General features: G+C 49.3%; 2 protein-coding genes across 2 annotated transcripts; both read right to left on the reverse strand.

The window, feature by feature from the left end:
* Positions 1-3,085: 3,085 nt before the first annotated feature.
* WIPI2 (WD repeat domain, phosphoinositide interacting 2) lies at positions 3,086-33,568 on the reverse strand. Its single transcript, XM_061207751.1, has 12 exons — positions 33,305-33,568; positions 27,024-27,106; positions 14,731-14,900; positions 13,257-13,353; positions 12,763-12,860; positions 12,268-12,360; positions 9,549-9,619; positions 7,400-7,507; positions 6,409-6,573; positions 5,468-5,575; positions 4,525-4,655; positions 3,086-3,710 (listed from the first exon to the last, which is right to left on the reverse strand). Exons 1-12 carry the CDS (start codon positions 33,376-33,378, stop codon positions 3,601-3,603), a joined length of 1,308 nt encoding a protein of 435 aa, XP_061063734.1. The 5' UTR covers positions 33,379-33,568; the 3' UTR covers positions 3,086-3,600.
* LOC133104261 (collagen alpha-1(III) chain-like) lies at positions 33,443-54,788 on the reverse strand. The gene is made up of 9 exons (XM_061209892.1): positions 54,761-54,788; positions 54,025-54,455; positions 53,771-53,950; positions 53,520-53,647; positions 51,994-52,090; positions 51,742-51,841; positions 50,508-50,626; positions 46,015-46,118; positions 33,443-33,695 (listed from the first exon to the last, which is right to left on the reverse strand). The coding sequence occupies exons 1-9, from the start codon at positions 54,786-54,788 to the stop codon at positions 33,443-33,445; spliced, it is 1,440 nt and encodes a 479-aa protein (XP_061065875.1).
* Positions 54,789-63,484: the final 8,696 nt, after the last annotated feature.

Here is a 63,484-nt window from a genome sequence, read left to right on the forward strand (position 1 = left end):
AAGGCTAAGGGCTGGTCACGTCTCAAAATCCAATTTCTTTTTGTGCTTCACAAAATCCACAGAATAAAAAGGTACAACACGGGCCAAGGATTTTGACCTGGGTAAGAACTAAAATATACAGCAGTGAAATCTGTCTGCTTGGCTATGAGCGATCATTACATATTTTCAGTAAGAAATAAGTCACTCACGAAGAGAATCCTGTGTAAAGCGTCCCCCCAAACCCAATGCCAATGGCTTGCGTGCACTTTGTTTTCACATTTCTGACACCCAAACCCAAGCCCAAGTTTTCAGCCCACCCACCTTGAGTTTAAGAATGATTAAGTACACTTGTAAAATAACGTATTTGGATTTTCAGCTGTGTCACCTACGGTTTCACATGTACATTTAAAACCAGAGATCCCGTCATTCCCTGCATGCAAAAGAGGATCTACAGAGATTTTTTTTGGGGGGGGGGGACAAACACCACCCCTGAGCATGGCTCGCGGGCAGCCCTGCACCAGTGCATCACTGGAACAGCAGCTGCCGGCAGGCGACAGGCCGGGAAGATGACCCCACTGCTGGCCGTCCTGTGCTCCTTTGCTAAGCAGGGACCTGGGCACTTCGTCTCTTCAGCACGTGGTCACGTTGGCCGTGGGGGAGACGAGATTCTCTCTTCTCTCCTCCCCAGACGAACCCGTGAGCAGGCAGGGCTCGGTCGCCCACTCCTGGGCTGGGAGCTCTGACAGAGGGCAGGGCTGGAGGCTCCAGGCGACACCAGGAAGGCAGGAGTTCATGTCCCGTCTGGGCCGGAAGGGGGTTCGTGCTGGGACGAGAGTGCAGGCCCCAGGGTCTGGTGGCGAACTGTAGCCACATGGGTGGTGCCAGCGTCTGAGACTCAGCAAGTCTCCAGACCGATGCCCACGTCCACCCACTGCTCTGGGTGTCCAGGGGACGAAAGGGAACCACACAGAACCTGGTGTGTGAAAGTGGTTTATACCGATTCCCACCAGCTTTGTGCTCAGGAACCAGAGCTGAAGGAAAACGATGCGTTCAGTTCCGTAACATGGGTTTCTGTTTCAATGCTGGCTGGGTGCCCACGTTGAGTTACACTTCACGAGAGCTGTGAGGCAGCGACGGCTCCCGCTGTCCAGCCCAGAGCCCGAGGCTCCAGGCGCCACCGCCAGCAGTGGTAGAATCGGGGGCTGAATTCAGTCCTTAACTCCAGGTTCAAGCTGACGCTCGGCCCCATCACTTAGAAAGTACAAAAGATCTGGTCCCAATCTACGCAAGTCCACTAAGTTTCCCGGCAGTGACAAGTAATCTTAAGTTTGGAGAACTATGACATAAAAAAAATTAACACTGGTGTGTAGTTTGGGGGTTCAGCCAACCAGGACACGTGCTCTGCTGGGTCTGGCTGAGTCCCCTCTCGCCCTGGCAGAGTCCTGCCGTCGAGCACTCAGCGGCCTCTGCCCCTTCTGTCCGGCCTCCTGCAGGGGCCTCAGGCCGGCGACGCTGGGACTCAGGCCCACGTGGAGCAGGGGGAGGGATGCTCGGGCAACGGAACAGGCGAAGGGAAGTGCAGGGGCGCTCACCCCTCCAAAGGCTGGTCAGCAAACACCCACCCGTCCTTTCAGTTCTTCTCAACCAAGAATCCTCGGACCCCCTCTCGGCGGCGCGCAGGTTACAGTGACCCGGGCGAGCAAAGGGCTCTCAGGTCCGAGAAGACAGCGCCTGGGCCAGCCGGGCCCCACGGTGGGGGGAACTGACGCTGACCCCGTCTGCTGGGATGACTGACCCCAAAGAACGACGAAACCACGTGCCTTTCACAAGAGAAACCTGGCGAAGCAGATCTGATTCCCCCAATCACCCCAAGCGTGGAGTCGACCAGCGGGGCCGGGACCAGTCGACAGGGAGGCTGCTCTCTTCCTGGGCATCACAGCGGCCACGGACGCTCCTGACACTAAGGAGACGGACCCCGAGCCCGCTTCCAGAGACACAGAGGGAGGGAGCTCCAGGCATGGCCGGGTGGACGGGGCTGCCGGGTCCCTCTGTCCTTGCTCAGGGCTCAGCAGGGGCCCGGGTACCAGACCCATCGCCGGGGCTCCTGTTTAGTCAGGGATCCAGGACAGATGCACGGAGGCTTTGGGGGAAAGCTATGTTCCCACCTTCTCCTCTAACATAGCACTTCACATCGCTGCCACAACGAGCGTTTCTGCAGATTTCTGCTGCGGTCACATGCGCCCCGGGCACCCCTTGCACCGGGCAACCACTGGGCGAGCAGACTGAAGCTCGGGGACTGACCTTGGAGCTGGGCACTGGAAGGGGGCAGTTTGACAACTGCTTCCCCGTCACGAGCCACTCGACCGCCACAACCCAGGTACACACACAACCCGGAAGAGACACCGCAGACCCTTCCTCTGTTCAAAGAAGAGGGAAGGCAGATACTGTCGCTTTTCCGCTTCCATCCTTAACCGTCACCGTCCCCAAGAAGCCAGAACCAACTTTCATGCCGCCAACTCCTCTTAAAATCCCTCAAAACTTTAACTGCTACGTGTCTTGGTTTGGAATGCAGAGTTCGAGGTATTTGAGGTTGTTTAAATTCTATGAGAATGAGAAGGGAAGCCAGGCAAACACTGAGCTTGTGACCACAATCTCTCATCACTTTTGCTGAACAATTTTGAAGACGAAAACTGGCCCAGGTCACCCTGTAAGCGAGGTGTCCCCAGCCAGCTTCCTCTCTCCTCCTCCTGACACAGGTAAGAAGGACCCCCCCCCGCCCCAGACAGTGGAGCTCGAGCTAAGAGCACAATTCAGGTGCCTATCACATTTGAATTCTGTGCTTTATGGACAAAGAAGCAGCTACAAACGTTCCTTAAAAAAACAAACACAAAAACACACACACAGTTGTTCAACAGGAAGATCAGCAAAGACCAGACGATTTACCTACATGGCCTTCCCTCACTCGGCTGTTCCTCGGCGGTCTTTCAAGCTCACGTGCTATCAGAGAAAAAGGTTTTCAATGTCGGGAAGAACCTCTCTCTTCTAACACCCACATGGAAAACAAGACCAGAAACAAAAATCCACCGCAGAAGAAACCCCAGAAAAATCCAATTTGGAAAGAATTTAATTAACAAAATGAAACAGGGAAAATGGTCCCGGAGGGGCTCCAGGGAGAGGGGACCCCCTCCAGGTCGCCACCCGGCCCCGCCTGACCCGCTCCGCTCGCCGCTGCCTCCTCGGGCCACTCCTTGTTCTGTACAGGCTGAAAACCCAAACGCCTGCAGGCCGTCAGGAAGCGGCTCTCGCTCTCCCAGGCTGGACCGGCACATTAATACATGCAAAGCAAGGCGGTTTCAAGGGCTTCACCAAACAGTTAATTTTGGCAAAATGAGAAAACCAACAAAAAGCTAAAATTCATAAGCAGGATTAAAAGCCGCTGAAGTGAAACCAATGTATTTCTCGACAGTATGGAATGAGACCACAGCTACAGTCTTTTTTTCGCCTCTTGAAGTCTCTGCCACTCTCTCCCCCAGCTCGGGTCAAAGCTCCCAGCAGCACGGCGCGGAGCCCTCTGTCAGCCAGCGCGCGCAGCCCGGGGCCCGAAGAGCTCCCAGGCCGCGGTCAGTCCGTCCGGAGAATCATGGGGGGGTGCTCGCTGTCCTCCAGCCGCAGGGCGCTGGCCTCGTCCTCCAGGCCCGCGCCGCCCGCCGCGCCCAGCTCGTCCGTGTAGGCTGCGGAGAGAGCGGGCGCTTCAGGCCGGGCCGCGGGCGGGAAGACCCCGAGGCCGCGCCCGAGGCGGGACCCGGGCCGGCGGGGAGCTCAGAGCCCACAAGGCTGGGGATTCTCGCCTCTCCCCCGACCAGCAAGCTCTCTGCAGCCTCAGGCACCTCAAGAGGAAGTCGCTGACCTTCCAAGACCCACGAAGGTCAGAAGGGAGCCGGCACGGTAACAGGGCCCTGGTGGGCAGGCCGCAGACCGCCCCTGGTGAGCGGGGGCGCGCTGAGGACAGGGCCACTCAGCCTCCTGGAGCTGTAAGGGGCCTTCCTCTCCAAGAGCAGAGCAGCGAGCCAGGGCACCGCCACCGGGGGAGGTCCCGGCGAGCCTGGGCGGGGACGGCTCACAGGGCGCCCCGGCCTCCGCTGCGCGTGTCTGCCCGAGGGCCTCCCCACCCCCTCCTGCCCCCCCACCCCCTCCTGCCCCCTCCCGGCAGGGCCGGCTTGCTGAATGATTCCACAGCCGGGAGGGTGAAGACTGAGGGTTGAGGGCAGCTTTTCAGCCGAGGGGCGGCAAGCGGGGAACAATCCACATGCACCCAAAACCACGAGGACTGCTGCTTCTTCAAAGATGAAGAAAACGAACTCAGCCTCGAGAGGCCTTGAAAACCGCACTTTACAACAGCTGGCCTGTCTCAGCGCCCCTGCCCCCGCCCCTGCCCTGTCCCCGCGGCAAGAGGCAGGCGGGCAGCCCCGGTGAGAGTGAGAGCAGGAAGCACGAGACCCACGGGCCTGGCGTGATCTGCCTTCCAGGCCCGTCCGCAGCCCTTACCCAGTGCCGTTGGGGACGAAGGCACGTGAGGACCCTTGGCCACAGCCGTGCTGTACGTCTGCGTCACCAAGGGGCAGTCGTGGGACGTGGAGTCTAGGATCTCGTTGGTCGTCTCCATGCTGCCGTCCAACCTGGAAGGGGAGAGAAAAAATGACAGCAGGGACAGTCGGGCACAAGGACAACACAGCCCGTGGGCCAGCTGGGATGGACCTGCAGCCACAGGGCAAAGGCCCCTCACGGGAGGGACACGTGTGCGCTCGTCACGCTGCGCTGACCGCGGAGTGATCCCCGCGAGTCTGTTCACGGGGATTTCTACACACTGAGTCTGATGAAAAAGGTTGTACCCAGGAAGGCAATCTCATCACATTTTTAAAGACTGAACATAAACAGAATACACTATGCAAAAAACAAAATCACCCCCACGTTCACCCTGACTGTAAGAGTATTACGGTATCGCTGTTTAAGAAAAAAAGCAAAAACAGAAAATCTAACTGCACTACCTTCCAATTGACTAATATTAATTCCTTCTTTTCAAAGAGAAAAGCTGCATCTCAGTGAGACAGCAGGCTCTCAGAGAACATGCCCTACGTTGTGGACAGCACCCTGGGGCCATCCCTTTCATGCGCAACACTGAGCTGCGTCCTCAGCGGATCCGGTTCCAAGGAAGAGGGCCCGCAGGCCCCTCCGCAGGGAGAACAGTGCGCACCGGCCGCTCCTGTCTCTGCCCGGCTACTGAGCCGGAAACGGGCAGAGGTGTGGAGCGGGGTCCGTACCCACAAGGAATTCTGCCTGGCAGAGCGAAGCTCCCGCACAGCGCAGGCGGCTGCACTGGGACACGTCCCTTTGCGTCCCCGGCTTCTGGGGAAATGAGCAAACCCCCAAGAAGCGCCCAGCAGCAGCCTGACCACTTGGAGGAGGTGTGGCCGGGGTGCAGCCGACTCACTTGTGCTGTTTCATCAAGGTGCACTCGCCTCCCTCCTGGGGGTCCAGATTGTACATGTATAAGTACCCGTCCGAGGCTCCCACCAGCAATCGGGGAATCTTCTGGATTCTGGTGAGAATAAAAAGCAACCGAATTCTAAGACTAAAACTTTCACAAAGTTCTTATTCAACTAGCAGCTTTTAGCCTGGCCAGGGAAGAACCCCTCTGCCCAAAACGAGCAGATTTAGTTTCATGAACTCGACATACTGTCCATGCGTAAGAGAATAAGGATCGCTTCTGCTGTGCTACCTGAGGCCGTAACACCAAGGCCAAGGGGAACTTGGTGTGAATAAACACTGAGGCCCACAGGAAAACAGGTGGAAACAAAATCAGTTTCGTGGTTTCTGTGATTACTAACGGTAGACATTTTCATAAACTTTTCAACGATGCTAAGTGGATAAAAAGGATGTAGAAGAACGTTTCTAAGATCCGTGGAATCGTGCAGATGTGCTCTCACTGAATTTTCAGGACCATCTTTCCTTGCATGGCTGTACTTGGACTATCGCACTGAGGCTCAGGGAGGCCCTGTGCGGCCTGCGGCTGACTCGGCTGCACGGGGCCTTGAGCCTCGTGAGGCTGCTGGCGTTGGAGGACCCAAGGCTTAAACACTGGCACTCTCACGTGGTCTTGACCTAATGATGTTTTTCTAAACATTCTCAACAAGAACAGAAAGAGGAAAGATGTGAGGATCAGACACCGCAGAGACAGCACCGGGGTCCACGAACGGCACAGGCCCACCTACGGTTCCCTCCGCTCCTGTGACTCTTGCCTAAACCCAAGGTCTAAGTTGGCAGGTAATCCCGGCGCCGCACCGCCACAGTCCCCGGTGCCCCGCGGCCTGGCTCCCAGCTGGATGCGCGGGGGATGGCAGTGGGCCCAGAGGCGGCGCCCACTCTACTCACGTGGCCAGCGCGCAGATGTTCTTGTGGCCACAGAAAGGCAGGCGGACTGTGGCAAAGGCTCTGCCCTGGTTGAACATTTCTGTCACTTGGGAGGGCAGGTAGCTGGTGGACGCCATGAGCACCTTCCCGAAGTAGCCGGTCCAGGTGGTGGGCTCCTCCTGAGGCCTGGAAGGAGGAAACGCTGTCACACACAAGGCTGGGCCCTTCACCGGGAACGACCACGTCCCACTCTCGCCGAGGCAAGGATCAGCCCCCAAACTCAAGAGAAATTTCCCAGACTTCAGGGAAGAGGGGGCACAGGAAGCGACGACCTCTCGGGACCCTGGGGACACTACAGAGCGTGCACTCCAAGGGGCCCTGAGGCCCCTCCCCAGCGGCCCCCTTCGATGACGGCAAGCGATAACTCCCTGCTCTGCAGCCTGTGTGAGGACGCGAGGGACCAGTCCAGCCCCCGCCCCGACCTTTCTGACGGGAGGTCCCCAAAAGCCTCAGCAGCACAAACCCCAACTGCTACTTCCCCGTAGCCCATCTTTGCTGTTACTCATCTTGTACGTATGCGTGCAAGTCACCCTAGACGTCCCTGAGGGTGAGACACACTATAAACAAGCAATACTGACCCTAGTGGACGCTCATCCAGTGTAAGAGAGAAGGTAAGGACCACGCCCTGTGCCGTGCACGCCCACTGCAGCGATACATAATTTAAACCAACCGCTTCACCAATGGAAGCGGCCTCTGTGCAGCAGCGGGGCCAGCACCCCTCCCAGGGCAGCCCTCTCAGAAGGGCTGCGGGAAGAGGCGCTGAGGGGACCGCCCTCGGGGCCTCACGGTCGCCGGCCCGCCCACCGCGCACCCCACACTCCACCTGCCCCGCTGCCGAGCCCGGACGTGCGCTGCTCACTCCAGAGCCAGCAGGACGGCGCTCACGCCGTCCACCCAGTCGGCGTACAGACTGCTCTGCGCTGCCCTGAACAGATGCACCCCTGCGACTCACTTTTCTTTCACAGTCTCGAGCTTGAAGATGTGCACAGTCTCCGTGTTGCTGGAGGTGGATAGGAACACGCCGTCCGTGCTGAAGGCCAGCGAGCAGATGCTCACACACCTGGGGCGAGGGGGAGGCCCGAGTCACACTGCTTTCTGGGCACAGAGGGCAACCAGCAGTGCCCCGGGGAATTCACGAAAGTCACAGCGAAGGAAGGGCCCCGTGACAGGCGCATGTGGGGCTACTGGTATCTTCCTTATTCCTTCCTAGTCAACTCCTCAAAACATGTGCTCAAGGAAGGAGAATGTCTCAAAGGTGACACCAAGTACGAGTCACCCTTTAATAGATCCTTACGTGGTTAACTCTTTGAGATTTCACGTACCTAAGGGAATCAGGACTTCACTAAACCATTTTTAGCTGAATGAGGCTGGCTTTATAGCACTAAGCTTAGTAAAAGAACCCAATAATTGAGACTATAGCAATTCTTAACACGGAAGAGGATAAACTGGCAACGTTGATAATGTTTAAAAGCAAACTTTCGATAAACTAAGACTCTACAGTTTACCTTAAAAATCACTGTTAAAATCCCAAAGCCACCAAACAAACCTACATTTCCTCGTAACCCTAGAAATACAAGATGTATTCAGCCCTGTCAATAGTTAAGGGGCTTTATTCAATTCAATACATATTTACGGGAGCTCACGATGCACCCAGCATTGTGCTGACGCTCAGGATATGATTTTTGCCTCAGTGGAGCCTGGAGGGAGGTGTGAGCAGGAACTAAACTCACGGCACGCAGGGGACTAAGAAGTTAAGTGGAAGCTGCTACAGGAGCTCGGAGGGAAATGCTATTCCCGCGGGAGGTCGGGAAAGGCCTCCCCAGGGACACTCAACAGACTCAGAGGTTAAGGAGTCGGCAGCTCACAGCCATGACCTCCATGGAGACAGAGGTTCCTCCCCTGAGGAGCTGGGAGCGACGGGGAAGGGAAACAAACCACAGCTGGAAAGGAAGGATGCTGGGAGGCCTCGAAATCCAAGGCCTTTCGGGGTCTAGAGCCAATCCCAGGGGCAAGAAGACGACCCTGAGAGGCTCCAAACAGGGCTGTGCTCCCATGATACTCCCATCTTCAAAGAACGACAGACGGGGCTCAAGTCTGAAGGATGGAGCCCAGGGAACAAGAGCAGAGCCCAAGGTGAGTGCGAGGCTGGATGGTGACGCCGGTGGGGCTGCACGGGGGAGAGGCCGGCCCTGCTGCTTGACCGGTGCGCCGGCCCCTGAGCCCCTCTGGCCGGGGCACCGGGTCAGAGGCCGGGATGTTCACTAGGACAAGGTGTGTTCGGGATCGTGAGCAGTCGGGGCCACATCCTGGCCGGTGGCTGGAGCACCCGGCACCCCGCGGGCAGGAGAAACGCGGGGAACCTCGGCAGACGGCCTGGGCAACACGGGAGGGTCACCGGTGGCACACAGACAGGCGTCTAGGCTAAGGAGAGCGCGGGCTGCACAGAGCGGGGTGGGAGAGGATCCCGGGCAGAGACGCGGAGACAGGAGGGAGAAATGAGCAGTGAACGGCGAGGGCTGCCGTGTGTGGCACTGAAGCCCAAGCATCAGCGGTGGGAGGGACCCGGAGGAGAGGGCGCGAGGCCCCTGGAGAAGGGTGGTCCCTGGTCCGAGGAGACAGGTACTACAGATGGGGAAGGGGACGGAGTGCCGCACAGTGACTGTGGCTTGGTGTTTCTTTAGAAAAAAGGAAACTACTGTAAGGGCCAAAGCTATTTGCCGGAGTGCTGGGGAGCCGGGGGTGCTGGTTACAGGTCTCAGAGCAGAGCCTGAGGGGAGGAGCTGCTGACCAGGTCAGGAGCCCCCGGCTGCGCTCGCCCCGCCTGCCTGGGCGAGCTCATCCTTCCACAACCCCGGGCCATCCGGCCACCGCTCTGTGTTTGGGGGAATCACGGACAAACAAAACCCAGTTTGCTCCGATGAAAATGTCCCTCTAACCTCCCACGACAAGACTTCCAAACGCCACCTGACCACTCGGCTGAAGATGCTGGTCACTGAACTGGGACCCCCAGTGTCTGAGTTTCCATTGTTGGTCACAGAGAGTATAAAACTGAAATCTGAACTGAAGCTCCAGAATCAATTTCGGAGATTTATGTACATTACCTCTTCACTCCTCTCCGGAACTCGAAGAGTTTTTGTCCTTCTGGAATGGAAAATACCCTAATCACGGTCCCCTGTGATAGGGAAAGAAGGAAAGAAAAAGGAATTTTAGCTGGGTAGAATCAGGTTTGTATTTCCTGCACATCAGACCTTAGTGGACGGAGTGATGACAGCTGCCCTGGGCCGGGTGGCCTCGGGGGCCCCTGCACCCCCTTCATACTTGACAGGCACTCACCAGAACACGCCCTGTTCCACTGTTCACATGATAATATGACGTCAACCCACTTTAACTCACTACTTCTTCTAAACACTAAGGGCCTTGAAGTCAAAGCTGGAATACAATAGTTCTATTTTCCCTAAGCCATCTGAGGTTTAAACTATTAAAAATCCACCCTGGGAATTCCCTGGCAGTCCAGCAGTTAAGACTCTGCGCTTTCACTGCCGTGGACCTGAGTTCGATCCCTGGTCAGGGAACTAAGATCCCACAAGCTGCGTGGTGTGGCCAAAAAAACCCAAAAAAAACCCCCCAAAACAAAAAGACCAAAAATACCCTTAAGCATTACTTGGAGGCCCCTCTGACGCCCCTTCCTGCCCCTTCCTCCCACTTTAAGCGGAGCCACTGATCAAGGGTTGATTAGCAACTGAATACCTGGAAATGTTACTTAATTGCCTAAAAAGGAATGAAGCCAAACTTACAAAATGGAAGACCTACACCAAGAAAAGGTCTACAACCAGGACAAAAGAAAATCTGACTAAACGGGGAGCTGCAGCACATCACATGGGGCAGGGGAATGAAATGCTGTTAACATGCAGATCTCCCCACCCCTCCCCCCAAATTCCCAGGGCATGTGTGGATGCGGGGCAGGACCTGGGCATCTGGGAGAGTTGATGAGACAGAACAGCTAAGTACGTGAAAATGAGTGATACTTTCAACATCTAAATATTAAAAGAAAACTACAAGCTACAGTAATAGACTAACACAAAGAGACACAGTCTGACAGAGCAGAATGGAAACACCTTAAAACAGGCAGCATCTTGAATCTATGGGGTAGGAGAGTTATTAGACATTTAACTTCATACTGTACAAATTTTAGAAGGTTCAAGCTGTTAAATATAAGAACCATTAAGATTATCTGACATGTTTATAAATAGGAAAACAAAAACCCCAACCTATAAACAACCCAAATGTACAGCACCAGGAATTGTTAAATAAATTGTGATAAATTCATATAACAGGATACTACACAGCCAGTAGAAATCAAGCTGGAGATAAAATGGTTCCCTTTTGGAAAATATTAATAAAGACAATGATTCTCTGGACAGAAGAACGCCAAGTTTGTAATTTTGGTTATCCAAAAATAACCACGGCAAAGGTTTTGTCCTTTGCAGCCTAAACTTTTAGATTTAGATATATTCTTAACGGCATACCTACTGTGTAAAACTAATTAATTAAGAGCTGTGGGTCACAGCTTGACTGCAGTTCCTCGAAAACAGGATTAAGCCACACACCTTGGCAAAGCTCCAGCACCTAGTACACAGCAGTGCTGAGAAGGCCACTGGTAGTCTAAGGTCACAAACTGAATTTTGTGAAATTAAGCGTTCGCTCTTTAAAGTCTAGAAAAAAAATGTTCTATTTTTCACTAGCCTTGAAATCCCATGAAGTGCTTTAGGGCCTCTTAATACCTAATAAAAGGTCATAAAGATTAAGACTGATTAATCGAGGGATAACAGAGTTTCGTGGCTGTCGTGATCCTCCCAGGGGAGAAGAAAAGGACAAGGTGACGCTGTGATCACCCAGCACAGTGTTCAAAACAGTCAGGCTTGGAGTCCAGTTCCTCTGTCGCTGCCCAGCTGGGTGACCCTGGACCGACGACTTAACCTCTCTGAGCCCTCAATATGAAGTAGGGAAAGGTTTACCTTACCGAGGGGGTCAATGCGGTAAATGAACATCAAGGGTCTAGTGAGTGACCCATAAACAGTAGCATCGTTATCACAGAAAGTGGGTGTGAGGGTCCAGACCCACACGGGAAAGGTAGAGAAGTGAGCCGACGTTTATGTACCTCATTTGGGTGGCTGGTTCCAGGGGAGAGGTGACTTAGGAGGGGGCTCCTTTACGTTTTCAGTGAGAAAGCATCAAAGTAAATTAGGCAGTGGGCACTGAGAAGAGAGGAATGAGCCAGGAGAACATAGAGCAAGCAGAGAAGGGAGGAGACACAGCAGCTGAGCTGGGAGAGGACGAAGGCCCACCAGGGTCACAGGGCCAAGAGAAGGGGGCAAACGGAAGGGATGCCCAAGCCATTTTGTCCTCCATGCAGGGAGCTTAAAAAGGGCCACGTCCCCTTACCCCGAAATCCTTCTCACTGGAAAGTCACGTTAATGTTTAGAGATGACCGTGAAAAGTTTATACGTAAGACTTACATACACTATCTCTATTCCAATTACTGCTATAAATATATACTAATACAGCTGAAATACTAGAAACACTAAACCACCCCAGAAGGATGGCTAAATAAATGACAGCTGAACACGCACAGCCACGACACGGGCTCCACTGAGGCGAGCACGGCCGTGGAGCCCTGCCCTGTCTCTCCCCGCACCCGCCCTCCAGGCCGTGGACCGTGCCTGGCTGTGAGCTGGCTGGTACAAAACTGCTTTGCTGGTTAGCAAACTAACTGTGTGAACAGAGGTGACCTGGTTTTCCACAGGGCTGCAGCAGCCTTACCTTCTCGGAAGCAGTGGCGAGCTTGGTTCCGCTGGCGTCGAAGGCCAGTGCGGCTAAAGGGCTGTCATGAGCCGGGATCATGTTTGCAGCTCTCTGGAAGGAAGGGTAAAGTGACACCATGACCGCCGTGCCCTGCGCTGCCCACCGGCTGTTACTAGAACACCAGCACGGTTAACACAGACGCCAAATCCCCCTGATTAACCAGGGGTGAGGGGTCCGAGGAAATGCTGCTCAAAACCTTTTAAAAATAAGCAAAGCAATGTCTCCACGGAGTTTTACAGTTTTCTCCACTGCTTCTAGCACTTGTGCCGCTAGGCGCGCAGCACTGCGGGGACAGGAACACGTCCGGAGGCAGGATGACTCGGACCTGCTCGGCCACGGAGAGGGTGGCAGCGGAAACCATGCCCGGGAAACGAGGAGGGCAGAGGCTCCTCGGCCCTCCTTTTAGGAAGAAGGGGTGTTGTAAAGAGCTCTCCAAGGACCAAAGAACCTCACCAGATTGATGGTGTCGAAGACCTGCACCTCCCCGATGGTCGCGCTGCCCGGATACGCCAGGTAACAGTTGTCGTTGCTGATCGACAGCGCGCACAGGCCTGCGAGCAACACACGGGGAAGAAACGCGGGTCAGGTCCCCCAGGTGTCACCAGAACTCAGCACTTACGCAAGAACACGGAAAGCAAGGGGAGCGCTGCTGCGGCCTTGGTGGTCGTATCACTGGGTTTTAAGTTCCACACGCCCCAAACCGCCACCGTAGGGGACAGCGGGACTGTAAAAACAGGCTAAAGCCCTTTGGTTGGAACTGGTTAGAAACCTCAAAACTGAAGGCTGACCCAACCAACAATTTATGTGGTCACAAGACCAGCATCAGAAGGACGGTAGCTTGCTTTAAGATCAATACTTTAAAAATCTGTGGAACCTAAAAAGAGAAGAAAATCTCTCTCACCGACAGCTCTTAGAAAGGCAGACCTGTCCGGTCCCCACGCGCTCACCTGCGGGGTTTGGGGGCGTCTCCCGGATGGTGTGCAGCACCTTCATGTCCCGGATGTTGTGTATATACAGAGACTCCTCCAGGCACACGATCAGCCTCTGGAAAAGACACAACACGGAAAACCAAATGTAAGGCAGAGCCAGTACGACGCTCGCTCCCGACCTCCAGTTAGCGGACTCCTGCACTAAGACGCTGTGTCCCTTCCGGAACCCTTGCGCTGGGTGCTCATGGCACAGTCCCCGCTCGCCCAGGGTGGCGTCTGTACCCAAGACCGCTTCCGCCAGCTCTACCAGGACTTCTAACTGTACGATTTAATTCAACCTCATAGAAAGCGGTCTCCAGCTAAGAAAGCCATGGTTTGCTTTTGTTGCGCTCTCGGCCCTCCCCCCACGAACACCAGGTCTAGAGCCTGGGACAGGTTTGATGAAGGTTTCAAAAACTGATGCTGAATGAGGCACGGCAGGATGAAAGTGAAAACGAGGGCTTTTTAAAAAGTGTAAAATTCTGCACCCAGACTCTTTTGCAGGTGTCGAAGTTCTCGCTCCATTTTAAGGAGGATGGGTGTGTAGCTGATGCACCAAGGGGATGGTTTATGTAACAGAGACACGCGGCCGCCCTCGGCTCTGCAGGAGCTGGTACGTGAATGGTCACTTGCATGTTACAAGTATGAAAAAAGTTCAACGTGTTACACTTTGTAATTTACCATCTTAACCAATCTTTCTGTCAACAGACCCAGTTTCAACCACGTCAGTGGTGTCCACTTTACCAGTCAGGACATTTCAGAACCCACTAGCTGCAGTCATGCACGGGCCACCCGAGGCCACGTAACAACTGGTTGTTGACAGAACGTGGTGACAGCCCTTAAGGACAAGGCTGTATTTTGTGAGTAAGCCAAAGCCATGTGACCATCTCATGGAATAAACTCAAGTGCCAGCCACCAGGTCTACACTCCGGGCCAGACATTCTTATGGGTTTTGGGAGAGACACAAAAAAGTAATAAATCCTTCATCTTAAAAGTTAAATTGACAGTTAAAGGGATAGAGAATTCCCTGGCCGTCCAGAGGTTAGGATACGGTGCTTTCAACTGCCAGAGCCCGGGTTCAGTCCCTGGTCAGGGTAGCTAAGACCCTGCAAGCCACAAGGGGTGGCAAAAAAAAAAAAAAAAAAGATAAAGATGCTCACAGATTTTTTTAAAAAGTAACATTTATAAAAAGCAAAAGAAGGTTCATGTCTTGAGGGATGAGTAAAGCAACCGGGAGAGGCCAGGGAATCGTCAGGAATGGGGCTATTTGGGCAAAACTGTTGAGACGAGAAAACAGAGTTGAGTCCAGGTGGCGGCTCAGGTGAGCAGGCGCGTGGCCGGAGGGACCAGAAGCACCGCCTGGGGACGGTCGCTGTGTCCGAGGGGCGCCACTGAGAACTCGGAGACACGGCCGAAGCCCCCGGCAGCTAAGCGGGGTGAGAGCGCGGCCCACCTGCCTGTTCAGCTTCACAGCCAGGATGGTGTTGGAGTAGCTGTAGTTGCAGATCTCGGTCCCCTTCTTAAAGTGGCAAACCTTCAGCTTCCTGGGGGCTTTGAGGCTAACGATGGCCACTAAGCTGCTTGAGAACAATCTTTCCACGATGCACACATCTTCAGTGTCAGCTGAAAGGAGGAAAAAACCCCACATCTGTGTGTATCCCTGTCAATAGGCACAACGCGCTCGTGCGTGCAAACACGCGTCTACGGGCGGGCTCCCCACTGCGAGCTCTGGGGCCAACAGAGCGGGTCAAGTTCGCTGCTTACGAGGCCTGGACAAGCCGCCGGCAGGTCGCCCTGCACTCCACAAGGAGGACCCGCTCCTCAGAGGCCCCCCCCATTTCACACGTGGCACCCTGTCACTGCCCCCCCGGGGGGTCACCCGTAACTGCCTTCATCTGCTCCCTGGCTGCTCCCTAAACTCACTGGAATGTGAGCCCCGCCCAGACACAGGCCTCATTTTCGGGCTCACAGCTGTAACCCCGGCACTTACAACTGTACCTGACATATGACGGCCCCCAAGCGTTCCCTGAATGACTGCATCTCTGGAGGGCTTGCTTTCCTGCCTGTAAAGGGGGCTCACGGCTACCCTGGTGTGAGGAGGGACTTACAGACTCCAGCACGCAGTCAGCCCTCGATCCCCTTCGCTCCCTGCTCCCCACCCCCGCTCAGAAGACGGGGGGTTGTGAACTGAGTGCACAGCAGCCCCCACAGACGAGAACAGACACGGTGGACCCTGCGCGGCTGTTACTTCACCCCCGTCTCCCAGGGAGGCCCCCACACCCGCACTCTCTCCTTACTCCCCACCTTGGTTTCATTGGTAATTGCCTGGGGTAAGTTCAGATGGAGGAGCAAAGAGAATTCTGGAATGCAGGAAGAGCCCAGAGCCAAGAATCTAGATGATTTTCACGGGCAGCCTGTCTCGACCTGAGCTACGGGAAGTACCGCTGAGCCGAGGTTCAGCACAGACCCGTTCACCACCCTAACAATGATCTGAGGCCACACTCTGTCTGGAGCTGAGCGGAGCACAGAGGACAGAGCCACCCGGATGGATCACAGCCCAGGGGACCTGGGAGGCCTGCCTAGCCAGAGCCTCGAGAGCAGCTCCACCGTGAACAGGAGCGCCCGTGTGAAAGTCCGCACACCAGACCGGGTGCACGGCCACTCGAGGGGGCCCCTTCCACTCAGCTGTCGCTGACCTTAATGGTGTAACTTAAAAACACACGTAGGTTAGTTTCGAAACCAAACTACTACAGTGAGCAAGTGCGCTCTAAAGGTCCCCGAAGAAAGACACAAACTGTTCTAGGAAAACGCGTGGTATCAGTCATCTCAACATGGGTTTGACAGCCCAACGTGCTCAGCACAGGGCCCAACTACTGGGTGTCAGCCAAGAGTCATATCCAAAGTGACGCGACTCACGTTTGTGGGAAACAATTAAGATATCGCTATTACATAGACTGGAATAGGCAATAAAATCAAGTGCATGATTCCAAGCTCTTTACAGTAGTTTAATCATAGCTGCTTTTACACAAATGAGAATCACTTCTCTTGCCTGCAGCTACAAACTAACCTTCCTTCAAAAAGAGCCACACAAGCCTGAAGCTTGTCTGCCCGGCAGCATCTCAGGGGAGTTGCCTACCCCTTCCAGGATCTGACCCTGGACTGAAGGGCACAACCATGCGTGACCTCCAGCACAGAGGGACGCGGCCTCGGCCTGTTTTCATCGGCTGATTCGACTCCAGCACCTGCACAGGCAGTGTTCCAACATCAGGCCGACCCGACTCGGGAGAGACCAACCGCCACCCAGAACAGCAATGATGTGCAGTAAAGATAACCTCCCTCGGGCCCAGATCCTCACCTTCTCCCGTCAGCCCCTTTCCCGCAGGAAGCCGACGGGGAGACCTAAGCGCAACCTGAGCAGGACCCGAGGGCCGGGAGGGGCTGTGCCCGTGGCTGGGAGAGGCTGGGCCCGTGGGCCGGGAGAGGCTGGGCCCGTGGCTGGGAGAGGCTGGGCCCGAGGGCCGGGAGAGGCTGGGCCCGTGGCTGGGAGGGGCAGGACCCGTGGCTGGGAGGGGCTGGGCCCGTGGCTGGGAGAGGCTGGGCCCGTGGGCTGGGAGGGGCAGGGAGGGCCGTCTCCACAGCCACGCTTGCTCCCACGAGGCTCAGGCCCATCCTGCCCGGCGTCTCACCCTTCAGGCTCCCACCTCCGAGTCACCTCACTCTCTCAGGATCTGACGACGGTTTGGAGGCACACGGCCCTGATGGATGGCACCCTGCACTTCTCACGCAGTGCTGTCCTGTCATCCCTGGGAACCCGGACGCCGGCTCAGCAGTGGTGACCCTCCCACCCCCGCCCAGGCCCAGCTTCCAAGGACAGGAGTGTGTCTGCCTGGGCACACTGCCCCCTAACGGGTCTGACGCTGGCTGGCACACTGAATCTGGTAACACGGACGCCGTCCGGAGACCCCGGCAGATTCTGATGGGGAGGCAGAACAAAATGTGACAGGGAGGTGAGTGAGGAAGTGGACAAAGAACTCTCGCAGCTGGCAGGAGAAGCCGTGTAACGAGGAGGTGCAGAGATGGGGGAGGGATGGATGGTCACGTGTGGGACACGTACGGCCAAAGAAAGTGCCTGTCTTGAGATAAATGAGCAACTAGAGGCACTGATGGAGAGACAAACAACGCAGTAGAGACAGGATGACGTCTGAGAAACTGGAAGGCATGAGAGCCAGCAGGACTGGTTTCAATAGACAGGTACCCCCCTTTTCCCCATTTGAAAGGAGGGAGATGAGAAGATGGCACAGATCGGGGTGAGGGGGGCGGTCATCTGAGGGAGGAAATACTAGGGAGTTCCACGCTGAAAGCATCCGTTTCTCCTTGAGGCATGCGAGCGGTTATCAGCTCTGAGGGGCACAGAGGCGGGAGGTTTAATGAGGGAGGACAGTATGAACAATCCCCTCACAGGGTAAGCAAACAGTAATTAGAAAAATGTCGGATCATCAGCAGGCACTGTCAGTCTCCCGCTGAGGCTGCGGCAATCAATTAAAATTCAACCAGTCAGAGGAAAATCATATCAATGCAAGCGATGCAGAAGAAGCACGAGAATATTCACTGCCTATTCACAGTAAAAACTCAGAAACCTAAGGATCAGAAGAAACTTCTTCAATCAATAAAGGACTTCTGTGAAAAATGTCACAGCTAGCACCACACTTCATGGTGGACTTAATACTGGACTCTCTTCCTTTTAAGACTGGAAACAGGGCAGGGCTGCCCCCTCCTCACTCCGGACTGGAAGCTGGCAGATGGCCACAGGCAGGAAGACACCAAAGGCACAAGGACCAGAAAGGAAGGCAGCAAACTACTACTCTGCAAGCTCATGGAACCTACTAAGCAACTATTAAAGGTAATGAACGAACTTAGCAAAGTCACAGGATACAAGGTTAGAATACAAGAATCAACCATATTTTTATACACTCTTAGCAAACAACTGGGAAGTAAAACGAAGAAATTCCATTTACAACACTCTCAAAAACCAAAACATCAGGACAAAATTTAACAAAAGATGTAAGACCTCCATACCAAAACCCACAGAATATTACTAAAAGAAATTAAGGAAGAGCTTCATAAATGGAGAGATATACCACGTTCACAGACTGGAATACTCAACATTATATGTTAAGATACCAATTCTCACACAACTGACATCTAGGTCCAACGCAACCCCAATCACAATCCCAGCAGACTTTTTTTGTAGACACTGACAAGCTGATTTTAAAGTCAGAAAGGCAAAGGATCTAGAATATCCAAGGCTATCTTGAAAAAGAACAAAGTTGAAGGGCCTACACATCACGTGACTTCAAACCTCAGTATACAAACAAAGTGACAGGAAACAAGACAGTATGTTTCCGACATAAAGACTAACAAACAGACCAACAGAAGAGAATGAAGAGCAGGGACAGACTCACACTTATAGGACTGTTATTAGGCACCAGAGCAGTTCAGTGAGGGAAGAACAATCTTTTCGACAAATGGTGGAGCAAGAATTCCTAAGGAGAAGCTTAACGTGACTCATAGCTCATACCACACACCAGAATTAATCTGAGAAGGAACCACTGAGCTAAACATAAAAGCTGAAACTATGAAGCTTTCAAAGAAAACACAGGAAAAGATCTTTATGACTTGACAGTAGGCAAAGGTTTCTTAGGACAGAAAAGGCAAAAATCGTAAATGAAAAAAATAAATCAGACTTCATCAAAATTCAAAATATTTGCTCAAAAGACAAGTCAAGCCACAGACTGGGAAAAAATATTTACAAAACGTATGTGACAAAGGTCTGGTATCCAGAATATCTAAAGAACTCTGACAACTCGACAATAAAAAGACAAAACAATCAAATTTTAAAAGGGACGAAAGATCTGAACAGATATTTCACAAACGATACACAGAGGGCCAACAAGGACATCAATGTGTCCAACATCATTAGCCATTGGGGGAATTTAAACTAAAACCACAATGAGATATTATTAGACACACATCAGAACGCCCAAAATGAAAAAGCCCGATATTGCCAAACGCTGGTGAGAACGCAGAGCCACCGGACCGTCACACAGCACTGGTGGATATGCACAACGGACAGCCACTAGGAGGACCTGAGAGTTTCCTGTAAAACGAAACACAGGTTCCACTCCTATTTACCTAAGACAAATGATAACATGTGTCCACAAAAAGATTTCTACAAGAATGTTCACAGCAGCTTTATTCGTAGTAAATAAGTAATAGCTAAAAACTGGAAAAAGCCCAGGTTCCCCTCAATAGGAGAATGAATATACAGTCAGTAGTATATTCATATATTGGACAACGGAGATGCAACAATATGGACAAACCTCAAAAACATTCCTCTGAGCAAAAGAAACCTTACTAAGAGGGCATATGCTGCATTTATATGATGCAGAACAGGCGAAACTAACTGCTTGCCTCTTGGCAGGTGGAAGGGAGCTGGGAGTAATGGGGGAAGGGGTATGAGGGAACTTTCTGGAGTGATGGTAAACCTTGATAGGAGTTCAGGTTACACAGATGTCTGTGCATTTGTCAGAACACAGAATGTTGACTTAAGATCTGTGCATTCCACTGTATGTAAATATTACCTCAAAAGGAAAAAATGAAAACAACGCTAGTTACTAATATTCATGGTATGGTATTTCAGGGAATGTGTACTGATGTCTGCAAGGTACTTAGAAATGCAGACACAAAAAATAGGATGGATGGATGGATGGATAGATGGACAGATGGATGGAGAGATGGGTAAGTATGGTAAAGTGCTAACAATAGACTCTAAATGCTGGGTACATGGGTACTGGCTGTAAAATACTTTCAACTTTTCTGTGTGTTTGAAAATTTCCATTAATAAAATGGTGGAAAAAGAAAAGGGATGTATCGTTCATTTGCTTAAACCAGGTGTAGAGAAAGTAAAGAAAATGGGTTTAGGGTGTTGCCATCCAACTATAAGTTTGAAATTTCTTTTTTTAAACTTTAATGAAAACAGGCAGAAGAGACTCCTTTTAGAATTTTAACAACAGGGGAAGTGTGGTGTGGAGGCAGCAAAGCTGTTTTTAGCTGCAAACATTCATAAAAGAGAACATTATAATGAACCGCCATAGACCTGCATCACCTGGATTTCACAAATGTTATCTTTCTGCCATTTAGCTTCCGCTATCTTTTTCTTTGCTGAAGTTTCAGAGAGGCGCATCATCTTGACATTTCACCCCTAAATACTTCAGTAAGCCCCTCTAAATAGATCAACACATAGCAAAAATGTATTTTCCAGCTCATGAGTAAAGTGGAAAATTTCTTACATCAAAATCAATTGCAAGTAGACAAGTATTTAACGTAAAACACAAACCCAAAGAACCAGAAGATGACACGAGAGACTATTCATGCACCCCCGGAACAGGAAGAGCCTTCCTAGTGCTCAGAAGCCTTACGAGAAGAGATGGATACATCTGAATATACAGAAAGTCAAGACGTCAGAATGGCAAAGAGACCATGAGCAAGGTTAAAGAGCAAACAACCCAGAAGAAATATCAGCAACCCACACCAAATGGCTAATTTGCTTTAAATCTGTAAGAGACAAATAATCCAACAGGAGAGCAGGCAAAGGGGAAAAAAAAAGCAATCAAGAAAAAAAAGCAAATGACTACCAGCAATTCCACTCCTACAGTATCTATCTACTCAAAGAGAAATGAAAACACACGTCCACACGATAACACAAACATGCACAGCAGCACTATTTACAACAGCCAAAAAGGGGAAACAACCCAAGCGTCCATTGACAAAACATGGAATGTCCACACGCCGTAATACCAATGAGCAACAAAAAGGAAGGAAGTGCTCATCCATGCTCCAACATGGTGACCCCTGAGCACATTCCAAGAGAAGGAAGCCAGTCACCCGTGACTCCATTTACCTGAAACGTCCAGAGCAGCGAATGGACAGTGGGAGAAAGGAGGTTAGTGGTGGCCAAGGGCTGAGGGGGTGGGGGCGGGATGCAGTCGCCCTGCTAATGGACTGAGGGGCTCTTTGGGGAGTGATACAAATGTTTTAAAATTAGCTTAAGGTAGGCTGCACAACTCAGTAAATATATTGGAACCCACTGAATTGTACACTTTAAACAGGTGCTTTTTATGGCGTCCAAATTACATCTCAAAAAAGCTATTAAAAAAAAATAACCCACACAGGCAGACAACGGAATGAATTTGAATTCTGGCCAATATATTGAGATCTGATGTATGAAGGACAGGGCAGCAGGGCCCTGAAACATCAAGCTGTGCTCCTATGAGCACATGAGTGATAGAGGGCCCTCCACCGTGATCCCCTCCAAGACCACGCGGCCCTGGACCCGGGAACACACACAGGCTTCCAGGGGTCTCTCAAACTGCCGAAATCATACACTAAATATTGGGTTTTCTCTGGGAAATACCTGCAACTTCCAGCAGATGTCCAAAGGAGACAGGAACCAGAAAACAGCTGAGGCTGCCTGCAAAAGGCAGATGAACTGCCGGTCACCCCGGAGTTACCGCATTTTTGTCACTACTTAAGTAAAAAACAACCAACAGGATTCACCTCAGAGACCCCTTAAGCCCGAGGAAGCAATGTGCTTAGATCTTTTCAGGAATACGCCTTCATAAGGAAACCTACTTTTACACATTGCTAGTGGTTTAGGTTTGTTACTCTTCTGCTGCATTGTTTCCAGCTCTTTACCGTTGTTACGGTACACCTCACTCCCCAGAGCACCCTTAAAAACAAGCATCCACAGAACCCACAGACCCAGAGCGGTCACTTTCCACCAAACTGAGGCGCGCACAGCTCAGCCCTCCCGTGAAATACCAGCGCACAGGAATCAGGCTGGTGACTGAGGAGCAGGGTGCACAAGTGAAAAGATGCAGGGCGGTCGCACGCAGGGCAACCACGGAGAAAGCCTGAGCGCAAACCCCAGCGGCCACCAGTGTCTAAGGCCTTTGCTTCCACGGCCCTTCGATGTGGCCTCGGCCACAGTTTCTGCCACACTTTCTTCCTAGAGAGTGCCTATCCAAAATTTAATTTAAGAAACTACTTCATTTAGGAAAGAATGTTGTTGAGACTTCCCTGGTGGCGCAGTGGTTGAGAATCCGCCTGCCAATGCAGGGCACACAGGTTCCAGCCCTGGGCCGGGAAGATCCCACATGCCGCGTAGTAAGTAAGCCCGTGCGCCACAACTACTGAGCCTGCGCTCTAGAGCCCGTGTGCCACAACTGCTGAGCCCCTGTGCCACAACTACTGAAGCCCGCGTGCCTAGAGCCCGTGCTGTGCAACAAGAGAAGCCACCGCACCACCACGAAGAGTAGCCCCCGCTCGCCGCAACTAGAGAAAGCCCGCACGCAGCAACGAAGACCCAACGCAACCAAAAATAAAAGAAAAAAGAAAGAATGTTGTTTTGCTTCTGCTGGTGCTGTTCAGAGCCAGCGACGATAAAACTTCCCATGGTGGGAAGAGGGGAGGGACAAAGCCATGAACTAACACGGCACACTCCCCAACCAGGCGTGTCTGCGGACGCCCGGGGCTCTGAAGAGACGCACGTGTACAGCCCACCCGATCTTCCATCACAACAGAGTCAAGAAGAGAGGCTACTGGATTTCTCCCCTGGAAGATCCATTACGTAAATCTCACTCAGGTGAATGTTACAGCCAGCGCAAGGTCTGCCGAATCAGAACCTAGCCGGCCAGCCTGCTTATGCTGAGTTTCAGAACTAAATGCTTTGTGAGGTATGATTTCCTAGCTCAGAAGCATAAAACGCAAAGATGACACACGATGTAGAATCTGAAAAGGCCAACTTTTCCTTCTGAACTTCTGTGATATTTTACAAGTAATAAAACTACCACCTTTATTTATATTGCCTAACAGGGTAGGATTTCGTTTCAGTAATGTTTCAGGGAACAGAGAGCACATAGTTGCACTTTACATACCTTCAAATAAATTTAAAAGGACACACAGAGAGGGAAAGAGAATGATAAAACAAACAGGGCACACACAGGGGGCAAAGCACACATGGGAGTTCCTGCTACTTTCCTTACGTTTGAAACTATAATACAGAGAGTTGAAAAACAAAAATCTTCCAATGCTGCTGGGCAAAGGTTTTTTGTTTGTTAAGTAAAAGAAACAGAACAAATAGCTGTCAATCTTGCTTCTCCCAAGACCAGCTCTGGCTCATTCTTTCTGTACCAGCAGCAGGGACTGACAGCAAAGACCTGACGGTACAAGGGACAGTCAAGAGTCACGAGGGGGCAAGCCAACTGAGCCGGGCTGAACATGGAGGCGTTCAGTACTACTCTGCTAGAACCTCCATGTAGGAAAATACCGGAAAGTGATCTTAACTCAGTAGCTAACCTGTTTTCTAAGAGCCGTTCTATCTACTTAATGATGTTCTAGGGGCAAAAGAGTTTCGCAGCTTCGGTGTCACGTGCTAACCCTGAAAGAGCTCTCTGTCCATTCCCACCTATTTTAAGGGCCGAAGCTCACTAAGAACAACAAAGAAATCTATACACCACCTCAACATGCTGGTCAGTAAACACCCACTCTTTCATGATGCTATCAAGGCATCACATTTTGTTCCATCAAAAACCTCTGAAAAATGAGGCACCAAAACCCACTTGATAAACTTCAAGGAAACAAATTAGTCACTGAACTGATTCAAACTGAGAAGGTGTCAAGACAAGGTTTTGGTATTCTGATACCCTATCTAAGCACTGGGTCTCCATTCTGTGGTTGTCAAACCAGTCGACCCTAATCACCACAGCAACAATTTAACAGCACGATTCAGGCGCTCATGGGCATGTAGATTTAACAAATGTTTCAGTCATTCATAAAAGCCCGATGGAATCCTGTTTCCAGAGATCAGGCGACCCTTCTTTGAAGGAACTCCCTACAGGAAACAATGCTATGTGCGATCAAGTGAAGGCAGCCAGTCTGGGGACTCCAGAAGCACCGTCTGGAGATAAGCAAGCACCCCAGTTCAGAGAGATTTTATCACCCAGATCACCCCTTCCAGCTACACGCTAGGAGAAAGGCTTTTTTAGAAGATTTAGTAAGCATCAGGAGGCAAGTCTGAGGACAAAAAAGGCGTAAACTCTAAGGCAGGAACCGTGAGTTAGGGACACTTACTGTAAGAATCCCGCTTCCAGCCATCTCCCCGTAAAGGGCCCGGGTGCTGGCCTTCAGGGGCGGCAACAAACAGGGGGCTTGGTGGGGACTGTCAGACACCATCTGCTGATGGAGGTGAGGGACACCAGAGGGCGGACCTGGAGAGGGGAGGCCAAGGCCTGGAGGGAGCCTGGCGAGCCTCTGAGCCCCAGGGGGCCACAAGAACTCTGCAACTACAAGTACTGGGCACAAAGAAAGGACTTTTCTCCTGGGTCCTCACCTTATGTTAATGCAGGAAGGGTGGGGGGCGGTATTTATATCTGTGTTCGCTCCACACTGTGTCCCCAGCCTAACATCCGACACAAATGTATTTCCTTGTTGTTTGTCTGCCTCCATTTAAACATAAGTGTCATGAGAGCAGAAACTTTGTCACCACTGTGTCTCCACAGCCAGAACAGGGCTGGCACATAGCAGGTCCTCAATAAATATTTACGGAGTGAATGGAACCAGAAATGAATATGAGATGTCTCTTCATATCAACTCACTGAAACTCCCCCTTCTTAAGAGATATTAACAGGCAAAGGAGAATTCCAAAATGGAACACCAAACCACAGTTAAAGCAAAGTTCATAAGAGTGGAACATTCAGGAAGGAGATACTGGCATCAGTAATAAGGAGAAAACTCAATTCCCCCAAACTGCATGCTCACGTAGATAATTAAAATGATAAATATTAAATCTCTCCTTGAATCCATACCCCAGTGTGACTAATTACAAGAATACTGACCTCCTCAATCCTCCGTAACAAGAATTCTTAATTAGATCACGCCACAGGCAGGCTTCAGGGCTATCATTATGTACAGAGAAAATATTTACAAACCACGTATATGACAAAGGACTAGTATCTAGAATATATAAAGAACTCTCAAAACTCAACATTAAAAAACTCCAAGTAATCCAATTAAAAAGTGGGCCAAAACATGAACAGACATTTCACTGAAGAGAATGGCAAATAAGCACATGAAAAAATGTTCAACATCATTAGCCATTAGGGAATTACAAAGTAAAACCACGAGATAGCACTGCACACATCCATAAGAACGGCTAAAGGAAAAAACACTGGTAACACCAAATGCTGGCAAGGATTCTGAGGAACTGGCTCACTCATACACTACTGGTGGGGATGTAAAATGGTACAGCCACCCTGTAAAACAGTTCAGCACTTAAAAAAGACAAAGACAAAACACCACACACACAACCCAGCAATTACACTTAGACATTAATCCCAGAAGTGAAAAGTTACATCCACACAAAACCCCATACACAGCAGCTATATTTTTAACAGCCCAAATCTGGAATCAGCCCAGATGTGCTTCGCCGGGTGAGGGTCAAACAGCTGGGCTGCGTCCGCACGTGGAACCAGCTTTAGCAACAGAAAAGACGGCGCTACTGACACCCGGCAACTTGGGTGAATTTCTAGGGAAAGATGCTGAGCGAAAACAGCCCATCTCAAAAGGTTACATACTTCTATTTATGTAACATTTGTGAAAAGACAATATTCTGGAACCAGAGAACAGATCAGTGGCTGCCAGGGATTAGGGACGGTGGGGTGGCAGTGGGGGAGGGGAGGCAGGTGTGGTTACAAGGGCAACAGGAAGGACCCTGCGGTGTCAGACGGCCCAGTGTCTTCACTGTGGTGGACACGGGAAGCTGGATGGGTGTTCGGACTGTACAGAACTTCACACACACAGGTGGACTACATCCATGTAGCCTTCATGGCTGTGATACTGTACTGCACTTCCGCGAAACGTTACCACTGGGGGAAACTAGGAGAAGGGTACAGGGATCTGTACTGCTTCTTACAACGACAGCAATGAAAAAAAAAGATGTATGTGCAGAGAGTCAAAGCTTTCCATCCTATTCTCACTGCGGGAGGGTCTGTACCTACTACTTACTATTTATTCAGCAAGTACTCTCGCGCTCTCTCTCTCTCTCTCTCTCTCTCTCTCTCGCACACACACACACACACACACACACACACACACACACACGAAAAACAAAGAAACTGAGGTCCATGAAGCGATCTATGTAAAGTCACAGTAGGTGACTTAGCAAGGTATCGAAGCTCACGGCCCTCTTGCAACCCCACAGGTATCTGACACACAGCCACTCAAACACCATAAAATGCCAAATAGAGAAAATAAATCACTCCTGGGGGATGTAAACTTTTCAAATTCTGGAAGCCCTCTATGACAGAAATCTAAGTGGTTTAAATGACATTAAAAAAGGGGAGAAATTATAGAATAATGCATATAGTATGGTATCATGTATTGGAAATGGTAACCCATAAAGTATTTCTACATGTACATTTATAAGTATGCAAATGCACAGAAAAAGATCGGGGAGAACACATAATCGTTCAGTCCTAGCCATCACCTCTCAGTAAGACTAAGGTGAAAGAAGATTATTAGTCAAGGGGTATTTGGATTTTAACCATAATGTGTGAATTTAAGAATGCAACCTAATTCAAGTATAACTTGTCTATTTTAAGAAGGGGGAAAAATAAAGCAAACACTTACTGCATTCATAGATCTGTTCCAGTTTATCCACAGAAGAAAGGGAGAAAAATTTATAACCGGATTTACTACCAACAGCTAGAGACCTGCAAAAAAGCCAAATTCAGAAATAAGAGCTGATACGTGTAGACAGTGATAACGCACAAACTAGCTCCATGTTACCAAACAGTCACCATCATCTCTACCCATAATTAGCACAAATAAGTTCATGTAGTTTGTACCAGGTGAGCGGTGGCAGAGCAGAAAAGAGAGTGGCGCGGAAGATGCCACACCTCACAGCCAGGAAAAGGTGAATGTCAATAAATAAAGATAGACAATGTTCTTATTGAAAATCTATAAAACTTTAAAGATAAGTTTGACATACAAATAAAAGTAATCAGCCCTAAATTAATGATCCCCTCAAAACACAGTGCGGTTTCTCAGGTGATCTGATATACATGCCTGGTGTACGGGAGAGTCCAAAAGTTAGGATAACATTGTAAATATTAAACAAAGATATTTACACCTTTGGCGGATGATTGTGTCTTTCTGCACTGCAGCAAGGCCATAACAAATGCAGCTCAGTCACTTATGTTATGTATGGCTCAGCAGTAGGATGGAAATCAAACAGACTAAAGAGCTAACTCAGAGCCTGGAATGGCAAGACTACGTAACATAGTTGGCCTTGTGTGTAAGATTCCATATTCATCACCCAACACTGCTGCTTTTGCTAAGAGGCTTGGAGGGAACTCTGAGCTCTCCAGATCCCTAGCGTAGGAGAGCTGTGACGCTAAATGAAGTGTTTCCTCATAGAAGATTACTACTGTCCAGAACGTAACTGACCAAGGGGGGTTGTAAAAAGAAGCAAGCGCGGCTTTCTGAAACAGAGAGGATAGAGAATAAAGCAAGAAGTGGTGGGACATGCGAAGAATCAGATCCTGGGATCATTCTGGTATTTAATGTCTGGGAGAACAAGTGGAAACAGAAGGTAAACCAGAAGCCTAGAAATAATGAAGACTGACATTTCATATGATGAGTACGTGTATGTCAAGATAAAAAATTAGGGCTATTTTAATGACCATTTCATCTATTAGAAACTTGAGCTTTCCAACCTCTTTCACACTTACGTAGAAGAAATACATTCCAGGAACAGAGCTCCTATAAGCACTACTAAACACTGAAATTGCAACTGGTTCATCCTAGAAGTATAAACAGAAATGGCACTCCTACCAGTTTATATAATTTTTCTCTACAAAAATGCTTCACTATATTGAATTAATCACATCAATGAAGTAATTAGGCATTGTCCTGTAAATTTTTTGAAAAGCAATAAGGAGCCAACAAAAACACAAGACTATCCAAGAAAACTACAAATAAAACAAAATCTCAAAAATTCATAACTTCTGGAAAATTGATGTTCAGGAAAATGTTTTCCAGATAACTAAGGGTTGCTATTTTAAGCACCAAAACCTTATATCCCACCATTTCTGATTTAAATAAAAGTCGCCCTCATACAGTTTTCCGTATGGGACGGCAAATCCTCACCATGTGACTGGACTCACATCGTGAAACAACTTTACTACCATAACCAAGAGGCGCTCTCAGACCCTAACAAGGAGCTGAGGGTGCTATGCGCCTACATCAAGCAGCAGTGTGCCGTGCTGGGCTATAAAATACCCTCTACCTTCCGTTTTGCTGACAGCTGTCACGGCTCCCCAAGCATCCTGCTAGCATTAGCAGCCCCTCCTGCTTTCAAATTTGTTGACTTGGAAACCAAGTCACCAAGCTTATTAGTTTTATATATAAAATAAGCTTAGAGAGGGCTTTTTCTATAGGCAAAATTAATGAGCTTGAATTAATTAATGAGGACCTGGATTTTGACACACCCAGGATTTTGGCTGTGCTCCAAACGGGCAGAATTTGTTAAAACTGATCAAATATTAGCTCTCTGATGTTCTTCCAGATATTCAGAAACTGATTTAGGATATTAAATACCTTTGCTAGAGTCTTAATCGCATGGCTTCCTACTTGCGCACCCCAATCACTAGGAAATGTAAGCAAAAATACACCAAGTATTTTTTGATATGTACATGTGGTATAGTGTGAGCATATACTTTATCAATAAAGGCAGACATTTTTAAAGGATGATATGAAATACAAATAGGTTTGATATTTACATCTCGAATATCAACGGTCAGGTTCACACACCCCTCTTTGGAGATTCTGCTTTTAATAACATCTCATGATTTGCCTGACCATATGATATATTAATGGGAGAAGTACAGTAACACATAAGCATGAGACTCCCGTAATAAATAATCTCACTCCCCATTAAGTGTTTATATGGTAAGGTTTGTTTTTTTGTTTTTTAAGGTAATGGGATCTTTTATTGACAAAGGGAAAACCCAGCAATAACAGAAAAAAGCATATATTTACTCAATCCCCCACTTCACTACCATATCCCTGCCTTCAACTGTGCATGGTGTCAAAATCCAGAGACCCTGCTGTACCCTCTGGAGACAAGGCCCAAGTCCTTCACCAGGTAGGAACAGTGACTGCTTCTGAAACATACTCTGGGCCAGTCCTCTTGATCTTCGCCACACGCGACTTCGCTCCACTGCAGAGCTCCCGAGACCGCCCATCCTGAGCCTTTGGGGGATTCGTGGTTTCAAGTAGGTTGGTTCTCTGCTTTCCCCACTAGCAATGGAGGATCCACTTTCCTTTACCACTTGCTGGCTTCCAAAATTTTGTTGCTAGTGTCTCCTCGTTCTATGGGTTTAAGCCTTTTTAAGTATCTTTTTGATATTTCATTGACTGACATTTTATTAGGGTTCTGAGAGGGAGCCAAACTAAATGCTTGTGTTTAATCCACCATCTTTAACTGCAAGTCTCTGTCACTGAATTTAAGCTTGAGTGCTCAGTATCTAAAAGACAGTGATTTCCATTAAAAAACAAAAAAAAATTTTTAAGAGAACATTTTATAAATATTAAAAACATTTTAACAGAAAAAAAATCATTTTCTTAACTCCCTTTTTTTTACCCTCTTACCCATGATCAGCCCATTAATGTTTTCCCTTTTCATCATCTTCATCAAAGAGCCATACTCGAGGATAGGGTGAAGTGGAAACAGTTGCACCCATAAAAAGGAAGCCACCTGAACTGCTGCTGAGACCTGGCCGGCCCTGGGGCCCTACTCAGTAAGCTCATGGCCATCCCAGACCTCCATCTGGACATCCCTAAGGCCTTTCAAACTCAGTGATATCCAAAGCAGAGTTCATCTTTCTCCCTAAACTGAATCCCCCTCTGATCTTTTTCCCATAATGTGCTGTCACTGCGCATCTAGAATCTAGGCTGGAGACTTGGGAGTAACCTTAACTTCTCCCTTAAGTGCATCATGCACGTCCCATGGGTCACACCAAATCCTGATGGCTCACCAGTCTCCTTTCTACTGGCCACTGCCGCTGGACAATACCCTCCCCAGTGACTGCCCTGCTTCCTCAAAACACATCCTCCACACGGCAGGCAGAACAACCTAGAACTTTAAGGTGGAAGAATCCTTACTTCCAAGCCCCTCGATTTACTGATGAGGGAAAAGGAGAGAAGTGACCTTCCAGGACAGTTGCTGTAACCTTAGAAGAAACCCGGTGCAAGAAAGCAATCAATTCAGACCAATGCCTTACTGTCTCTATGCCCATAACTTTTAGACACTAACAACATCAATGCTACAAACAGAAGACTTCGGAAGTCAAGTCCCTGTCCTTATTCTATTTCTTTTAGAAATGTAGTTTCTAAACGATGTAGACATTGCCCAATCAATGACTTCCACAAGCTGAGTGGGGTCCCCTGCAAGTACTTAAGTCCCTGATATTTCTGTTGAAGATCCAAGTGATACTCTGCACTTCTATTAGCTTCTTAACTTCGATATCAAAAAACCAAAAATTCCTCAAGATAAGCCTTCCAAAGTGTTACTTTCAGAAACCAGGATTGGAACTAACCAGCCAGGAAGAAGGAGACGACGGGGACCAGCTTTTCTTGATGCCTTTTCCCCAATTCTAGTTTAAAAAACAAACAAACAAAAACAAACGGTAAAAACAAAACAAAACAAAAAAACCCCAAATAAAACATTCACACTTTTAGAATATGAATCACAGAAAAAAATACTACAGTATTTGAAACCATATTACCAGGAAAAACAGAAAGACAGGACAAATATAGTTTGTTATGAAAGGAACAGTGTTGTTCAAGCATTACTGTATAACGTAGAATATATATTCTATTAAGTGAAACGGCTTCCAGATTTTCTCACTGAATACCGTGAACGTGGATCTAATATTCTTTGCCTTGTGAAAAACTGTGTTCCTCTATCAAAGTAAATGCTGGAGATGGACAAGGGAGGGAAAGGAGTGAACTGTCAAGCCTCTCCCCAGAACTTCTGTATTTCTTTCAGGTGTAGATTTAAAACAAATTAGTCACTTTAATCAATAAACTTTTAGTATAATCCTAACTTACTATTGCTTACAATTTATGCTCATACTATATCAAGGTCTCTTTAGCAAGTCAAAATTATGACACACAAATCTTGTCTTGAACTAATAACTTCAGGACCCACGGAGGAGTGGGAAAGCACGATTTCCAAGTACAAAAAGACCTTATCTCAGGCCAGAGTGACATTCTTCTATTATATAGGGAAAGTGGTATTTGAATGCCATTTAAAATAAGAGCAAAAGAGAATGCTTTCTCATATTTGATTTCCTTTCAATATAAATGATGAGCAATGAAAAACTTAAAGAATGGTAGAAAATGTTTTGGAAATTCTCTGATTTATACAAGACATAAAAAGCCATAAAGCTACCATTCTCACTGGTCTCAAAATACTAAGGGCTTAAAAACGGAATCACAGTTGGTTTGCAAATGTCCTCTTGCCTACTTGGATTAGTAAAACATAGTTCATCTCAGTTATAACCTCCTGCAACAGGTGGTCCAAATTGTTTTTGTTGGACTGGCTTTCGGTCATACAGAACGCTAGTATTCAGTAGTTTTCACCTTTAAAGATTGCTACGGTCTGCTTTCTACATTCACTGTCCTCCAGATCCTACTCTGTAGGTAGAAACAACAGCATGGCAGATTGGAAAGGACACTGGAAGACAATTCAGGAGAGCTGCCCCCACTCCACTGTCAACTGAGGCTAAGATCCAGGCTCCGCTTTGAACCTTCCTCTACTTCGGTTTCCTCTCCCTGTAGTGGAGGAGGTGATCTGCTCCCTTCCAAGTCCCAACAGAGGCCCACTGTGGGGCTGTCTGCACTACTTCCCCAACTTTGGAAGGTGCTACCGAGCACCCACTGCACGCCACTGACTTGGTGGCTTGCCATTCTACAAGTGACTTTCAATTTTTTAAAAGATCTCATGTTCTACTTTGCTGATTCCATTCAGCCAGGAACAACTCAACCTACTACTTGGTACGAAGCCAATGACCCACTCCTCCTCCCCTCTTACATCACTTCCTCTTACTCACTTCCCAAGATGGCTTTCCTCCCTTCCAGTCCCACAACTTATCCTTCCTTCTCCAGAAACCTCATCTAGTAACTCCTCACACGTCACCGGAGACAGCCTTCGAAGAATCGGCTTCAAACCCATATGGGTTGGGACAAACAGCGTTCCAAATCCAAGGGGCTGGCATCATGGGCCTCTCCTCCCCTATAAGGATGGCCCATGCCCCGAAGCACCGAGACCTCTCGGGGGGTTTCTCTGTCACATCCCCCTTGGCTCAGTTTCTCCCCAGGTCAGAGACCACGTTTACTGCTAAGTTTGTTTCTTGCTCGAGGAAGACATCAAAGTTACCTGTCAAAAAGAACAGCGAGACGGGAAGAAAAGGAAATCAAAGGGACCCTAAGATGACGAGGAGATGAGGAGAAGGGCCTGAAGAGAGAAAAGACTGGAGCAAAAGGGCTGAGGAACGAGAGGGAGGCGGGTTATAAGGGAGAAACCCACCCTCATCGCTCCACAGGCGGCCGAGACAACAGGTCAGGCCACAAAGTTCTGCCCCAACTTTGTGAGAAGTGCGGTCCGAAAAGACAAAGCCTTCCCGTGGTGGGTAAAATACCTCCCCTACCTCCATCGCTTTCCCGGCTCAGAGATCGCAGCTCCAGGGCAGAGCCTGGAGGGTCCCCAGGGAGGGCGCCCCTCCCTCCCTGCACGCGCCGGGCCCGCCCCGAGGATGCCTCCGCCCTCCCCGGCCCCAGGCCCCCAGGCTCCGGCCCCCGCCCCGCGGCCCCCGGCTCCGACCCCGGCCCACGCCCGTCCTTACGTGACGTCCTGGTTGAAGTTGGCGAAGAGCAGCTGGCTGGCGCCAGCCTCGCCACTCTGACTCGCCAGGTTCATGGTGGGCGCGCGGCGGGTGGGCCCGGCCCGGGGCTCGCGCGCGGGAGGGCAGGTCGGGGTGAGCTCAGGGTCGGCGCCGGGCCCCGCTCGCCGCCACTCGCCGCTCGGATATCAACCGCCGCCTCATCCCGACCCCGCTCTTGTTTATGCTCCAGAGCCGGGCTGCCAGGCGCGCCTGCGCGGCCCCGCCTCCTCGGCGCACGGCCTCCCACGGCGCAGGCGTACTGCGGAGGTCCGCCCCTTCACCTCCGGCCTGGCCCCGGGTTCCGGTCGAACACGCGCACGCGTGGGGACGCGCGGGGGCGCGATGGGCTGGCCTTGCGGGCGGGTCAGGGGCCGCGCAAGCGCGTTGTAAAGAGTAGGCGTTCCGTGTCCCCCGCCCCCATCTTTTTATTAATATTAAAAGAGCCGGCCGCGTGCCAATCATTGTGCCAGATACGTGCGTTCTTATTTGGTGCTTATAGCAATGCTTTGTAGGGAATGTTGCATTCCCATTTTATGAATTTGAGAACGGAGGCTCAGAAATATTAACTTATTTGCTAAGTGTTAGATCTGAGAATGGAAACCCCGTTGTTTCTGCAAGGCCCACGCGTTTTGGGTCTCTGGGGAGGATTCTATTTTACACGTATTCATTCATTCAGTAATATTTAGGGAGTGCCTTCCATGTGAGCTAAACAGGCCTCCTCCTTTCCTTCAGCGAAGTTACAGCGGGAGAGGTAAACACAATTACAAAGCCGGGGTTCAATGAAAGCACGTAATGAGGTCGCTTAACCTAGACTTAAGGGACAGGGACTGTGCAGCCCGGAAGGCTTCCTGGAGGAGATGAGGCCTGAAGTTTAGTAGCAGGTAACCGACCTCAGGAACGGAAGCGTTCTGTATGGCCAAGGTCCACGGATGACACTGTGACCTGGCCAAAGAACTCTATGATGTGTGTCTGAGCTTGGAGTGGGACGGTACACATGACACAAGATTTGGCTTGAGAAACAGGAGGTGTCCGGATTTGGCTGGGTGTTAAGGTAAGGGACTTCCGTGGTGGTCCAATGACTAAGGCTTCACCTCCCAGTGCAAGGGGGTGCTGGTTCCATCCCTGGCGGAGGAGCTAAGATCCCACATGCCTCCTGACCAAAAAACCAAAAAAAAAAAAAAAAGAAAAAGCAGTATTGTAACAAATTCAATAAAGATTTAAAAATGGTCAAAAAAACCCCCCCAAAAAAAATCTTAAAAAAAAAAAGGTACATTAGGCAAGAGACTGATCTTTGTACCAAGAGCAATATGCCATCATTGAAAATACAGAATGGTGTGATCAAGTTTGTTAATTCTAGCCACGGAGTCAAGAATGCATTGAAAGTCACTGAGGAAAGTAGATCAACTATACTTCAATTTAAAACAAAACAAAACAAAACAAAAAAACCTTGGACTGAAAAGAAATTTTTTTTAATCCAAAAAAAATAAAAAAGAAAGAAAAGAAAATCATTGAGGAAAGAATGGTCTTTTCCATAAAATATGCAGACCCTCCTACCACACACCGTAGTCAAGCATTCATTTGAGATGGATTGTAGACCTAAATGTTGAAAGGTAAAACAATAAAGCTGCTAGAAGAAAACACAGGAGAATGCCTTAATGTCTCTGGTGTAAACAAAGTCGTCTAAACAGGTACTTTAAAAAGTACTAACCACAGGGCTTCCCTGGTGGCACAGTGGTTAAGAATCTGCCTGCCAATGCAAGGGACACGTGTTCGAACCCTGGTGCGGGAAGATCCCACATGCCTCGGAGCAACTACGTGCGTGCACCACAGCAACTGATCCTGCGCTCGAGAGCCCGCCAGCCACAATTACTGAACCCATGTGCCACAACTGCTGAGCCCACGTGCTACAACTACTGAAGCCCGCATACCTAGAGTCCGTGTTCCGCAACAAGAGAAGCCACCGCAATGAGAAGTCCTCGCACCGCAACGAAGAGGAGACCCCACTCACCTCAACTAGAGAAAGCCTGCACACAGCAATGAAGACCCAACACAGCCAAAAATAAATAAAATTTAAAAAAAATTTTTTTAAAGTACTAACCACAAAATAAAAGATTGGTCTTCATCAAAATTAAGAACATCTGCTCATCAAAAGAGACCATTAAGAGAGGTTGGAATGGGATACATATATTTGCAATACATATTTTTTGACAAAGGACTTATTTCCAGAATATTTGAAGAACTTGTACAAATTAATGAGGAAAATACTGACAACTCATTTTTTTAGTGGGTAAAATACTTGAGCACAGACACTTCACAGAAGAGGGTATCAAAATGGTGAATGAGCACCTGCAAAAGTGGTCATCATCAATACTCATCAGGAAATGCAAATTAAGAGCAAACAAGATACTACCAAGCCTCTGCTAAGTTGGATAAAATTAAAACGACTGACAGTACCAAGTGCAGGCAACAATGTGGAGCAACTGGAACACTGATACACTGTAAGTAGAAGTCTAAATTGTTAAAACCACTTTGGAAAAGTGTTTGACAGTATCTACTAGTGTTAAACATGCATATTCCCTATGACTCAGCCATTTCACTTCTACGTATATACTCAAAGAAGTGAGTGCATATTACCCCCAAAAGACAGGTGTAAACATATTCATAGCTGCTTTATTCATAACCCCAAACTGGAAATAACCCAAACATTCATCTACAACAGAATAAGTAAACTGTGGTACATTCATATAAAAGAATACTATGCAGCAATGAAAAAGACATACACCCATGGATAATCTCACAGGTGTAATATTGAGTGAAAAAAGCTAGACACAAAAGAATATAGACCATATGAGTCCGTTTATATGAAGTCAAAAACAGGCAGCATAGTAGTTACTTCTGGTGGGGAATTGTTTGGGAGAGGACATGAGGGGGCTGGAGCTATTTTAGTGGTTGGCTGTATGGGCATATACATATGTAAATGTATAAATATATGTATATGTGAATGCCTGTCAAGATATAGGGCAGGAGCAATGTCTTTAAGTGGTTCTGTATTAGTTGGCACAGTTTCCTTTGGACCGTTATTATTGAACAAAAGCACTTAAAGGGGTCCCCAAGTGAATCCCCTGGGCTCTGGACACAGTCCTTGACTTCATTTTGAAATGCCACCCAGTTTCCCCTTGTCTGTCAGAATCTATCTGTCCATTCAGGATAGTAACTCCTTCTCTCTTTACTGGTTCAGCAAGTGAAGATCCCTGAATGGCCAGGGGTTTGACTGTTTCCAATTTACCAGAACCGTGACTCTATTCCCTGGAGTAATAGGTGACTGGATCTCAAAATCTAGTGAACATAGGGTTGTGTGGATGGAAACAAAAATTTCTTAAGTGAATAATTAGATGTACTATGCAAGAAAACACTACCCCTTCCACTCCTAGTTTGCAGCCATGTACTGTGTATTATAGAATGGCACCCTGACCTCACAGGGTGTGGTCCCTTAGCTGGTACCACAACTGAACATCCAGTAAGCCATTCCATCTTCTACTGAGTGACAGGGCTCATGATAAGGGTGGTGAATTCCAAGGGCAAGAGCTCACTGTCAAGCTTCCTTCACCTGTATGTAAATTACTTGGTCAGAAGACATGTGGTATGGACACCTGAATATCCTTGAAAACAGTAACCTCCGCCCTTCTACACGTTCCTTATCTCTTTCCTTGCGTTATATTTCTATATAGCACGTATCACATCCAATGTGTCATATAATGCCCCCTCCCAATTAGAACATAAGCTCCATGAAGGCAGAATTCTTGTCAGTGTTGTTCACTCTGTGTTCCCAGAGAACTAAACTCTAGGCCCCCATTCCTTTTTTAAAAAAATTTTTATTGGCGTGTAGTTGATTTACAATGTTGTGTTAGTTTCTGCTGTACAGCAAAGTGAATCAGTTATACATATACATATACCCACTCTTTTTTTTTTTAACAATTAGGTGTTAGATTTTATTTTATTTATTTATTTTGGCTGCACTGCACAGCATGCAGGATCTTAGTTCCCCGACCAGGGATTGAACCTGTGCTCCATGCAGTGGAAGCTCGGAGTCTTAACCACCGGACCACCAGGGAACTCCCCTATCCACTCTTTTTTGGGTTCTTTTTGCATATAAGTCATTACAGAGTATTGAGTAGGGTTCCCTGTGCTATACAGTAGGTCCTTATCAGTTATCTATTTTATATATAGTAGTGTGTGTACGTCAATCCCAATCTCCCAATTTATCCCTCCCCTCCCCCAACCCCAGGCCTCCATTCCTGATGACTGGGAGGGGCTGGAGCTGAGGGCTGCTGCCCACTCACTCAGTTTTTGTTTCACTGCTTTATTATCTGCTTGGTATTGGGAAACACTGACAAATGTTGTTGGAGAGCAGGCTGGATTTGTGCCAGAGAGCTTGACCTGTGTGTGACTCAGTCATACACCCTCGTGTTCCAGCTCAACTTGGGACAGCATGGGCTGACATTCCTGATGGCATGTAGGGCAGGAAGGATGCTAAGGAGTTTCTATCATCACTTCAGCATTCCTCTAGGTGACTGGCCTGATGCCAATCCCAGGGAGAGGAGCTTCCCTTCCTCTTATCAACCATAGAACAGAACCGTCATCTGCAAGTGCTTAGAACATTCCTCAAGTATTCTTCTTATGTGCAACATTGAGAGATCAGCAATCCTCCCACAAGCAAGTTCCTAAACAAACTCGTAGGATAAACAGCTGGCATGGAGGAGGGAACAAAGGGCTGGAGTGAAAGGATGGTGGAGTGCACCTTGCATGAGGTGAGGCAGTGGGAGAGAGGTCAGGATGTACGGAACACTGAAATCAGACAATGGCTCAGATTCTTACCAGGTGTATGTCCTTAGGTAAGTCACCTAACCTCTCTGAGCATCAGTTTCCTCAATAATCACAAGGGCTAAAACAACTCACCTCCTGAGAATGCTATGAAGAAAGATTGAGTGGATGGGAGAAGCACTTCCAGAATAGTGGAGCGAGAATCTCTGAAAACCATTCCTCCATAAAACCAAAGAGAACACTGACAAAAATTGTCAAAAATCAACTTTTTCAGAACTCTGGATATTAACTAAAGGCTTGCAACAAGCTAAGAAGCATTTATTCAAGTAACACAACTGAATGTCAGTAAAAAACAGTAAGCTGGGACTTCCCTGGTGGCACAGTGGTTAAGAATCCTCCTGCCAATGCAGGGGACACGGGTTCGAACCCTTGAAGATCCCACATGCCGCGGAGCAACTAAGCCCGTGTGCCAAAATTACCTGAGCCTGCACTCTAGGGTCCGCATGCCACAACTACTGAGCCCGTGAGCCACAACTACTGAAGCCCATGCACCTAGAGCCCATGCTCTGCAACAAACGAAGCTACCACATTGCAAAGCCCACGCACCGCAACAAGGAGTAGCCCCCACTCGCCGCAACTAGAGAAAGCCCGCACGCAGCACCAAAGACCCAACATAGCCAAAAAAAGAAAAAAAACCCAAAAAAACCCAAAGAAAACAAACACCAGTAAACTCTGGCGTTGTGATTTGCCCTAACCTCCTCTGTCTTTCTTAGATCCACAGTAGCCTTGAAAACCATCAGCCATGCATCTATGATAGATGTGAAAACAAGCAGCCTAGCAGCTGCTGGAAGGGGGCAGGATGGGCTTGGGGCTCCCCCAAATCCCCATCCCCAGAGAATGGTCACTATCTAACCTGTCTGGCAGTTTGCTGAAAAACTCAATTCTCAAAGCTTGTGTTTATTTGATTTGAGTAAGAGTTTACCAGTAGCTGTGTGGATAGCTTGATCTGCAAGATATTGTCTATAACGATCAGTGGCAATTGTTTAATAATTGCAATTGCCTGAGGTAGTGTTACATACTGGGGCTAAAAAGAGACACCCCCCGGAAAAAAAAGAAAAACAACAACTTAAAGGAATAACTGGGAAATGAGATGTGCATAGGAGACTTTGAAAGGCTCCTGGAATATTCCTGAGAATCTAGAGGGTTATGTGTATGTGCAGGACTGTGCACATGCCCAGGAAAGACCTGAGAAGGTCCTAGAATTTCACCTATGGCTGATCTTGAGGCCCTGCACAAGTAGGAAGTGAAGGCTAAGGCAGAATTGTAAAATGCCTGCAGAAGTGTTGAAGGCATACCCCAACATGCACACAGAGCCCCTTGGCAAAGGCTGGGAGACATATTGAATCAAGGCACTTAAAGAAATCTCCATTCAATTGTCATCTGACCACTAAGATAAACGAGCAGAGACTTCACTGGTTGCACACAACAAAGAAGACAGACTTTACCGAATTAGTACAGGAAAGTCACTAAACAAACAAACAAAAACAAGAACCTGAAAGCTTAGGTTGGGAAAGGGGATCTGATTTCCAGAGTTGCTGTATTATTTTAAATGTCTAACTTTCAACAACAAAAAAAACTATGACACACAAATAAACAGGAAAATACAGCCCCAAAACAGGGAAAAGCAATTGCCTATGAAGGGGCGCATAAGTTCTCATAAGTTCTCTGGAAAACTGGACATTTTATATAATATATCGTAGCGATTTTGGCTACTAATCCTCCCCACACCCCCACCCCTACCCCCTGGGTCGTTGTCATTGTTGTTTGCTTGGTTGTTTGCTTATTTGTTCAGTGACTTGGCTGAACTAAGTCTGAGAAGTCACTTCCACCCCCCCATCCCCCAATCCCACAGCGTGAAACCTCTGCTGTCCCTGCTCAGATTTTTTCCTCTTATTTTTGCCTTTTAACCTGGCTACCTAGGGTCGCCCCTGGATCAGCATAAGCCACTTACAGGTCAAAGGTTGTGCGTAACCCTCTTGGCCAGTTAGATTTTTGCCCTTTACTGTTGTGTGTGTGGCGTGGAAGCTGCCACCACAGCTTGGAGAGTTTACTTGTTTCTGCCCTTTGTTCAGCCAGACACTAGTAGCTTGGGGTTCTCTCTACGATCTCTCCTGGGAGGGCGCGGCCCTGGCACAGGATCTGTCTTCCAGATGGCCAGGGCTGACCGGGCTGTCATCTTAAAGCCTGGCTTCCAAGAGCAGCCACTGAGTGGGAGCAGCTTGCTGTCCAGTGACTTTAGGTCAAGAGCTCTGGCGAGCCCCCTGGGCCAAGGAGGCTTCCACCTGTTTGGATAGGGCTGGATGCGCATGGGGAATGCTTTCAAGTTGACCTCGCCTTTTGCTCTGAATGCTCCTGAGTGGGTACAGTCTTCCCGCCCCCAGGGTTGTCTATGATCCCAGGAGGGCTTTTCTTGGATGTCTTTCCCTCTGGCTCTCTCTCTTAAACTTCGAGATGTTCTGCACATCTCCACCAAGATGTGCAAGATCTCCCTTTAGGTGGGGCATGTTCAGCTCAGGGTTCCCAGTAGAGCCAGTCCCCTCAGCCACAGCAGCCGAGCTCCTCATCCTCAAGTCTTGCCTCTTCCTCTGTGCAGATCCCTGGACCAGCCTTTCTTGGAGTGACACGCATGTCACTCCAAGCTCTTCAAGTGAGCACAGGAGGGGGGCGGTGGCAGCCCCTGGTTTCCTCCACAGGCACCTCTAGGGGTGGAGAGTGGACCGGGGTGGGGGCAACGGGGGCCTCAGTGATCTCAGCGATGCCATGCACGCAGCTTCCACCTGGTGAGGACTGGGTGGAGAAAAGAGATGGAGTCCTCTAGGCTGGTCACATCGGCCGGGACCAGAGCTTCTGCAGCATGGGGTGATGAGAAACGCTGGCAGTCCTCCCCTCCCAGGGTGAAACCATAGCCCTAGACTGAGCTGGAAGAAGAAGGAGCCGGTTTTCTTGACACCACCAGCCCTCGGTAGAGCTTCTGTAACGTGGTGCTGGGGGTGGGTGATGTAGGGGTTCCTGGCTGAAAAGCCGCAGACTGCTGCTTTTCCATAGATTTAGTAGATTTTCTTGAAAGAATGTTGCTCTATTTGCTGCATGCCCTGAGGACCATTCCCAGAGATGTTGAATGATTGTTCTGGAATATTTTCACAGTTAAATTGTTGCTTTCCTGGAGAAGGGGTCTGCTGAGTTCCCTACTCCATCACTATGGAAGCACCACCTCTACCTCTTGCTTTGCCACTTAACCATGTACCCTGGGGACATTTCCAGGCCACTTCAGATTGAAGGCATTCTTTTCTACAAGTTGCTGCGGATTCCACCCTACGGCTGTCCTACTATGTTTAACACAGCAATGCCGAGTTGATGGGTGTCTAGGACGTTCCCAGTTTTTCACTATTTCAGGATATGTCATCCCTTCTCTCGTACCATCCTATTTTTGACTCCCAGATTTATTCCTTCTGCCCTGACCTCTCTCCCAGGCTCTAGAATGTTGCAGCCAACTCTTCCCTTGACAGGGACTCCACATGGAGCATCTCCAACTTAAAAACTCAAAGCACGTTCTGGGTTTCCCTGAAGCCATTCCTCCCCTAGGCCTTCACCACCTCAGTCAGTGGCGCCTGTCTCTCTCTCACAACTGTGGGAGTGAACAAAAACCACCCAAATGAGAACAAGCAGAGGCTATTTATTCTGCACTTGCTATAGCAAGAGAGTTGCCCACCATCACTAGGGTTTGGCAGAGACTCAAAGGCAGGCAGAGGCAGGGAAGCTTCATGGTGAAAAAAGAGAAGGTTTCAGGTGGGTCCTGCCTGGAGGCCATCACCTGGCAAGGCTGGAGGCGGGCTCACTGGAAGTGGGGCATCCCACGTCAGTGGTTAGGGGAGCGTATTTGGTTTTCTCTGGTTGGTCCTAAGTTGGAAGTGGGGACACAACTGAGGGCAGTTGTCAGTTATTGATCAAGTCCCAGTGTTTGGGGCTGATGGCTACAGGGGTGGTTGTTTGGGGTCCTGGACTTACTGGTCTGGCTATGGTATGTTTGTGTATCCAGTCTGCCACACCCTCAGGAAACAGGGCAGATTCTACTTCCAAAGTATGGTTAGAAACTAACTGCTTCTCCCTCTCCACCCCCATCAATGTCCTGGGTACCATCATCTCTCACCTTGGGGTGAGAAAAGGCTTCCGTCTGGTTTCCACATTTCCACCCTCACCTCATTTCAAACTATCAGAAGCATCACTCAGAGGAATCCTAAAAGGCAACGGGATCATAGACACTCTCCCCACCCTACCTCCCAACAAAATCCAATTCCTCACCATGGTCTACAAGGGCCTGTTCTGGACAGTCTCTGCTCACCTCTTCCATCTCGCCTGGGACTACTTGCCCTCTCCCACCACTCTCCAGCCCCATCATTCTTCCAAACCCTTTCTTCTCTCTTTCCCACCTTGAAGACTTTCCCTTTGCCTTGAATCTGCCCCACCCCCAACTCCCATCTTTCAAGTCTTGGCTTAAATGGAACCCCTTGGGACCAAGGCCAACCAACCTCCCTGACTGTAACTGAGCAGAACCCTATGAGGACTTCCAGAACAGGACCAGCCCCCCATCCCCCCAACCCCATCCTCCGCCTGCCTCTTGTCTGTAGAAAAACTTTAGCTTCCTAGGCCTTCCCTGAGTTCCAAAGAGTAAATCTAATCAGAGAAGTGAGAAAATGCAGAAAGAAAGGAAAAACAGTCAAACAAGACAAAATAAGATTAGTTTAGCCATTAAACATAGTCAAGGACCTTTAGTTCCTCCTCAAGGGCCATCGGGTAATATTCTGAGCCACGTCCTTGGAGCTGTTTTGCAGATACCAAAACCCCCACCAGGTGGGAGAAATTAACTACATGCTGCCCACAAGGACGTAGACCCCAGACCAGCTGGAACCAGAAGGTTGATGATGTTGACCTCAAATTACCTCACCACCAACCAATCAGAAGAATGTCCACGAGCTGATCACACACCCCCACAACCCACCTCCCTTAGCTGGTCTTCAAAAACATTTCCCTGAAAGCCACTGGGGAGTTCAGGCCTTTGAGCACTTAGCTACCTGGACTCCTTGCTTGGCACCCTGCAATAAATGCTGCACTTTCCTTCACCTGACCGAGTGTCAATAGATTGGCTTTACTGTGTGTGGGCGAGCAGACCCAAGTTTGGTTTCGTAACATGACCCTGTCCAGCTGTCTTCTCTGTTCCCCTTTTATTTATTTATTTATTTTGGCTGCACCACACGGCTTACGGGATCTTAGTTCCCTGACCGGGGATGGAACCTGGGCCCTTGGCAGTGAAAGCACGGAGTCCTAACCACTGGACCACCAGGGAATTCCTCTGTTCCCCTTTAAGTGCTTAATTTTTTAAAAAATTATGGATATTTTCACATACACCAAAAGCAGAGAGGAAAGCACAATGCATTTTCACCCACCCGTAACCCAGCTTCGATGATGATCTTCACCCCTGTTTCAGCTACACTCCCTGACATCTGGTAGAAATACTTGAGAAGTAAATCCCAGACATGATTTCATTTCACCCATAGGTGCCTCAGTATACACCTCAGAAAACCCCTTTTTTTCTTTAACATGGCCATAAAGCTATTGTCTCACCTCACAAAATGAACACTTATTCCTTAATATCATCAAGCACACTGTCCGGGCTCCATCTCTCCTGACAGTCTCACAAAAGTCTTTTTTACAGTGGTTTCCTTAGAACCAGGATCCAAACAACGGCTCTGCATTACATACATGATGAGCCTGGAAGTCTCATTTTAATCAAAAGAGTCTTCCCCTTCCCCGTTTTTATGCCAGGGGTTTGTTGAAGAGACAGGATCACTTTTCCTGCAGGCACTCCACGTTCTGGGTTCTGTGGTTTCTTTGACCTCAACATTGAGAATGTTCCTCTTAACTATTTACTGAGAACCAGAGGAAGTATGTTTCGGCGAGAAAATATCATTGGTGATTCCCAGAGCTGGGGGTCAATGGGTCGAAGAGTCTTCGCATTTCAAATTTCGAGGTGTACCGCTGAGAAGGTTTTCTCAATTTACACTCCCCCCGCGCACCCCTCACGCCCACTCTCTATCCCAACCCCAATAAGAGTCAACTTCCAGACTGTCATACTTTTTAACGTGTGATAATTCTACTGGCCACAAGAGGCCAGCAAGGCCCAGATTTTGGACCCAAGACACCCTCCAAGTCTGGATCCTGGGCTTTGGATCCTCTTGAGGGGCCCGGGATCAGGGGTGTCCAGTAACCAGGAGGTGGGTAAGTGGGGCGGATGGGGCAGGTATGGATGAGGGGCTAAGCATGTCAGAGAGGCCCGGATGAGAGAAGGGCTGACCTGACCGTCAGGGCTAGTGGTCAGCTCCTGGGAATTTGAGCACTGAACATTTCCGTGGTTAAAAACGCATGTAAGTTAAAGTTGATAACCATCAATTACAGCAGCAAATGGGCGCAAGAGCACCACATATTTGCTCTCTACCTTTCACACACACACACACACACACACACACACACACACACACACACACACACACAGAGAACAGGTACAAAGATGTGGCTTTTTCCCCCCTGTACCATTATATGTATTTTAAGCATTTTCAGTCTAATTACAGTATAATTTACATACAGCAAAATTCACTTGCATGAAGTGTTCAGTTCTATGAGTTTTGACAGATTTATACAGCTGTGTAACCACCCTCACAAGTGAGATATAGAACAGTTCCATCGCCCCCCAAAATTCCCTTATGTCCCTTGGTCATCAACTTTGGCCACCCTTGCCCCCCAGCCCCTGGAAACCACTGACGCCTATGAGTTAATTTCTGTATACGATGTGAGATATGGAAGCAACAATTTTTTTTGCATATGGATGTCCAATTTTTCCCAGCACTATTTGTCGAAGAGACTATCCTGTGTATCCATTAAATTGCCTTGACATCTTTGTTAAAAATCGAAGGGTCTGTTTTATCCCATTGATCTGTATGTTTGTTCTTTCCTTGTATTCATAATGTCTTTTTAAAAATATTTATTTATTTTTGGCTGCGTTGGGTCTTCGTTGCTGTGTGTGGGCTTTCTCTAGTTGAGGCGAGCGGGGGCTACTCTTCGTTGTGGTGTGTGCGGGCTTCTCATTGCGGTGGCTTCTCTTGTTGCAGAGCACGGGCTCTAGGCGCACGGGCTTCAGTAGTTGGGCTCGCGGGCTCTAGAGCGCAGGCTCAGTAGTTGTGGCGCACGGGCTTAGTGGCTCCGCTGCATGTGGGATCTTCCCGGACCAGGGATCGAACCCGTGTCCCCTGCATTGGCAGGTGGATTCTTAACCACTGCACCACCAGGGAAGTCCTCTTAATGTTTTGATTACTGTAGCTTTACAGTAAATGGAAATCACATAGTATGATTACTCCAATTTTGTTCTTCTTTTGCTGTTCCTATATTTTAATTTGACAGTTTTAGAGCTGGAATACCTTCTCCTTCTCCCCCTGCTCCCCCTCCCCATCTCCCTCGCCCTCCTCCTCCTCCTCCTCCATCTAAGCCCCCAGGTCATTGGAGAACATAGGTTTGAATTTGGCTTTATCCTCTCAGGAGGTCTCGCCAGCCCTAGTGCCCTCTTTGAAAATGAGACTGGTTTCACTTGAATTAGTGCCCTTGCGCACTTTGCAAACTGAGATGTAATACTACCGAGGCTCTCCTCCTACAGGATTTGGGCAGTAACTCCTGGGCACAGGTACACTGTGCAGAGACAACAGGTGTCTGGAGGACAAAGACCAGACCCATGATGGGACCCAGACCCACGCTCCTCCTCCTGTCCTGGTCTCTGCTGCTTGGGAAGTTTGGGGTTTGGATTCCCAGCTAAGTCAGGAGTGGAGCAGATGTGTTTGGAGGAGGTGGGAGGCTGGGAAGAGAGTCAAGGGGACTCAGGAAGAGCCGGACAGCTTGGAGCAGTAAGGTTCCCAATCAGAGGAAGCTCTCGGCAGGAACGAGGGGAGTTACCCTCCAGGCTGTCGGCCCTCCGAGGTTGCCTCGCCCACCCCTGCCCCTTCCCGCAGCTGCACTCGATGACTGACGGATAGGGTGTAAAGGCCCAACTCCCTCACTCCTGGAGGGTCTCCCCAGCTCCAGAACTCGCCTGAGATCTGCGGAAGCCACTGTCAAGAGTGCCCTGCAAGAAAGTGAGGGAGTGGCATGGACATATATACACTACCACATGTAATAAAATAGATAGCTAGTGGGAAGCAGCCGCATAGCACAGGGAGATCAGCTCCGTGCTTTGTGACCACCTAGAGGGGTGGGATAGGGAGGGTGGGAGGGAGACACAAGAGGGAGGGGATATGGGGATATATGTATACATATAGCTGATTCACTTTGTTATACAGCAGAAACTAACACAACACTGTAAAGCAATTATACTCCAATAAAGATGTTAAAAAAAAAATAGACTGAGATGCAAAAAAAAAAAAAAAAAGTGCCCTGCAACCCAACCACTCACTCTACCCCTTCCGGCCTCTTCCCCCGCCCCTGCTGCCCACCCCAAAAATAGTCCCTTAATAAATCCCCTCAGGCTAATCTCATCTCAGAGCCTGCTTCTGGGGAACCCAACCAGGGCAGAGCTGGCTGGCTCCTGGGAGCTGCTCTTTTCCTTTCTGGGAAGATCTGAAGCTGGCTGGTGAGGGAGGGGAGTCAAGGGTGTAAAGGAGGAAGACTCACCCGCCCCCCCGCCCCCCGCCCCTGGCTTCCCTGGCCCAACAGTTCCATCAGGCTCGGGGCCCTGGCACGTGGTAGCCTGAACAAGGAATGAATGGTCGGGGTCCCAGCTGTGGGCGATGACAGAGGACGGAGGAGCCTGGTTAGACTAATACTCCAGTAGTTACATACACGCATATAAAATAAAATCTGGAACATGTACGTGGTAAAATCTGCAATACATTATAAAATCTGAGAGATATATGTATATATAAACCATTTTTATATAGTTTCATCCATATGCATATATATACATACACACGTATATATACACATACATATATACGCATACATACACATACACACGTACACACACTTATATACATATACACATACATGTATACATACACATGTATACACACATGCACACACATACATGTATATACATATATACACACACACATATATATAGATAAGATATGCGTGGCTCAAAGGTGGCACAAAAGGAAGAAGAAGCTATTTTCCCAAAAGCTCTGGCAGAGCCCTTTGCTCTCAGTCTAAATCTGGAAAAGCAAATAGAGGTCTGCCAGGCAGGCTAAGGTGGAAAGGCATTCCAGGCAGGGGAACAGCATCTGCATAGTCACAGAGTGGGAGAAAGCACGAGTGTTTGGGGGAGTTTAGAGTCATCTACCCATTGTGATGGTGGGTGAGGCCCTTTTATCCTGATTCCACCCTGAGGGCAATGGGGAGAGTGTCTTGATCAGGTTTGCATTTTAGAGAGACTGCTCTGGTAGGGAGGGGGTGGACGGGAGGGAGGGGTCGTGGCCTGGCAGGGACTTTGCTGGGCCCTTGAAGCCCTGGTGGGGGAGGGACAGGTCCCGGGCCCCCTGTTCTTACCCCGTCTCTGCTCCTGGGGCGCTGGGATGGGCCTGTGAATTCTGCCCCAGGAGGCTTCCAAGTCTTCCCTCCACTCTAGGGCCCGCCTGGCCCACCTGGGGTCTAAAGCAGCCCTCACCAGGCCTGGATCTTTGCAGGGCCCTGAGGAAACAAGTGATCAGCAGTGGTGCCCTCTTGGGGTAGGACCCAGGCACACTAGGCAGCCCTACTCTCGCCTCCAGGGCAGCTGGCACAGAAGTTAAGCCCTGGACCCATCCTCCCCAGATTTGACTCCTGACTCCAACTCTGTTTGCTGTTTGACTTTAGGCATGTGATTTAACCTCTTTCTGCCTCAGTTTCCCCCTTTGTAAAACAGGGGGAGAAACCTACCAAGGGATGCTGGAAGGATGAAATGAGCGAATATGTGCAAAGCACACACCTTGCAGGTAATAAATGCTCAATTCACAGTGGCTCGAACTGTAGTTCCCATCTTAGCCCTGAAATCAGGATGTGTCTTAACATTTGATGACCTCTTAGTGGCAATAACAGCCAAACACTGGAAACAGCCCAGGCGTCAATCAACAGTGGAACGGCTGCACGAACCGTGGTACGTCCACACGCTGGGGAACGACTCAGTGATAAAAGGAATGAATTACTGATCCACGAAACAACTTGGATGGATCTCAAAGGCATTATGCTGAGGATCAAAGGATATCAAAAGACATCAAAGGCATTATGTTGAATACAGACTGTATGATTCCATTTATAGGAAGTTCTAGAACAGGCAAAACTAACCAGAAGAGTGGTATTCTCTGGGAGTGGGGATGGGGGTTGACTGGCACAGGGCATGAAGGAACTTTCTGGGGTTCTATATCTTTATAGGATTTTGCTTACATACGTGTATGCAATTGTCAAATATCAGTGAATGTGTGTTTCTTTTTTTTTTTTTGAAGTATAGTTGATTTACAACGTTGTGTTAATTTTTGCTGTACAGTAGTGACTCATTATACACATATATACATTCTTTTTAATATTCTTTTCCAGGGAACTTCCCTGCTGGTCACGTGGTTAAGACTCCACACTTCCACTGCATGGGGCACGGGTTTAATACCTGGTTGGGGAACTAAGATCCCGCATGCCGCATAGCATGGCCAAAAAATAAGTTAAAAAAGAATTCTTTTCCCTTATGGTTTATCCCAGGATATTGAATAAGTTTCCTGTGCTATACAGTAGGGCCTTGTTGTTTATCCATTCTGTATATAAAAGCTTACATCTGCTAACCCCAGCCCCTCACGCCATCCCTCTCCCAACCCTCTCCCCTTTGGCAACCACAAGTCCGTTCTCTATGTCTGTGAGTCTGTTTCTGTTTGGCAGATAGGTTCATTTGTGTCATATTTTAGATTCCACATATAAGTGATATCATACGGTATTTTTCTTTCTCTTTTGAGTTACTTCACTTAGTATGAAATATCAGTGAATATTTGCTCAAGACTTGTATTTAACTCTTTGTAGATTTCCTCCTAAAAAAAAGAGGACCGTAATAGATATGTATGCTAGTGTTTATTATGATGTCTCCAAGCTACTTTGAAATGCACTCAAAAAAAAAGAAGGTGGAATGATGTATCCACCTTGATGGATCAAGGCATAGATTCGCCATAGGACCAAATGTTAGCAGTAGATTCCGGGTGGTGTTTATATGCGTGTTCACCGTACAATTCTCTGAACTTCTCTGTGTGCTTGAAAAAGTTCACAATACCATGTCGGCAGACTTAATTGCCAGCGATTTATCTTTCTGAGTGGTACACAAAAGTGCACCTTACATGGATGGCGTCTTAGATTTGATGAAATGTGGTATTGTCATTGAGAAGCTGGGCCTCAGCTGGGAATTGGGGGGCCACCTCCAATGCCTTCCTTCCCCCCATTTCCACTTGAAGACATGTAGATTCTGTCTCCCAGCATCTCTAGTCTCTGTTCCCTCAGCTCAGCTGGGTGTCTCTGCTCCTGCCCTAAATGGCAGCCCATCTTCCATGAGCATCAGAGCTTCTGTAGCGTGGAGAGTGCCGCTCGCCTACCCCCTTGCTTAAAACCCTTTGCTTCTCCAATGCCTAGAGGGTAGAGTCCAGACCCCTCACTCAAGCTGCTGCATGCCACTGAGCCTTTGCAGATGCTGTTCCCTCTGCCTGGAAGACGCTTCCTCCGCTGGCTGCCCCTCGTCCTCCTGGCTACCTTCCAGCCATCGTACAGCCTCAGCTGAGAAAGCTTCCCCAACTTCCTCCCAGCCCTGAGCCCCCAGGCAAAGTTGCTCCCCCTTCTTGGTCCCCAACCCCCCAAAACTTTGTCTGCCCATGGGTTGTTGCTTTCACCAGGCCTGTCCCCCATTCACCTGTGTGTCCCAAGCAGGGAGGCTGGGATACTGAAAGAGAAATTCTGGAAACAACAGGGGGTTTGCTGTGAGGTCAGCCTGGGTTTGAAACCCGGCTCCACCCTTCCTACCTGTCACCAGCCACCTCTTCAAGCCTTAGTCGGTCAGCTGAATGGGAATCCTCATCTGGCTGTTGAAAGGATTCATGAGGTGATGTATGTGAAGAATCAGGCACGTGCCATTTACTCAAATTCACCGACTGAGCGAATGAACAGATGGTTTGCAATTGTCCCACGTCCCTTCTGCCACACCAGACCCCAAGCTCTAGGCGGCCAGGCCTGTGGCTCCTTCTGGCTCCCACACCCTGCTAGGCGCATAGTAGGTGCCCATTTCACCCCTACTGTTGGAGATCAACACCAGCAAGAGGGAGGAGGAGGAGGATCCGGTCAGGGCTTGCTGTGGGGTCCCAGGGAGAGATGGCCCTGTGGGGCAGGGAGAGCCTGGTGATGTGGTCAGGGCTCCAGGGAAGGGGACAGAAGCATGGGTGGTTGGGCAGCCTTTGTGTCGCCCACCTACTTCCCGCTCTGCACCTCCAAAGAGCCAGGAATGCGGTAAGTGCATAATCAACGTCTGTTCAACAGTGCAGGGGCTTCAGGCTTAGACAGACCCGGGTTTGATTTTCAATCTAGCCGTGTGGCTTGCTGCGTGGCTTAACCTGGCTGACCCCGTTTCCTCCCCTGTATATTAGCAATGCCAACGCCTGCCACGTAGAGTTACAGAGAGGATTAAAGGGGAAGCAAACTTTCCATAATCATGTCAGGCCCAGGCCACCTTTGCTCCTCGGCGATCTCGCAAGGTGGGCGCTGTTACCCCGATTTTACAAGTGACGGGACGGAGGCTTGAGTGCTAGCCCCTTGCCTTGAGTCCCAAGGAGGCCACTTCAGAGCTTCCCAGCCCCTGTCCAACTTGGCCCAGTGGGGTGATGCTGGTACCACCTCTGGGAGATAGGGGACCAGGGGAGAAGCAGCAGAGAGGGAGGGGGGAATCGCGAGTGGGGTCTTGGCCGGGTGAGGTCGAGGATCTGATCTTCTCTGCCCGAGAGTTGTCACTGTGGCAGGGCCGCAGGTGGAGATGAGGCATGTCACCCAGTCCCAGGATTGGTGAAGTCAGGCTCTGGGGACAAGGCTGGGCCGAGTCTGGGACCACAGCGCTAGTAGGAGGTGGGCTTGCACCAAAGGGAGAAGATGTTAGAACCACCTGCCATGGTGAGGTGGGTCAGCGGCGAGCGGGGCTGGACTTCCGATCGGGGGGTCGGGTGGGGCAGACCTGGACCCCAGGCAGGCCCCAAGGTCGGGGGCCTGAGGCTTGTCCCCCAGCCCCTGCTGCCCCCGGAGCCCACCTGTCTTCTCTCTCACACGCAGTCCAACCCCGACTCCTGCACAGGAGTCAGGCCCTCGGTTGCTATAACAACTGGATCCCAGCTGTAAAAATAGTAACATTTTTTATTCAACTTCTATTGCTCTTGGAGGAAAAGAAAATCCATTTCTAGGCTTGTGTTTCCTTTCGGGGGTCTCCTCCGGGGCCCTGCTGAGCCCACAGCCAAGACCTGCTTGAAGGTCGATGGCAGGTGTGGGCCGGGAGGAGGCCAGTGGACCAGGAGCCCAGGGAGGCCCAGGAGCCGGGGGAGGCCCAGGAGCCTGGGGGAGGCCCAGGAGCCCGGGGAGGCCCAGGAGCCGGGGGAGGCCCAGGCCACTGCTCTGTGTGTCTCTGCTCGGCCTCTGGGGAGCTGTGATTACCGGCGGACCCCCCGAGCCTGGCCTGGCCACCCCAGAAAGTGGGGGGCTCTCACCTTTGAAAAGCCAGCAGGGCCCTTTTTTTGGAAGTTGGGGTTGAGGGCTTTGGAGGAGGTCTGGCTTGTGCCTGGGGACAGGTGTGTCCTGGTGCGGCTGACAGTGAGGCCGGGGGCAGAGTTTGGGGGTCAGAGCAATGGCGATGGAGGTCAAGGTCAGGAAAGAAGCCATGATATGCAGGGCTCGGCCTTACCTGACTCAGTTTGACTTTGGGCTCCTGGAGCTCTAAGAACTCATTAGAACAGGGGTTTTGTGGTGGGCAATGAGCTCAGAGCCTGCAGAGCTGGGTTCTGGGGCAGGCCCTGCTCCTCAGGCTGTGCGACCTCGGGAGGGTGCCCTGGTCCCTCTCAGCCTCACTTTCCCTCCTCTATATGAGGGGACAGGAGGTGCTAGCCACCACAGCTGTGAGCCTCGCCCTTTTTTTTTTTTTCTTCGTCCTTCTTAACCATGACTCCCAGTAAGAAATAGATCTTCCATCCCAACCAGGACCCAGATGTATACAAACAAAAAGTTTCTTGAACGTGACTTGTTCTCATTGCATCTTTTCTACTTCACTTTCTTTTAAATGCTGCTTACCATCCCCTAGGTTGACTCCGCGATCTTCCGGTGTCATGCTGTCCCATGGAACTTTCCATGATGTTGGCAATGGTCCGATAATGTAGCCCCTTGAAATACGGCTAGTAACCAGGGCACTGAATTTTCAATTTTATTTCAATTAACTCAATGTAGACGTAAGTAGTTGCACGAGGCTGGTGGTTATTGTATTGGAAGTCACAGCCCTAGCAAGTCCAGAGAGCAATTCGAAACCCACGGCGCTAAGGGATCTTTCCAGCTTGGCCCTCCCAGCCCCTCCTCACCGGCTGGGCTGGGACCCTGCCAGACCCTCTGGCCCACATGTCCATCCCTTGGCCTTCCACTCATGCCAACCTTGACCTCAAGCTCACCTGGTCAAAACCCGACTCGTGATCTCCCCTGCTCTTCCTACTCCTGTCACCGCCCCCCTCCCTAGGTGGCACCAGTACCCAGCCAGCAGGGCCAGCCAGAAACCCAGGGGTCACCCCCCACTTCTAGTCCTCCATCAATAGGGTCTCGTGGATTTTTACCTCCTAAGCATCCCTGGATCGCTTCTCTTGACCATCCCACCCCCGGCCCTGCAGTGGCCTCTGAACACATCTACCTGCAACCCTTCTGGTCCTCACCAATTCCAGGTGTGTGTGCCCACCGTGTGCCCAGCATCTGGAGTGCAGAAATGAATTTGATGGAGTCCTTTTGTCTTTCTCCTTCATCTTGTTCTAGCTACCTTGGGGCAGAGGACGTGGGTGGGATTATTTTCTGACTGTGTAGTAGGATCTCAAATAAAGCTTGTTATAAAAAGTAGCAGGGAGCTGGGGCTTGGGAAGGGAAGGGAGGAGAGGGAAGGAGGGGGAGGTGTGTGCGCGGGAAGGAGGGACCTGCCCTTCTATTTGGGGACCTGTCTTTCCACATTAAAGGCTGTCCTGCCTTCCAGCAGCCCCCAGGATGTCACCTCTTCCAGTAGGTGGTTTCGCATAGCCCATCACCCAGGCCAAGGTCCCCCAATGGAGAAAGCTGAATTTTGTAAAGATGCGGGGCAGGGGTTGGGGGCTGGGGTGGTGGTGGGCACATCCTGGGTACCTGGAGACCAAACGCCCAAATGCGTGTGCCCCTGTCTCAGGGTCGCGAGGGTCCCCAGAATCACAGCCTCTGGGAATTGGGGGGTTCCCCAGAGACTGTGCCATCCTCTTGGGGCCGTCGCACCTCGCAGGGACGCAAGGCGGGGGCGGAGGGGGAGCGTGAGCCACAGGTACACGCTGGGGCTGGCCACGCGAGGGGCCGCAGGGCGGGCGCGCGGGCAGGGTCCGCCCCCCCTTGCGTCCCAGCCCCCGCCGCGGGGGACAGCGGGGCTCCGTCTAACAGGCCGTCTTCTCGCTGGAAAAACTACGGGAGGAGGGGGCCCGGGGAGCAAGGAGGAAAGGGCTGCTTTCGGAAGCCGCCCCCTCCCAGGCCTCCACCCCTCCCCCAGGGTTCCCTTCCCGCAGCGAGGCTGGGAGGGGTCCGCCCCGCGCGGGGAGGGCGCCGGGGCTGCGGGAACTCAGGCGATTGGCCCGGAGCCCCCCCGCCCCGCCCGCCACCAGCTGCTCGGGATTTGGCGTCTGCGGCTCCGGGCTCGGCTCCAGCTCGGCTCCGCGCGCCCCCGGCCGCCCCCGCCCCGCGGCCGCCGACCTGCTGCTTCGGCCCCGCGGCCTCTTCAAGTTGCCGCGGTCGGAGCCCCGGGCTGGAGGCTGATGGAACCGCCGCGATGTTCGCTCCGCGGCTCCTGGATTTCCAGAAGACGAAGTACGCGAGGTGAGCGGGGGTGGGGAGCGCGGGCGGCGGGTCCGGCTCCCTGCGCCGCCGGCGCGCTCCCCCCGCCGCCCCGAGAATTCAGGGTGATAAATGGACCCTGTCCCCGGCCGGAAGAAACCGGACACGAGACGTCGTGGTCTTTGTGAGTCTCCGCGCGCAGCTCTGCGCCCTGGACCCGGGAGGAGCGCGGGTTCCCCGCGCCTCCGACTTAGCGTGGTGCCCTGGGGCGAGTCGCTTCACCTCTCTGAACCTCAATTTCCAGGTCTCTAAGGCGGGGATAATGAGAGTCCCCACCCCTGGGGTCCCCACGAGGATTAAGTGAGATGATCCCTTGAAAGCACTTTGCACGGGCTCAATCGCTATTCGGCGCTTTTGTTAATGATAAAAGGCGTTGGCCCGCACCGCCCCAGCGAACCCCCGCACCAACCATGTCCCCCCGACCACCCCTGTCCCCCGCACCACCCCTGACCGCCCTCATAGCAAGCAGGAGGAATGGGTAAGGAAACTGAGGCACAGGACCAGGAGCTATACATCTTGGCCTTTTCATAGTGTGAAGTCTGTGGTCCCACCTGAACCTCAGTTTCTTCTAAAGTGATTTCAGATTGGTGAGTGGAAGCCAAGGTCTTGTCGCTTTGATTCCCAATTAAGGGGCTGGGGGGAGGGGAGGGAATATTAAGTTCCTCTAAGATTTTGGCGGGGTGGGCTTGCCTGAAAGCTGGATGAAAACCCTTTTCTAGGATTGCCCCTTCTCCCCCAGGGGTCTTGGGGGAGGACCCACTGCTCTGGGTGTGCAGCCCTAGGCGTTTGCCTCCTGCCCAGGGGGAGCCCGCCTTCACCTGCTCTTACCCTCCCGCCAGGCCTCCTGCCTCCGTGGGTGGAGTGGGTAGGTGGTGAGTTGAGCTGGGTTGGCATCCTTTTTGCTGTCACACCTACACAGCTCATTGTCTCCTGGCAATTGTTGAGGGTCCCTGGTCCCATGAAGTCTCCACAAATTGCTGTCAGATAGAGCACAGCTTGACCCCAGAAGCTGGGCTGAGCTCGGCTTCAGGGCGGGAAAGTGGGGAGGCAGGACTGGGTCCTTTCCCTGTCAGTCTCATCTCTGTTTCCTCTGGTGGGGGGGCATTGTGTCTCCTTCATGAAGTTGGGGAGTCCCGCTGGAAAGGGGTTGCTGGTGGGAAGGCCCGGAGGAATTCCTGTGGTGTTTCTCTTGGCGGGAAGGTGGGAGGGGCTGGCTGCACAAATCTGCGAGGTCTCGTCTGTTGTGGGCACTTGGACTTTCAGAGGCTTGTTCTCGAGGGTCCTGTGTGCTGGTGTGAGATGTAAGTTGGTGGAGTGTTCACTCGAAGGGAAGGGAGAAGCCCGGGGCTGGAGACTTCAGATGTGGGGAAAGGAGCTCTGTCCCACACCTGCTGTGTGACCTTGGGTAGGCGTCTCAACCTCTCTGGACCTCTACTGGTTAATCCGTTAGACAGGAGGGTTGGTCTAAATGATCTCTAGATTTAGACACCAGTGCTGCTCCCGCTGTAACTGGAATAGAGCTCTCCAGCTGGGCTGAGGGCTGGACCACGAACCCTTTCTTTCATGCTTGGGCTGATGACGCTTCTACGGGTCATGAGTCCAGTGAGGAAATGGAATGCATTGATTAGAACTATTTCCGTTCCCTTCCTCCTTGTGCGGCCCTTACTACCGTCCAGTCCACATATTAGATCCTTAATCAAGGCTTTGTGATTGAATGAATTTAACAGTATGACCCAGATCTGTCCAATAGAAATAGCATACAAGCCACAGAGGTAGTTTTAAATTTTCTCGTAGCCATTCAGGTTAATGTGTGGCTAATTTCCCATCTCACTGTCATAAGAAGGTGAAAAGAAACAGGTGAAATTAATTATGAGAATATATTTTAGTTAACACTTTATATCCAAAGGATATTCAATATGTAATCAATATAAACAAATTATTCATGAGATATTTTACAGTTTTTTTTCAACCACAAGCCTTCAAAATCTGGTGTGTTTTATACTTACAGCCCATCCCAGTTTGAACTAGCTATATTTCAAGTGCTCGATATACACATGTGGTCAGTGATTGTCATATTTAACAGGACAAGAATGTCCTCCAGGGTGAGAGATGGGTGTTTGTCTTAGTCCATTCAGGCTGCCATAACAAAGTACCATAGACTGGGTGCCTTATAAACAGCAGAAAATTATTTCTCACAGTTCTAGAGGCTGGAGGTCTGAGATCAGGGTGCCAGCATGGTCGGGTTCTGGTGAGGGCCCTCTTCCAGGTTACAGACTGCCGACTTCTTGTATCCTCATAGGTCAGAAAGAGACGGAGCTAGCTCTTTGGCTTCTTTGTATAAGGGCAGTAATTCTATTCATGAGGGCTCCACCCTTATGACCTAATTATGCCCCAAGGGTTCTACCTCCAAATGCCATCACACTGAGGGTTAGATTTCAACATATGAATTTTTTTGTGGAGGGGGGACACAAACATTCCGCTCTTAACACTACTCCTGGTTAAATGCTGTGTGACATTGCAAAAGATGATTTCCGTCTCTGAGCCTCTGTTTCTCAGTGGGTGGTTGGACCAGCTGATCTTTAAGGTTCTAACCTCAAGTCCTTGAATGGTTTATCTACATCCAGAAACATACTTATCATCAAGCTATAGGAATTAAAAACTGTAGTGTTGGTTCAGGGCTAGGCAAATTGACCAATGGAACAGAACAGAGAGGCCAGAAACAGATTCATGCATATAAAGGCATTTGACTTTTGACAGAGGTGGCCTTGCTGATCAACCCAGGTAAGGATGGTCTATTGAATAAATGGTACTGAGACAATAATCCAGATGGAAACAACGAAACTGGAGCCCTACCTCACACCATACAGAAAAAGCATTTCTAGATGGATTAAAGATTTGCAAGTGAAATTTAAAAAAAAAATTGAAAACTTTTTGAAAATTTGAAGCAATATCTTTTGGATATCATGCTAGGTAAAGATTTCTGAAGGCACAAAAAGTTCAAACCATAAAAGATTGATAAACTCAACTACATTAAAAATTATGAATTTTTATTTACCAAAAAATGCCAGGAAGACAAGAGAAGACAAGCCACGAACTTGAAGGACATATTTGCAACATATTTAACCAACAAGTAATTAATATCCAGAATCGGGAATTCCCTGGAGGTCCAGTGGTTAGGACTCAGCGCTTTCACTGCAGGGGGCACGGGTTCAATCCCTAGTCGGGGGACTAAGATCCCAAAAGCTGCACGGCACGACCAAAAAAAAATTAAATAAATAATAATATCCAGAATCTATAAAGCACTACAATAAGGAAAAGACAACCCAATAGAAAATGTAAAAAGAGAGTCATTTCAGGAAGGAGGACACAGATGAGCAATAAGCATGTGAAAAGCTGCTCACTTGGCGTTGGTGATCAAGGAAATGCAAAATAAGAGTCCATGGGACGCCATTCTTGTATTCAATATATAAGAAGAAGTCTGACAATACTATTATAACTACTTTGGAAACCAGAAATTATCCTGTAAACTTGGACACGGCCACTCTCTTCTGGGTGTCTGCCCTAGAGAAACTCTGCACATGTGTGCCGGGGGAGATGGCCCAGAATCTTCTCAGCAGCACTGCTCAAGGTAAGCAAGAGCTGGAATCAGCCCAGAGGTCCACGTTGATGGAACAGTATGTATCCATGCAATGGAGTAGTAATCCTGCAAGGAAAACAAGTCCAGTCCCAGGCAACGTATGGATGAATCTCACAGACGTGTTGAACACTAGCAAAACACAGAAGAAAGCATGACTCCAGTCATGTAACACTCAAATCCCAGTAAACTGTGTTGTTAAGGAATGCAGAGAAAAGTATGTGAAAAGTGAGACAATGATGATTCCAAAATCAGGTTAGTGGCTACCCGTAAGGGAGGGAGGGAAAGATACACAGGGTGCTTGTGGGTCCTTGTAATTCTTAACTTGAGAAGAAAAATAAACTGGGTTCTACGCGTCCTAGAAGGCAGCGAGGTCTCACATTTCCTGGGCGAGCCCCACATGGCGCCACCTCACCGCGAGGAAGCTGGGAAGTGTAGTCAACCTGTCTGCGTGTGCCCCCTGCTGCTTCCATGTCCAGAACAGCATCTGGCATCTGAGCAGTTACCAATCAAAATCCGTTGCATAATACTGGCTGTGTGACTTTGGATGAGCGAATTAACCTCTGAAGACGTAGGTGCCCTCTTTTGCTTAATGCAATGTGACCTTAAACGCGGGCCATTGTAAAATAACATTATGGTTATAAATGTAGCACATGCTCCTTGGAGAAAAGTTTTTAAATCATGGGAAGTAGGTATAAAGATGAAAGCAGCAGACCTTGAATCCCATGGTCTGGAGATCATCACTGTTAAATGTGTTGACTTTTCTTCCAGTCTTTTTCTGTAGCTACTCTATAGCTAGCGTTGTGTTCTAATTTTTAAAAATTGACCTGCCATAATCCCGTCTCCTTTGTCTTTCATAATTGCTTGCAACCTCAGCTTAAAGGGGGCTTTTGCTTAATATTCCATCTTGTCATCACACCCTGCTTTATTTTATTATTTCCCACTTTTGGACACTCAAGTTGTTTTCTGGATTCTGCTTCTGTGCACAACGCTGCAGGAGCATCTCTGCAGCACATACCTGATCCATTGTCAGTTCTGGGTGTTGGCCTGGTGCCCTGGGTCACCAGGTCCATGTGAGGCTCGCCGACGGTCCAGACTACAATGACTTGGTTGGGGACCCGCCCCTTCCAGCGCAGTTCCTGCCATGGTGTTTAGAGTTGCTCCTAAGGCCAAAGATCGGGTCCCACTCCTTCCATGGTGGGGTCCTTGGGAAATATAGAAGGAGCCAGGAGCCTGTGCTGTGATTCCGCCCTCCTCTTTGTTGGCTTCTCTTGTGCAGGGGACTTTTTCCCTGAGCCTTGCTTTCCTCCTTGTAAGTGAGCTTAACAGATGGGGGTGGTGGCAGTGGCCCTGGGAGGGCTTCTGTAGGTTTAGTCCCCGTCCTGCTATCTGAGGTCCCTTCACAGCCACTTAGGACCAGTCCTGCTCTAGCCAGGACTCTGAAATTCTGAAGGTCACCGGTTTCGTAAACGTTTGTGGTTCTTGAGGTGATTAAGATAAGGTATGTGAAGCATCTGGCGAGGTACCTGGTCTACAGCTGGCGCTCCAGAGCGGTGGCTATTTATGTCATAGTTATTGTTATCCAGTCTGTCTCTTTCCAGAGAGGATTCGAGGCAGTTTGTAACAAGCAAGTTTCTCAAGATCCATGGGGCTGTCGGAGAAACCCTTCCATCTTGGCAGAGCTTTCTCTGACGTCAGCAGGTGTCTGCATGGCTGGAGAAGGGGTGGGAGGGGAGATGGGGCTCATGGGCGCTTCTGCCTTGCTGGGCTACCTGGGACACGGCCGGCCCAGGGCTTCATGGAGGAGGGGGAGATAGATGACCCACACTTCCTGTACATCGTCTCCTCTGATCCTTGGCCGTCCTGGGAGTAGCTGCAGTTTCTAGTCCTGTTTGGTTTGCCCGAGGCCGTAGAGCAGTTGGTAGGATTCACACCTGGGTTTGTCTGGACCCTGCTTGTCTGCCTCCCCACCACGACCCTGGGGAATAATCATCGTCATCACCCGCAGCTGCAGGGTACGTGTCTCACACGCCGAGTCTCTACTCCCCACTGGACGCGGGGATTAGAATTCCGAGTCCTCCCTGCTGCCTGCACCCTTGCCGAGAACACATCGTCTGTGCGCCGGCCTCCTTCGTTCATTCACTGACGGCCCCGCCCCAAACGCAGTCGGGCCAGAGCAATGTCCCCACGGAAGCCCACCTGCCGTATGTCTGGTTATTTCAAGTAAAAAATCAAGCTAACAGGCTTCTCAACAAAATGGGTTCTGTCCTCCTTCCGACAACTATACTTCTATGGTGACAACACTGAACACTCTGTAAAACGGTGGCCGTCATCTGATTGAAGACTGGCTAGCATCAAAGACAGCTGAGGGGGCTTCCCTGGCGGTCCAGTGGTTAAGACTCCACGCTTCTGCTGCAGGGGGCACGGGTTCGATTCCTGGTCGGGGAACTAAGATCCCACATGCCGAGTGGCGAGGCCAAAAAAAAAAAAAAAAATAGAAAGGCAGCTGAGTGTAGTTAATTTTTACACACGTCTTTGGCATTTGTTGCTGGGCAGCCTTGCTTGGATGAGTAATAAAGACATACATAGTTTATTAATTATTATGTATGTCATATGACTTATTTGATTGACTTCATTGCAGCAAAATCATTATTTATATTCAAGATTTTCACTTATATTTGGGTTCTGTTAACAGTAATAATCTAAAGGTGTTCTGTCTGGGACTGTAGCCCTTGCCACCTGTGGCTATTTAAAAGTAAATCTTGGACCTTCCCTGGCGGTCCAGTGGTTAAGACTCTGTGCTCCCAATGCAGGGGGCATGGGTTTGATGCCTGGTCGGGGAACTAAGAGCCCATATGCCATGCGGCCAAAAAAAAAAAAAGAAAAAAAGGGTAAATCTAAATTTATTAAAATAAAATTAAAAAGCTAGTTCCTCAGTCGCACCAGCCACATTTCAAGTTCTCTATAGTCACATGTGGCCAGCGCTGCTGTATGGGACAACACAGACATTTAACATTTCCATCATTGCAGAAATTTCTCTGGAAGAGCCCTAGTCTAAAGAATTCAAATGAAAAATGTAATTTAAAAACCCCACAAATGTAAATTAAAGCAAATGTCAGAAACTGAAAAAAGTTAAATGATTCTTAATTCTAAAATATTCAAAAACTTCTACTAAATTGAAAAGGCAAAATACAAATGAAGATGAATGAGTATAACATTTTAAAGTCAAACAGTATTTAAGTAAAGCTGAAATATTTTATTTGATTTTTTGGAAAATGTAATTGAAACCTATCATACGAAAATGAAACTGCTCACATCTGGAGTTCAATGTCCACCTCGTTGCCAACATAAAGAATAGGTAGAGAGCAGGCTGATGATTGCCAAGGGGTTGGGGGGAGGGAGAGGGATGGACTGAGAATTTGGGGTTGGTAGATGCAAATTATCAGCATGTAGAATGGGTGAACAACAAGGTCCTACTGTATAGCACAGGGAGCTATATCCAGTGTCCTGGGATAAACCATAATGGAAAAGGATATTAAAGAAAGAATGTCTATATGTGTAAAACTGAGTCACTTTGCTGTACAGCAGAGACTGGAACACATTGTAAGTCAACTATACTGTACTTCAGTTAAAAAGAAAAGAATAGGAATTATGTCTTATGCAAGTTACCTCTAGTCCTGCACGTATACAAGTTCAGGAGTGATATGAATTCATTAATATTTCACATGTTCCTCAGCTGCCATGTGCACGTACTGGGAATTCCAAGGCAATTCATGAGTGTCTTTGAAACCTGGAAATGAAACAGGAAGAGAAACAAATTGATGCTTAAGGTTACTGGGCTGTGACTCTTTCTTGGGCATCAGCCTATGGCGTTCATGCTGTCTTCAGAGCAAGGCTTTCGCGGATGAATGCCAGTCGTCCCTCCGTACCCGCGGGGGCGGGGAGCGGGGATCAGGGAGCCGATTTAGTTCCAGGACTCCCGCGAATGCTGGGATGTCCGCGGATGCTCAAATCTCTTGCAGGTGTTCCTCCATATTCGCGGGTTCTGCATCCGTGGATTCAGCCATCCTCGGATTCAATCAGCAGCGGATTGCGTAGTAGTTTCCATCCTAGGTTGGTCGAATCCCTGGGATGTGTAACCCACGGATGGGGAGAGTGACTGTAGTTTGTCTTTTCTCTTACCCAAGCCTGCCTGCTGCTCACATCTTTCTGGTTGCCAGTGCCAGCAGTGGCATCACCCACAAACTTTCACAGCATTTGGATGCAGTCAGTTTTTTAAAAATTATGGTAAAATATGCATAATGTAAAATTTACTATTTTGACCATTTTTCAGTGTACACTTCAGTGGCATTAAGTACATTCACCTTGCTGTGCAGCCATCACCACCATCCATCTCCAGGAGTTTTTCATCTTCACAAACCGAGACTCTGTCCCCGTTAAACACTAACTCCCCCGTCCCCCTCCTCCAGCCCTTGACACACACGCTTCTACTTTCTGTCCCTATGGATATGATTACTCTAGGGACCTTGTATGAGTGGAATCCTACAACACTTGTCCTTTTTATGTCTGGCTCCTTTCACTCAGCATAATGTCTTCAAGGTTCATCCATGTTGGAGCAAGTGTCAGAATTTTCTTCCTCTTAAAAAAATATTAATTTTATTGAAGTATTGTTGATTTACAATGTTGTGTTAATTTCTGCTGTACAGCACAGTGATTCAGTTATACATATATATATACACATTCTTTTTCATATTCTTTTCCGTTATAGTTTATCACAGGACATTGAATATAGTTCCATGTGCTATACAGTAGGACCTTGTTGTTTATCCATTCTATATGTAATAGTTTGCATCTGCTAATCTCAAACTCCCAATCCATCCCTCCCCCACCCACTCTCCCCCTTGGCAACCACAAGTCTGTTCTCTACGTCTGTGAGTCTGTTTCTGTTTTGTAGATACGTTCACTTGTGTCATATTTTAGATTCCACATATGAGTGATATCATATGGTAAATGGTAGGGTCTTTCTTTTTCTTTTCTCTTACTTCACTTAGTATGATAATCTCTAGGTCCATCCATGTTGCTGCAAATGGTGTTATTTCATTCTTTTTAATGGCTGAGTAATATTCCATTGTATATATGTGCCATATCTTTATCCATTCATCTGTTGATGGACATTTAGGTTGTTTCCATGTCTTGGCTATTGTAAATAGTGCTGCTGTGAACATAGGGGTGCATGTATCTCTTTGAATTATAGTTTTGTCCAGATATGCCAAGGAGTGGGACTGCTGGATCATAATATGGTAACTCTGTTTTTACTTTTTTGAGGAACCTCCATACTGTTTTCCATGGTGGCTGCACCAACTTAAATTCCCACCCACAGTGTAGGAGGGTTCTCTTTTTTCTGTGTCCTCTCCAGCGTTTGTTATTTGTAGACTTTTTAATGGTGGCCATTCTGACTGGTGTGAGGTGTCACC

This window comes from Eubalaena glacialis, chromosome 13 (genome assembly GCF_028564815.1).
Source record: "Eubalaena glacialis isolate mEubGla1 chromosome 13, mEubGla1.1.hap2.+ XY, whole genome shotgun sequence".
NCBI lineage: Eukaryota > Metazoa > Chordata > Mammalia > Artiodactyla > Balaenidae > Eubalaena > Eubalaena glacialis.

What these genes read in the sequence shown, in the direction of transcription:
- LOC133104261 (XM_061209892.1), bottom strand. Translation starts at nt 54,788, where the DNA reads ATGGTTGGTGCGGGGGTTCGCTGGGGCG. An exon ending in TGCGGGGGTTCGCTGGGGCG is followed by an intron (nt 54,456 to 54,760) that starts GTGCGGGCCAAC and finishes GGCCGGGGACAG; the next exon opens with GGTCCATTTATCACCCTGAA. An exon ending in GCCCTGCTGGCTTTTCAAAG is followed by an intron (nt 51,842 to 51,993) that starts GTGAGAGCCCCC and finishes GGCCTCCCCCAG; the next exon opens with GCTCCTGGGCCTCCCCCGGC.
- WIPI2 (XM_061207751.1), bottom strand. Translation starts at nt 33,378, where the DNA reads ATGAACCTGGCGAGTCAGAGTGGCGAGGCTGGCGCCAGCCAGCTGCTC. An exon ending in CTGTGAAGCTGAACAGGCAG is followed by an intron (nt 13,354 to 14,730) that starts GTGGGCCGCGCT and finishes TGTCTTTTCCAG; the next exon opens with AGGCTGATCGTGTGCCTGGA. An exon ending in TTCCGGAGAGGAGTGAAGAG is followed by an intron (nt 7,508 to 9,548) that starts GTAATGTACATA and finishes CCCTCGCCCCAG; the next exon opens with GTGTGTGAGCATCTGCTCGC.